The sequence below is a fragment of the Sapajus apella genome, unplaced genomic scaffold (assembly GCF_009761245.1).
Source record: "Sapajus apella isolate SASKATOON/1434 unplaced genomic scaffold, GSC_monkey_1.0 scaffold18, whole genome shotgun sequence".
Lineage (NCBI taxonomy): Eukaryota > Metazoa > Chordata > Mammalia > Primates > Cebidae > Sapajus > Sapajus apella.
The window spans coordinates 3,810,455-3,882,543 of record NW_022436958.1 but is presented as its reverse complement, the minus strand read 5'-3'; the positions used below and the strand labels follow the sequence as shown (position 1 = coordinate 3,882,543).

Sequence of the window (72,089 nt, the reverse complement as noted above, 5' to 3'; positions counted from 1 at the left end):
TGCCTCCTGGCTTCCAGTGATTCTCCTGCCTCAGGCTCCTGAGTAGCTGGGATTACAGGCAGGTGCCCCCACGACCAGCTACTTTTGGATTTTTAGTAGAGATGGTATTTCACCACATTAGCCAGGATGGTCTCATTCTCCTGACCTCATAATTCACTCACCTTGGCCTCCCAAAGTGCTGGGATTACAGGTATGAACCACCGTGCCCAGCCATTCCTCTACTTTTTTAGTAAACTTGCTTTCACTTCATTCTATGGATTCGCTCAGAAATCTTTCTTGGGAGAAATCCAGGAACCCTCTCTTGGTGTCTTGATGGGGACTCCTTTCCGGTAATAAGACCACATGTGAAAGTTTATCTCCATAATCTTGAATGTTACGAAAAATATATATTGTCATTATTATTATTTTGTGGAGAATCAATAGTGTTATTGAAAACACATAATAAATTGAGACAAACCAGAGTAAAACAGTTATTACAGTTAACATTTTATTTTGTTTTACAAAATCTCTTTTGTCACAATTTAAATAACGGAATGTTATAGATATTACTTTATATGTTTCTTCCTTTTTCTCTTTCTTTTTCCCCATCTCTTTCTTCCTTCTTTTCTTTCTTTCTCTCTTTTCTCTCACTTTATTTTCTCTCTCTCACTCTTTCTCTCTCTTTTTTTTCCTGTGGTAATCATTATTTGCCTAAGTCACATAAGCCACTTGAGAGCATACTAATAGGATCCAATGAGTTTGACTTCTGTGATCTCTAAGATATCAGGTGAGATGAAATGCCTCTAGGTCACAAGAAAGGAAGCAAATATGATTGCTATCATCTCCACAACTTCTTTAGTTGTGAACAGTAACATGATTACTAGTAACAAAGTCTTGATTTATAGAAAATGGCCCCTAATTTATTTTTACAAGAAGGTGGAAGAAATTTTCCAGAGCTATGGTTCTCTACTTTGGCTGCACATTGAAATCATCTGGGGAGTTTTAAAAAACATGGATGCCTGGATCTCAGTCCAGGAGATTTTGATTTAAATGGTCTGGGGTGCAACCTGGTTATTGGGATTTTTTTTTAATTGCATTTTAGGTTTTGGGGTACATGTGAAGAACATGCAAGATTGTTGCATAGGTACACACATGGCAGTATGATTTGCTGCCTTCCTCCCCATCACCTATATCTGACATTTCTCCCCATGCTATCTCTCCCCAACGATTGATTCTATTGTGCAGTCAAGCTAGAGAATCTCTGGAATGGGGGCACAAAATTACATACATAAAGCAGCTTAACAGGACATTCTCCTGTATAGGTAATCCGATGAATCCTCAGGTATAACCCAGGCTCTTTCTCGCCTTGACTTTGTTGCCCTGCATTTGTCATATCTTTTTGCAGAGCACTAAATTCTGTTGCTCCTTAAAGGCAATAGCAACTGACAAAGAATGATGAAAAGAATGATTAAGGCAAAGCACTGATACAAAAAGCAAAGAAAAAAAAAATCTAAACTTGGCTTTTAAAAAATGTAACAATCTCTTTAGCTGTGCATGTAATAATAGCTCATGAGAATTGGACAAAACTCTACACTGATAGCCTTAGCTTATTTATGTGAAAGTTATTTTCTTAAATTCCCTAGTGGTGACTTTCAATACCTCTTTTATTCACTTTACCAGAGGCTGCTTGTGCTTAATCCAAGGTTACAGTGCTTTCAACAGTGAATTCAAAAAGGAAGTAAATTCATTTTATTTTCTCTAATTATACTTTATTCACTAAACATGTGAAGGTATGTCCAGAACAAGTAATAAAACATTTTTTCAACTTCAGTAGTGTTAAAGATATTATAACTGTTTTTTGTTGCGTTTGATATTTTAGCTAATGTCATATACCAAAAAAAAAGAAAGAAGAAAAGCAATATATTTTCAATTTACATTTCAATGCATTATTAGGTTACTTGGCTTAAAATATGAGTAAAAAGAACACTGAAGAACATATAAACTCTCAAAATTTTGAACCACTTAAGGATATGATAGCCTAAATGAGTAAAATGTCTAAATTTTAGACTGATTTAAAGAAAATGCAGTCAGACATTCAAAATCATCCAGCTGCAGTCTAAAATGAATATATACAGTAATTCTAACTAATATTTTCAAGTGTGTTCTCTGTACACACAGTCATTATATAAGAGTAGTGCATGCAATCCTCACATGAATCCTGTGAGGTAGGTACTCATGTACCCATTTAACAAATGAGGAAACTGTGGAATAGGACAGCTAATATGTCCAAGTTCCTACAGATGCAAAGCTAGAATTCCTACATATGTAGTCTGGCTACAAAGCTCATGGCTTAACCATTTTTCCCTTTTGTGCTAAAGAACACACTGTAAGATTACTATCACCCACAGACTTACCCACTGGGGTTGACTCTGTTCAAAAATAATTCTTTTATAATATAAAAGATTCAGATTATCTGAGCTACAAGTATTTTAATCTCATATATTTGGCTAAAGTTTTGAAGAGTAAAATAGATGTGTCATAGAGGAATATTGGCTGCCAGCTCTAGGCTGAGTTCTTAATAACAGCAATATCTTGAAGTTGTCACCACATAAAACCTGGTCCTTTATTTTACAGATATGAATACTCAGTCGTGTTAGTGCACTCAGACATGATCAAGCTATTAGAGATGGATTTATTAAATAAAGTTTCAGAATGGCAATGTATTCATTGTATATTAGGGGCTATATTTACCTTTGCAAAGATTACAATATTCATGTTTCTGTTTAGGGAATTTTCACTTCTTTTTGGAAACTAAATCTAGTTTATGAGATTTCTTGTTGAACATGGATTCTGTACCAGGAAAATTGAATGCTACTTTCAAAATTAAAGGTCTTTTTTAAAGATACAAAATAAATCACTTTTATTGTATAGAACTGAAATATCCAAAATACACCTTAAAAAATGCTACCACCCGAAAGGTAATTTTAAGGTATTTTTTCCTATGCCTAATAAAATAGGTAATATCATACATTTAAAAAATTTTATAAGTTAATTTGTTCTTGATGATAATAATTAAACATTCTCAGTAGAAATGATTTAAAATAGATTATATAATTTACATGTTTTACCTTATTATATAACTATAGTTATATATTATAATTATATAATTTGTTCTTATTAAAGAAGTAATATGAAAATTAATATCTGCTTATTATAAAAATAGAAAATATAAAGAAATATAAGGAATGTAAAAATTACTTTGAGCTTAAACACTATGATTCACTCATATCGATCATGTACCTGCTATGTATTAGGCTTTGGGTAATCAAAAGTGCGTAAGACACTCAAAGAGATGCCACAAAAACAAATGGTAAATTTACATATTGCAATAGCATGATGTGCTATTATAACATAATTATAGTCTGCATGAGGTCACAAAAGAGGGAAACTTAACTTGGAGAATGCTTTCTGATCCAGTAATATCAAAGCTGAGATCCAAAAGTAAAATAGAAACCAAGAGAGAAAAAGTTTAACTTATTTAATATGCTTACTTGGCAGGCACTTTGAGAAATACTCTAGTAGTTCCTAAAAAGTTAAAAGATAGAGTTACCACATGACTAATTTCATGCCTCGATATATACCCAAGAGAAATAAAAACATATGTCAATGTAAAAACTTACACATACATGTGTATAACAGTATTCTTCATAATAGCCAAAAAGTAGAACACACTCAAATGTTCATTAGCAGATGAATGAATAAATTTTAAAATGTGGTATATCCATATAATAGAATATTATTTGCCTATACAAAGGAATTCCTTTTACATAAAATGTTCAAGAGTGTGCAACAACTAATCAGATTGAAATGTTACAAATAAAAAGGTAAAAACACGATGACAAGTAAATAGAAGTACAGAATAATGCAGCCCACCTGTCATATGCACCAGACTGGAGTTTGAGATATAAAAGCAATTGCTTCAAATTATAGGTTAAATTCAGAGCACAGTTATATCAAAAAGTTTGGGCACAAACAGATTCATGGACCACATCAGAACAGCTTAGACTTCGCACTATAGAAAAATTTCCAGAATTTTTTTCACCCAAGGAAGGTAAACCTAAACAAATAATGTACTTTCTAAATTTAGTATTAATCTAAAACAAGTCTGATTTCAATCCACTATTTTAGTGTTGTTTTTTGAAATCTTTCTTTTAATATATTATTGATAGCTTATAAAATTTTTATCATTAAATGCTAACAAAAAGTGTTTGAAATTATAAGCATTAAGCAATTACAATATTTTCTTATTTATACTAATGATAACTGATTACTTTGCTGGGTATTTTTTATTTGTCCTCTAGATTAACTCTTCACACTTCTTCATCTTGCTCTCTGCCCGTAAAGGTTGATATATATGGACTACAACAAGGCTTTCCTACTGCAGCTATGATCGGCATGGCTGATGGGAATTCTCCAGTGAAGAGATCAGTAAGAAGAAGAAAAGAATGCCAAGATATCATTTCCTGCCAACATCTCATGTGGTCACCAAGACCAAGCTGCTTCTCTAGACCAAAATATATAATTTTTTCAAGATGGCCCTTTCCACATGACTCATTTCTTGTAGGTTCGAATATTCACTCTCTTCCCTGGCTCCTTTAGGTCCAAGTGGGTTATCAGGACTACCCATCCCACAGTATTGCACTGTGTCATATGCTGTCTCTAAATTCTACATATGCTTTCATAAATATTATCTTTATTACAGTCTACTCAAATTATGCAATGTTACTGTGGTACCTGATTCCTCCAGAGGCCTGGTTGATATAGTTACCCCTGATCACAGTAATTATGATTTTTAAATAACTACTACAAGGACATGAAGATACTGCCTCTCTTTACTAAAAGTAATAAAAGGGAAAATGCTAGAAATAATTTGTTGAGATATTCTCTGTTACGTGTTACAGATTAGGGAGGATGACATGAGACCTGCTCATAAAACCTAATTGAAGAAGAGCTTGAAAAAAGAGGGTGGCTGATTACGGAAATAATGCAGGCTTGTATGAGGATTGTGTCATGCTTACAAAATTCAATAACAGTTTTATTTCATGCTTATAATGTGTCAAACATGGTGCTGTCATAGCATTGAGACATAATCTGTACACCCAAGGGTAGAAGCAGTGTCTCTGACAGAAGAAGGAACACATACAAAATCTGAAGGTGGGGGAGGAAAGCAGAAGTCATGAGAGAGATGAGACCCTATTTCAGCAATTAAAATAAATTTTATGTTATGGATAAGGATAAATTTGAAAAAGTACAAAGATATGAGAGGCAAGATATAAGGTTTTTTAAAAAATCAGTATTAACATTATTACTAACGGTAGATTGAGTACATATGAACCCAGGAGAAAGACTGAAAAAGATGATAAGAAAGGGATAATAGAATTTGCAATCAACAGTGCTATCTTTCTTTCAGCTTCAAATTTTGAAAGTTAAATTTTAAGAAGTCCACAGTTCCAGCAGATGAAAAGAGATAATAATTTAACTTGAAACATTCTTTCTTTTCCATACATTTTAAATGTTATTTTGCACTCTAGAATTTTCTGGATATATTCTGATAGCAGATTTGATTTGTTGAGTAATAAACCAGTTTTTAGGTAATATACAACTTGTTTGTTTCATTTAGAAGAAACTACCAAAATAAGATTTCACGAGATAAAGTATAAAAAATGATTTTTTTAATTAAAGTAATATTTTAGATAGAAAATATGGATGTATGATTGCTAATTCTTCAGACATATGTAAGTGCAAGTTCAAAATTCACCTTTTGGAAGATATTTGCAATTTAATACAAAATAGAATTAAAATCATACTATAAGGGGAAAATTAATATGTTTGTATAAAATATCTCTAGAGCAGTTTAAAAACCCCACTGGAGTTAATACGTGCCTGATGAAATATTCAAGTGTATAGGGCCCAAAAACATCTATTTGATTTGGAATTAAGGAAACTTCCACAAAATAATACAAATCATTATAGTAGTTGGGGTCGATACATGTGGTCTAGCCAGTCTCTAGGAAGACTGCTCGAAGTTCTCTTTGCAGGCAGCCAGGAAGGGAAGGTCACTATGAGGCAAGAATCTCATGAGCATGGGCTGGAATCCCATAAGGATAGAATAAAACAGTAGTCTGCTCTTGTTGACTCTGATTTCAGTGCCTGTGTGTCTGCTGAGTATCCAGTGGAAGTTGGGGCCCATAGTCACGGAGGTTAAACACATGCTTAGCCCAGTAGGCAGAGAAATTGAAGAAAAACTGTAGGGAAATCAAAACAACCACAGGCCCAGCTCCTATCTCCCTCTGTGTTCCAACCGATGAGACTCTCCTTTATATCCTCCAACTGAAACTGACATTCAAATGGAATGTACTTATCTAGGAAGGGAATTTTGGGAAATGTAGCTCAGTTTGGCAAGTTGACTCATTTTAAAGATATGGCATAATCCTAGTTATGTGAAGAGTACCACGCAGTTACTCAAATGATTTAAAGCTTTTGTTTTCACCTGAAATCGGTTTGTGTGTATATGTTATGAAATATACATCCTATCTTTTTCTTTTGTGAACAAACAGTTCCTCCAGCCCCATTATCAGTATATTTTTTTCAAATGAGCTACAATTGTTGTCATATACCAAGCTACCAATGTTGCTTATTTTCTTTCTTCCTATTCTCACACTGTCTAAATTAGTTTAGATTTATAATAAGTCTGATAGGATATACAAAGGACAATTTATATGGTTCAAATGAATTTCCTTTGTGTCCTCATCTAAATCTCATCTTGAATTGTAATCCCATAATCTCCATGTGTTGTGGGAGGGACCTGATGGGAGATAATTGCATCCTGGGGCACTTTTCTCCATGTCGTTCTCATGAGGTCTGATGGTTTTATAATTGTCTGGCTTTTCCCTGCTGGCACTTATTCTGTCTCCTGCTGCCTTGTGAAGAGGTGCCTTCTGCTATGATTATAAGTTTCCTGAGGGCTCTCTAGCTTTGTGGAACTGTGAGTTAGTTAAACCTCGTTTCTCTATAAATTAACCAGTCTCAGGTATTTCTTTATAGCAGCATGAGAACAGACTAATGCAATGTTGGTGAAAATAAATGAACTCAAGTGAAATATTGAGTTCTTGAAGAAAAAACTTTACCTAGATCTAACTCAGTTTCTCTTGGTACTAAAATAGACTGCTGTCATTTTATTAAGTAATAATATAGAAAAGATGAAACTATTTCTAGTTCTTTTTATTTTAATAGTATCTACATTTTCTATAAAATTGGGAACCTTGAGTAGTTCTCTACAATGGCTTGTGTTATCCTGAGTTGGTAACCTAAGTAAAACTAATTTCTTAAATTATACCTAGGAAGCTGGGATGTTAAATGAGCTTGCCATACCCAATCTAGAAATCTAATAAAGCAATAAGCAAAATTAATATTGAAAAATAAACATTGAACAAATTAACATAAGATTTAGGAGACAAAGGCAAGATAGAAATATACACATATCCTATGGTATCATTTATATGATAGTTAAATTACGTAAAATATTTTATGATTATATATATGTATAGTTTAATGATATGTACCTATAGTGAAAATAAAAATTAAAACATTTAAATGATATGAGGAAAGAGTATAGCATTATGGGGAGTCTTCAAGTATATTGGTAATTATTTTTTCCCTAGTTGGGTGGTAGATGTACAGAGATTATATTGTCTTTTGTGTCTTTTGCATATTTGGCCATAGTGAAAAATACGTCCCTTGTTTCAAAACAAATTCCGTGTTTCAACATAATCCCTATCAATGTTCTGTACTAAAGGCTTTGACATGAAGGAGCCCAGAGAGAGACTAAGCAGCCCAGCAGGGATGCATGGAGACACTGTTGCCCTTTAAGGAGTCACAGCAAGTGTAATAGCTCTCTAACCATGAGGAATAGGCTAATTTTGGGTACACATGAAACTGTCCCAGGAAACCTCAGAAATACTTGTAGTGTACCTGTGAATATTTGCAGAAAATTGCACATCTCTGTCCAATTTACACAGTAGGGAAATTCAGGTTATACCTAATTTCTTTCATTTATTTACCCTCTGCTGCTTAACAGCAGCCATAGAGAACTATGCAACTGGAACTTTAAGTTCTGTTCATATTTAGATGACAAGAAAATGCTGATTGATAATGGATTAATGGATGAGTCAGTAAATATTTCTTTAGTATTTAAATTTTCTAGGTTATTTCAATTATCTAATATAATGAATGATACTCAAGATTTCTACTTCCTGTGAAAGAGTCTGCTTCAGTGAAGATATGAAAAATAAATGAAATGAGACACTGACATTCAAATAGAATGTACTTATCTAGTGTGAATGCAAAATAGCATAGATTCAGTATAGAAAATATAACAGTGTTTATATAAAGAATTTATGGACAGATTTTTAAAGTAGAAAGATAAAAGAATTTAAGGTTCTCTCATTTGAACATCAAAGGATTTACCCCTTAGGTTGGCAGGATAGAATTCAGGTAATGTCCTCATCCTTTTTATCTTCAAATATCACAGTTGCTTTCAGAACTGTTTTTAAAGGGTTGCCAGTTTTGTTAATGTACAACAGCCCCTCATCCAGAGGCAAAAGGTTTGCATCAAGGATAAAATGACTTTTTAACTTTTCATAAGAAAGCTTAAACTTTTCTACTACTACAACTTGCTTATTAAAGATAAAATGCATAGACAGAATGTACTTAATAGGGTATACCAGAGCAGGCTGGATGATTTGGTGACAAATAAACGTATATGTGTAGTTTTTCTTTTCTTTTCTTTTTTACTTATTGCTAAAGACAAATATATAGAACTTATTAAACTATCTTCTATCACATTTGACCAGATTGACTTACAGAGTATAATACAATTTCCCATCATCTTTTCAAAATCCCTTAAATCCAAGGGAACTGTGCACACGCACACATACACACACACACACACACACACACACACACACACACACACATTCTTGAAGAAAAAAGCTTTACCTAGATCTAACTCAGTTTCTCCTGGTACTAAAATAGATTGCTGCCATTTTATTAAGTACTAATATGGAGAAGGTGGAACTATATCTATTTATTTTTATTTTAATAGTATCTACATTTTCTATAAATTTGGGAACCTTGAGTAGCTCTCTACAATGGCTTGTGTTATCCTGAGTTGGTAGCCTAAGTAAAACTGATTTCTTAAATTATACCTAGGAAGTTGGGATGTTAAATGAGCTTGCCATACCCTATCTAGAAATCTAATAAGTCAACTGAAAAAGCTCTATTTCTTAAATAGCAACTTGTCTGGATAAAAATGTCTCTCTTTTGGAGTTGTCAAATATGTGAACTGTGTACAACTGGCACTTCATCTAATAGTTTTAGTTTAAAATAAAATAAAATATAAATTAAAAGAAAGCTTTTTTCTGACTTAATTTATTTTCAAACAAAGGAATTATACATGGTTAGCTATAAAACCAGGAGAAATCACTATTATGAGATCGTGAATTATCTGTCAATTTTTTACTTCTAATTCTTAGATACCCACAGCATACACAGAGTATTCTACAAAACTGTAATACTGTACTGATTTCATTTTTAAAAAGAAGTAATAGAAATTCTCAAAATGTTACTATCAGAATTTAACAATAGCCTCTGAGATAAATGGACATCTGGTGTTCAGAGACCATCAAAGCTGGGAAAACTGTATTCCTTTTCTGTAGAAGGCAATATAATGAGAAACTAGGAAACACTTTGAAAATTTGATACTATGTTCCCACATGAGATAAGCTTAAGAGTGAAATTTTATCATAAATTTATCTTTTCTATCTAATTTGTTGACTCTTTGTTGATTTCACAAGCTTGTGAAATACATTTTAGAATGTATTCCCCCAGGGTTAATGATGAGATTTACATTGCAGTTGTAGAAGTGAATGGCTAATGGGACATAACATGATATTAAGGAAATAACATATATTTAGAAGCAGATCTGTGTGTTTATGTAACAGCCTCTCATCTACTGATGGCCAGCCATACTGAACATCAGTACTCTGATTTGTAAAATGGAAATTAAAAATAAACACTTCATAGGATGGTATGGTTGTGGTACTGGGCATCAAGTTGTAATTCAAAGAAATCAAATAAAGAAAGACAAGTTGGAGACTGAACGGGGAATGTGCTTTGCTAAAAAGTTTATATTATGTTCCTTAGGCAATGGCAGGTGCTGAAGCATTAGAAAAGACACTGGCATCTACATTTACTTTGAAATCCGTGGTAGGTTGGCAGGTTAAAATAGTAAATCAATACACTTCCAAAGCACCACATGATGCACTATAAAAACAAGCATATGCATATACGTTAGATTGCCCAATGTTGTTTTAAATATCTTTGTCATGGTTCCACTTTATTATTGGAATAGTGATTTTCAAACTTATTTTTCCCACAGAACCCTCTTTTTAGATGAAATCCTAGCCAGAAGCATAAACAAATAAAACAGATAAAAGCAGAATGATTCTGTTAAAAATGAGAATAAATCAGAGGGCTTTTCAGCTGCAAAGTATTAAGTATTCTCTTCATCCTATGAATTTCCATAGTACTCATTGTCTATATCTCTCATCTCAAGCCAAATTACATACTCCCTTGAATTTTACTTTAATGTAACTCTGTCACTTCAACTAAATTGTGAGCTCTCTGTGACAGGGACCACGGCTTTAAAGCTTTACATCTCCCTCAACGCAGCTAACAATGTCTTTCACACAGTAGCTGCTTCCTACTATGCACATGTTTCCAAGTTAATTGAATATGATGATGAACATATAGGATTGGAAATAATCCAATTCACTTTTTCTAGAATTTTAGGATGTATTCCCCCAGGGTCCTTAGATTCAGACAGTTAAAATGTGTGCACATACACACAGCACACACAAAGTGATATGTGTCAGAAATATCAAAGTAATACATGTCAGAAAAATGAAATGTGTATAAATTTGTAAAACAAATCTCTCAGGAAGAAAATGCATGAAATCATTTTTAATAATGTGTTACATGTAATGTGAACACATACATTTTAAAAGATATAACAGGTATTTCTTTTTGATTATGACTCAGATAGAATTCTATGTTTTTCACTTGCCAAACTGGCTTACCTATCACTCTGGGTAAAGCCAGCTTACTGTCAAATCCAACCAATTTGTAATTATCTTAAGTGAGAGGAATCTGATACTATTGACTTAGCAGAAGTAATCAGAGTTTGAACTAGGGGAATGGTGGTGAGGATGAAGAGAAGTCGAAGTTGAAAGAGATATTTCTTTCTGTTCTTAGCTCAATATTGAGCTAAACTTGTACTACAAAAAAATAAAGATGCACGTATTCAGATGGAAAATTGACATCAATTGTCACAGGCCTTTAGCCTGTCACATTTAGCTTTGTTAAATATTGTCTTTCTGCCGAAAAACGAAAACAAAAAAAAAAAAGAATTTTTTTGAGATGAAATCTCACTCTTTCGCCCAGGCTGGAGTGCAGTGGTGTGATCTTGGCTCACTGCAACCTCCACCCCCCAGGTTCAAGAGATTCTCCTGCCTCAGCCTCCCATGTAGCTGGGACTACAGGCATGTGCCACCACACCCAGCTATTTTTTGTATTTTTTAGTAGAGACGGGGATCTCGCCATGTTACCTAGGATGGTCTCGATCTCATGACCTCATGATCCACCCAGCTCAGCGTTCCAAATCCCATCACCTGGGATTACAGGTGTGAGCCACCACTGCCAGTCCAGAAATGTGTTCTTCTTTCAATTGAAATAGAACTGAGAAATAATAATTATCAGGAGTATTATAAGGGTCAATTCTGAATTTTAAATAACTTCCCAAAGATAAATACCTATAGTCTGAATTTGGGGATCACCCCAAAGTTCATATGCTGAAACTTAATACCTAATGTGATACTATTAAGAAGTGGAGCCTTTTGGGAAGTGATTGAGACATGAATGCTCCATCTTCATAAATGGTATTACTGTCCATATTAGAGAAGTTAGAGGGAGCTGCCTCCTCCTCTTGTATCATGTGAGAATGTAGCAACAAGTAGCCCTATCCATGAGAAACAAGCCCTCACCAACACCAAATCTGCAAGTGCCTTGATCTTGGACTTCCCAGCCTCCAGAACTGTGAGAAGTAAATTTCTGTTGTTTGTAAATTATCGGGTTATGGTATTTTGCTATAGCAGCCTAAATAGATTGAGAACTATACCATACGTTAATAAATGTTTTATATATATATATATATATATATATATATGCATGTTTGTGTGTGTAACTCTAGCTTGCCTGTGTGAAAGTTGGAGAAGCAATAAAATATATGAAATATGTATTTAATTTATTTTATATATTCTTTGTAAGTGGTACTGAAAAAGGCTTTCCAAATAATTGGACAGTTTAAGTTGGCAAATCTTTCAAATCTTTCAAATTCCAAATCTTTTGGAAAAGTTTACTGGAAGACTGATGGCAACTAAGATTATTGTAGCACATTTCATGTGTTGTTTACACAAGTTAGCATCTTATAGGTACTTTATTCCATTTAGAAATGCTAATTGTAATCTTGAACCCTAACTACTTCCCAAATGTTTTTAATATATAAACATTCAATTGTGATATTGTGCTCGCCTGGAGCCAGAACCTGAGCAACGCTATTTTATAAAATGCAAAACTGTTTTTAAATAAGTTGCAATGGCTGCCCCATTCTCCTCACAATAACTACTGTTCTTGGCAGCTGTAAATAGAACTGCTAGTTTGTTCTGCAAAACTATGTAAAGCTGCTTACTTTTTCTTATCAGTAACTGCTAAAATCTGTGACTTCTATCACCACCCAGACAATGTGTAAACAAATGTATATCTTGACTTCTGTAAACCACTGAGGTAACAAACAGAATGACAAAAGCCCCCTAGACCTTGGAATGTCCGGAGACCCCCGCCCTTGTCTCCGCCCAGGAGATGAATCACAGAATCCCCTAGCCCTTGGAATGTCCAAAACCTTTTCATCCCCATCCCTGCTCTTCACCCCCACTCCCAAGGTGGTTTTTTGGGTATAAAAAGTCTTGGCACCCTCCTTTTGATGCCACAGGTTGGAGAGACGTGAGTCCTCTGTGGTCGCCAGCATAATAAATGACGTTGCAATCTGGCATACTTTTGTCTTGGTACTAACTTTCTACACTCTGTCCAATACAACACAATAAATCTTTTTAGTGACAGTTAAAATGTGTTTTCTTCAAGAAGGGATTATAGTGACTTGTACTCCTCCCTTCAACTGGCTTTAAAATAGGTGCATTTCTTAAAGGAGCTTTGATCTTTAAAGGTAATGTATGTTATTTATATTATTTTGATTTTGCCTAAGTATTTTGATAAATAATGTAAAGTCAGAAAGCACATTTATTGCATTTTAATGAATACTCCAGAAGTCTCTTTGTGCAGAACATTTAGGGTAATCCACCTAAAATATTTACTGGTATAAATAGCACCTAATTTATTAGAACTTCTATAATCACTTAGAAATGTCATTATCAAATGACCATTTTTTCTTTATTAAAATAGAAAAAAGGGAGGCTTCCTTTTGGAATCAAGTCATTCAAGAATATTACACAAGTTTCTTAAAAATATGTGGCAATAACAAGTAAAATAAACCACATATATCTGTAACCACTGTGTGCTTATATAAAGAAAAATGTAATAACAATAAATAATGTTACTAACAATATTAACCATCATAAATTGAGCCCATGGTATATGTATTAAGAAACTCGCATAGCACAGTTTTGAGGAAACTGACACCTTCGAATAAAATCATATCCCCATCACTTTTGAACTCTGTGAGACTCAGCACCTTCATCCACAGTGGATTTAAGTATAATACGTATTTTATAGGTTGGAGAGATGATAAAATGATAAGTCTGATCAGTAGGTACTCAATAAGTATTAGCTATGATTATAATTACTAAATTAATCTCTTTATCTTTACATCTATGCAAAATAGGTAGTGTTATTAGCCTCATTTTTTATGCATGAAGGACAAAGTTGGTTATCAGAAAGTCACATCATTGATAATCAGCAAGTTAAATAATTGATACGTTCATCCTTTCAACAATATTTATCAAGAGCTTATTTATATCAAGCCTTGGGGAATATGGCGGTGAATAAAATCTAAAAAGTTCTTATCCTCCTAGAGTTCACATTTTAGTAGAAGGGTAAATGATAAACAGATAACTATGTAATGCCAAGGCAATTAGTGATACATGCTATCACAAAAATAAATAGAGTCAGCAAATAAAAAAGGATAGGGGAGAATGGGGCAGAGAAGAGCAGGCAACTGTGTTGAAAAATGGTGCTTTGTGACAACTGAGAAGTGATCTGTGTAAAGGGATGATGTAAATCATGTAGATGGAGAAAGCCTGTCCCAAGCCAAGTGAACACATGAGCAAAGCCCAGTCTGAGGGTAGTCTCAGCGTGTTGAGAGCATAGGCTTCAAATTGAAGTATCTGAGTCTATAGCCTGAAGATGCTTGGATACAGGTTAGGGAAGGCATTCAAGATATATCCACAAAGTGAAAGACCTCATTGTAGACAGTATAGATTATACCATTTGTGCTGTAATACATTTTTTTATGCCAAAATCTATATCTATGTTTATATGCCAGTGCCTACAAATAAATATTTTTGGAAATACCATTCAAACTATGTTATTGCCCTTGAAATTCCTGCCATCTCTGGCTTGAACTGCTGATTTCCTGCTATTGCATGTGGCCCAGAGACTTGCTCTCACTGCTGCTCCTGGGCTGCTCCAGGTGATATCTCAGAACTCACTTGTACTTCTTTTCAAAGTGTGACTGATCTTCCTCAGTCCGCTTTTCTCACAAACATCGCTCATCTCAGGCACTTGACAAATGTCTTTTAATGCTCTGGACAATCCGTGCTTAATTTTCTAGTGTTGGTAGGAGGATGTCTCCTATTACTTTATGTTTTGCTCTTTTCATCGGGGAACCATATCAGAGTTAGTAGGGTCCCAAAGCTTAAGTAAAACTGTTCTTTTTGTTATATAAGCAGTTCTTTCATGCTCAACTCTCTTGCTGGAGTCAGGGATATATTCTAATGACAGCCATCATAATATCCTCTTACCTAAATGTACCCCAGCTGGTGAGTCCTGATAGCTATACTTGTCTCCTTCTTCGGGTGCTAAGAGCCCTGGAGTCTTGCCTACAATTTAGCTTTGGCTGCCATCTCCCAAGTTTGCCATACTTGCTTGTATGTCTCGGAATCCTCAAATCTCCCAGCTTTTCTTTTTCTTATCAAGCTCATAAACATCACTGAAATCATAGAATATATATGTATATATTATTATAACGATTAGTGTATAAATTTGATCCTTTGTGATCACCACCTTTCATAAATTTATTTCCCTACCCATTGTATTTTCCTAAAGCTAGGTAAAAATTTCACAAAATTCTGCAGCATGGATTGAAGAATAGAAATAGACTTTATTGAGGAACTCTGCAGTCAAAGTTCCATAAGAATGAAAGCCACGGGGTTTCTGATCTTCAACAGCATCACACAGTCTTCATGCCAGGGCTCGCTACAAGATGGATAATATATGCCTGCATTCCAAGGAAGAGACTCCATCGTGACATTGCTCTCCCTTTATTTTACAGAGCAACTGGCAAATAATTAGATGACTGAGGTGCCAGATAGATTGGATAGCAGTACCAGTGCTTTATAGGAGTTGTCTGTTATGAGATAATTGTGGCTCCTTATTCTGGGGTGGGGGGAACCAATGGTCTAATGAGAAGCTCAATTATGAGGCATCCATAAATTTTTGCTAGAACAAAATAAAAGCGGGTGGGAAGATGGAGGTTCCCAAATAGCTCAGTGTTCGGGCAACTTACTGTGAGCCCTTAGTGTGATTTTCAAACAAATCTGCCTGTCACACCAGCATACTTCAGTTTCTGTGTTAGCCTAGCTGTCTTCCCTGCTATAAATAGTCCAAAAGATTGAATGAAATAATATGAGGCCCACAAGTAGGTCAGAATAATTTTGTTCTGAAATAGAAGTTTTTACTTTTAAAAAATGTGGATTCCATTACGAATCTGGTGTAAGCCTTAGATATTATCCCTGAAATATGAATTTTGGCAAATATTCCAAGTCTATTACATTGCACAGTTTCAGCGGAGCCATTCACATGATAGTCTACATGTAATTTGCACCATATGTAAATCACTGTATAAACTCATAAAACAAATTTGTTTATACATTTATAGAGTGCCATGCTCTGTCATGTTAAGAGTCTTTTTTTTTTGGTAGAGACAAAGTCTTGCTTTGTTGCTCAGGCTGTTTGGAACTCCTGGTTTCAAATAATCTACCTGCTTTGGCCTCATATTAAGAATCCTTAGCTTAGTTTGTTCTTCTATTAATACAACTCATATATTTCTCTCGTACTTCTTTAAAAATTATTAGAAAGTAAGACCAAAATCTGTATAAATGGTCATGTGAAGTAGGTGTAAGAAAATTATCTTTTGTAAAGGTTAACTGCAATTTTTTATTGTAAAAATACACAAGTATTCAAGTTTTACATTCTTGAAAAGTGACTAGTTTTGGTTATGTTCTTTATATCAATTTTACTACATCACAGTGAAAGGCAGCATTCACTCTCCCTTTCAAATTATGACCTCACAAGGACATGTCAGGAAAAACTGTAAGACTTTGAAATGGGAAAAATTGATTAGTAGTATTCTGTCCAGAATACCTTTGTTTAAGACTTTCATGGTCTTCAATCTATGTTACAATTCTAAGTTGTGAAAAACTGATAGTAATGCAAATGGTTCTTTTTGTTAGTTATGAAAATTAATTTTGTCCAGTGCAAATGTAATTGATCATTGCCCTGTGGATATTGATCTAATTTACATTTGTTTGCAAATTAACTTCAGCATTTCTGATTGTTTATACATGTATACTCTTTGAATTCTCCTTTGAGCCAGTTTTTACATCTTTCTGATTCCTTTACTAATTATTATGTAGAATAAAATCTTTGAAATATGTTCATTTTATTTTTCCATGTTTCATGATTTTATCTTTAAAAATTCTTTAGCACATAGTCTAAGCGTTCATGAGCAATAAAAAACAAAATCATACTATTGCATGGATATGTGGCTTTAAATTTTTGTGCAAAAGAGATCCTCCAATTCTGGAGCTCCTATTTAATATCATAGACCAGTTACATAGAAAAGAAGTTTGAAATTTTTACTTGCTTATTATTTCTTACAAAAAGGCTCATTCTCTAATATGATAGTATTTACCAGGGTTACCATTCTAAACTCCAATTATAGCCAATCACATTGTTCTTTGCTATTATGTGCTTCGTTTGTGTGTTAGAAAATTTAATAACACAATTTACAATCTTCAAATTTCTACCAGATAGAATTATTCTAGGCACACTTGACTTTGAGTCTTGCCAGTGTTGTTATAAACTGAAAATAATAGAAGCTAAAACTATGTTTAAAAAATATATTTTTGTTGAGTAAAATATATATTTATCACAAGATGGTATTTATTCTTATTTTCAGTGTGATTACAATTGCGTTAGTATTCTTTAGATAATGAGTATTCTGATCATTTGGGTAAAAATCAAATGAGGTTTTAGTTCTATTGTCTGATTTCTGTGGAATACCTGCTTCTTTGAGGAAACAGATTATGACAAAGTACAAATTTATTTCTGTTCTTTCAAAAGAAAAACCTTCAGTTAAATGTTAACACCCCAGGTGTTTTACATTTCTTCAATAAAAAACATTATCACTTTAACTTTGAGACAGAGGTATGTCAAAAATCCAGATGCTTCATACATTTCCTTTGGAATTCAATGAAGAAAGTTAAGGAAACTATCTGCATGTGAATTACTTTCTACAATGGAAGGTATTATGACATTGATTAATTGCTAAGCAAAACCCATATTCACTGAAACATAGTTATATGCAACTATCAGAGGCCAACTGAACAGAGCCTGAAATGACATTCTACTTACAAGAAATTCAGTTTTCAAGAAATAAATGCCAGTTACTAAGATAGTGAGACTTGGAGAAAAATAAGCAATATAACTTAGAGATATAATTTTATTTTCCTTGTTTGAAATTACTTCTTACTTCATATGTTCATGAAAGTGATTTAAAGTGTAACATCTTTTAGGCTGACTGACAGCACCATGGACTATTCCATGATAACTTCTGCAACCTGCATGTACACTCCAGATGAGTTCCTGGAAATAAAACGTCTGCAGTAACTGGAAAACCACAAACGGGAAGAATGATGAACTCTTGCGGTGCCTAATTAACTTGAGACATTGTTCTGTTGTTCCTTATTCCTGCCTCAATTGATAAGGCAATAGGACTTTGTAACCGACCTTGGTCAACCTCTTGACTCCAGACCCTATGATCCCCTCCCAGCTTGCAAAAACCGCCCTGAACTATAACTTCTGTAACTTTCCACTGCCTACCCCAAACCTATAAAACCAACTTCTATGCCTCCCCCATCCTCTGCTGACTCTCTTTTCTGACTTAGCCCACCCACATCTGGGTGAATAAACAGCCATGTTGCTCACAGAAAGTCTGTTTGTGAGGGGCCTCTTCATTCAGAGCACACATTTTAACACTTGGTGCCAAACACCCAGGACAGGGTTACTTCTTTGGGAAGACTAGCCTTTTGTCTCCACTCCTGCTCTGGGAAGAGACCAACATGACACCTCAACACATCAGACCAGACCAGCAGCTCACACTTAGCATGCCAAACAGCTCTCTCACCATTTTCAGATCAGGTAAGCAGTCTCTCCCTCTTTCTCTCTCTTTTCCTTTAGAGAAAGGAAGACAAGTCTCTGCCTGTTTCTCTTTATTTTCCTTTAGAGAAAAGGAGACAAGTCTCTCCCTCTCTCTCTTTCTTTTCCTTTAAATCTTTCTCCTACTAGTAGAGACAAAGGAGACACTCTTTACCCATGTAGAGGCAGAGGAGACAAATCTCTCCCTCTCACTCAAAAACTCCAACGTGATTCGTGGACTTGGGAATACAGTGCTCCTTTGGTGTCTGGTCAATCATGGAGACATCTTCCTTGATCACTCACCCACGTTACAGCCCAGGAATCATTCAGGGATGCCTATTAAAAACCCTGATAGCTGCTCCCTCCTTCTCATCTCTACTTGACTTCTCTCCTTAAAACTTATTTCCTTCACCAGGGACAATATCCGCCTTCTATTCCTCTGTCTTTACCTCCACCCTGCATCCTAAAAAACTTAAAACCTCTTCAACTGTTGCCCCATCTAAAACCTAAACATCTCATTTTTTTCTGTAACACAGCCTGGCCTCAATACAAATTAGACAATAGTTCCAAAGTGGCCAGAAAACAGTACTTTGAATTTCTGTGTTCTACGAGACCTAAACGATTTTTGTCAACAAATGGGCAAATAGTCTGAGGTGCCGGACATCCAGGCATTTTTTTTTACACTGCAATCCCTCCCTAATCTCTGCTTTCAATGCAACTCATCCCAAATTTTCCTTCCCTCCCTTCGGTCCACCCCTCCTGCCTCTGCTGGTGACACAGAATGCTCCTTGTCTATGGACACTTCCGACATTCCTCCTCCCCGCCTGTTCAAACCAGACCCTAATTCAGGCCCTAGCTGGTCCCCCAGAGCCTTCCTCCTCTTCCTTTACCCACAACCCACCTCCTTATGTCCCTCCTGTCACCTCCCCATGTCCCTCCTGTCACCTCCCCACCTCATACCCTGCCCAGATTACAGTTTAGTCCTGAGGCTAACTCATCTGCCCTTGCCTAACAATTCCCCCTTCAAGAGGTGGCTGGAGCCGAAGGCATATAGGGTGCACGTTCCTTTCTGTTTATCTGATCTTTCCCAAATTGGCCAACAGTTAGGCTCCTTTTCATCAGATCCTACTAAATATATAAGAGTTCTGATACTTAACCCAGTCCTGTAACTTACCTGGAGTAACTTAAATGTCATCCTTACTTCTACTCCATCCCTAAAGAATGCTTAATATGCATTTTATCACCCAATCAGCCCCTGACATTACAAAAAAGCTACAGAAATTAAAATCTGGCCCTCAAACCCCACAACAGGAATTAATCAACCTCACCTTCTAGATGTTTAATAATAGGGAAAACCTGCCTGTGGCAGCACATCTCATAACTACAGCTTGCCTCTGCCTTAAGACAAACCCCAGCCACACCACAGGCTCATAATGACTTCAAAGCACCCAGACTGCAGTGTCCAGCCATCCCTCCCTTGCTTCAAGTGTCAGAAACCTGGCCACTGGGCCAAGGAATGCCGGCAGCCCAGGATTCCTCCTAAGCCCTGCCCTGTCTGTGCAGGGGGAGGGGCCCCCTTGGAATGTCCACCGTCCAACTCACATTACTGCTTAGAGACTTCCTGGAGCTCCAACCCAAAGCTCCCAGAATGAAGCCTTCCCAGATCTCCTCGGCTTGGTGGCTGAAGATTGCCACTGCCCAAACATTTCGGAGGCTCCCTTGATCATCACTAACGTCAAGCTTCTGGTAACTCTTACAGTGAAGGGTAAGTCCATCCCCTTCTTAATCAACATGGTGATTAAGAAGGGCCACCCACCCCATGCTGTCTTCTTTTCAAGGACTTGTCTCTTTGGCCTCCATAAGTGTTGTGAAAATTGACCTCAAGGCCCCCAGGCCTCTGGAAACTCCCCAAGCCTGGTGTCTGTTAGGCCAGCACTCCTTTCCACATTCTTTCCTAATCATCCCCACTTGTTCAGTCCCCCTGTTAGGCCAAGATATCCTAGCAAAATTGTGTACCTCCTTAACTATTCCTGGGCTACAGCCATACCTCATTGCTGCCCTCCTCCCTGAATCCCTACTTCCCTTAATAGCTCCCCTTATGTCCCCCGACCTTAACCCTAGGATGTGGGACACCAACTTCCCATCCTTTGCTACAAGTCACTCTCCCCTCATCATCCCCTTAAAACCTAACCACCCTAATCCCACCCAGTGCCGGTACCCCATCCCAGCACAAGCCTTAAAAGGCCTAATTACTCACTTACTAAACCTTTTAGTTCCCACTAACTGTCCATACAATTTCTCTATCCTACCCCTGTCCAAAAACCAGACAAATCCCACAGACTAGTCCAAGATCTCTGTCTCATCAATCAGATTGTACTTCCCATCCACCTGGCTATACCAAACCCTTATACTCTCCTATATTCCAAACCTCCTTCCACAACTCACTATTCTGTTCTTCACCTCAAAAACGCCTTTTTCTAAAGCTCAAATTTCTTCCCCATCTGTTAGGATCCTTCATCCCTAGGAGACCTCCCACCCTCTTTGTATTCCTTTACACTTCACCTCCAAGGTCCTGTCACCCACGTTAACCAAGAAATAGGAACATGCCAGCTTTGCATTATGGAAAGGACCTCCCTCATTACTAGACCAGATTTTGCCTAGATAGGCATTTACCCTGTCTCTCACTCCATCCTTGACTGCCCTTCCCTTGTTCATCAAACTCTCCTCTCGACCACTCTTCCTGCCTGCTCATGCCTAACCTTGTTAATGAAAGTGAATGGTTACTCACAGATAACAAAAACTTCCTCATACACCATGAAAACAAAAGCTCTCCCTCCACATAGTTACCCTAACAAGCCCCACTACAATCTTGCTGCTTCCTTTGGCATTTGGGTCCAAAGCCCCAGCCTCCTCAGAACCCTTTCTTGCCTTTTCAGTTACACTTCCAGTTCTGTCTAAGCCAAGGACTTTTTTCCTCTGTGGTTCTTCTTACATCTGCCTTCCTACCAACTGGAAAGGTACTTGTACCCTAGTTTTCCTTACTCCCAAAATTCAGTTTGCCAATGGAGACAAAAGCCTCCCTGTTCTCCTTGTGGTTCTGGCTCAACACAAGCAGGTCATTCCATTGATCCCCTTACTTGTAGGGTTAGGAATTACTGTTGCACTCGGTACAGGCATAGCAGGCCTTACGACTTCAATCATCACCTTCCGTAGCCTCTCTAATGATTTCTATGCTGGCATTGCAGAATTAACTCAATCATTATCCTTTCTTCAAGCTCAAGTAAATTTCCTAGCTACAGTTGTCCTCCAAAACCATAGAGGTCTTGATTTACTGACCACTGAAAAAGGAGGTCTTTGCCTATTCCTAAATGAAGAATGTTGTTTTTATGTAAACCAGTCGGGCCTCCTATATGACGTCATCAACAGATTAAAAGACAGAGCCCAGAAGCTCGTTGATCAGGCAAATGGTTATTCTGGATCTGGCTGGACTGGGTGGACACTCTCTAACTGAATGCCATGGCTTTTTCCAATCCTTAGTCCTCTGATACCTGTCTTTCTCTTTCTCTTATTTAGATCCTGTGTTTTCTGATTAATCTCTCAATTCCTACAAAACCATATACAAGTGATAACCAATAAGTTAATATGACACATGCTCCTTCTAACGACCCCACAATATCAACCCTTTCCCTGAGATCTCCAAGCAGTCTAAATTCTTTCCCATTTTTAGGTTTCTGCACTGCCCCCAATCCCACTCCAAGAAACCCTGAGAAACATTTCCCCATCAACCCTCTGTGCAGGCCTTCCTAATATTCTACTGTCCTCCACTCTTCATTTCTTTTTCTTTCATATTACTAATATAAAAAGACAGGAATGTAAGGTCTTTCAGGCTGACAGCACCATGGACTATGCCATGGTAACCTCTGTAACCTGCATGTACACTTCAGATGAGTTCCTGAAAATAGAAAGTCTGAAGTAACTGGAAAACCACAAAAAGGGTTTTCCTGTTGCGGCTTCCCTACAGCACCGAATTAACTTGAGAGATTCTTCTATTGTTCCTTTCTCCTACCTCAACTGATAAGGTAATTGGATTTTGTAACCAACCTTGTCAACCTCATGACTCCAGACCCTATTACCCCCCTACCAGCTTGCAAAAACCACCCTGAACTGTAACTTCTGTAACTTTCCACTGTCTACCCCAAACGTATAAAACCAACTCCTGTCCCTCTGCCCTCTGCTGACTCTTTTATCAGACTCAGCCTGCCTGCACCCCGGTGAATAAACAGCCATGTTGTTCACACAAAGCCTGTTTGGGGGTGGCTCTTTTCATTCAGATCATGCACTTTAACATAAATTTTGTTTCTTTGTTTTAATATAAAGCATTTTTATTGAACTAAATACGTTTTACAAAATAGATCTTAGGAACAGCTAACACCAAGTCTTTTCTCTTAGGTTATGAAGATCAAAACTGAACAGTTGTGCTAAAGAGACAAACGAGAGATTATGGAGTTTAAAATATAATGGGTCCCTGTATTAATAACTTCTTATGAAGGTTGTGGAACTCAACACTAATCTACCGTAAATATAACACCAACGCATGATCAAAGGTTAAAATGCACAAAAAAAAAAAAAATTGGAAAGATCAGAATATGCCACCTCAAAACATGCCACTTAGGCTATACATTATTTTGAACTGAAAGCAATTGAAAAACAGTAGAAGAGGTCTCTCTCTTTCTGTTTAACAGCAGGGCATAAATTTTCTTTTTGAAGGTGACATAAATTTCCATTTGTAAATGTGTTCCTCTCTTCTATATCAGAAAGATCAGAGATGACAAAATCTTCATAGCAAATCTTACTTAAAGCCTATTAATACACATTTCTAGTTACTTTCCTATAATTTATCAACCATAGTTTAAAACGTATCTATAAAACCCCCACATCTCACTAATTTGTTGGGTTTTTCACTTCTTTTCTGTGAAGCACCTGTGTCATGTACATAAGCATATTTGCATAAAATAAAATTTGTACACAGCCGGGCGCGGTGGGTCAAGCCTGTAATCCCAGCACTTTGGGAGGCCGAGGCGGGTGGATCACAAGGTCAAGAGATCGAGACCATCCTGGTCAACATGGTGAAACCCCGTCTCTACTAAAAATACAAAACATTAGCTGGGCATGGTGGCACGTGCCTGTAATCCCAGCTTCTCAGGAGGCTGAGGCAGGAGAATTGCCTGAACCCGGGAGGCGGAGGTTGTGGTGAGCCAAGATCGTGCCATTGCACTCCAGCCTGGGTAACAAGAGCGAAACTCCATCTCAAAAAAAAAAAAAAAGATTTGTACACTTTTTCTTTTGTTAATCTGTGTTTTATCAATTGAATTCCCAGATCCTAGAGACAGAACCAAAGAGGATAGAGGAAAAGATTTTCCTCTCTAAATTTCCATGTGACTCAACATTTATTAAATAATTATTTCCTAATATATTCTTTAATAAGCTCTAAAAGTACCTAAAAGGGAAGATCTGAAAGAGTATGGTTTACTTTGAGAATGATGTGACTGCCAAGGGTAGTTTGGCATGACTGAAACATAGTACATGGAGTAGCAAGGCTAAATATGTGAAGTTCATTGGTTAAATCATACTAAAATGTGTAGGCTACAGAGTTTGGCCTTAAGCAGATTTCAATAAATTCCCAGCCTGGAGCTCAATCACTCATTTACTCAGCATGTATGTATTTAATTATTTACTTATTTATTTCTTTATGTAATAAGTATTTACTGAGGACATAACATATGCCACTCACTGTTTAAGGTGTTGGTAATAAAACTACATGACAAACGTGTTCTCTGCTCTTAAGACACTTACAGTAGAGCAGGAGCTAATAAACATGTATAACAAATTGATAGTATACAGAGACTGGTAACAGAATATACAAGAGCTTAACATTTATGTTAATACCCTGAAAAGGGACTGAAGAAAAGATCCAGTAATTTACTACTTATATATCATTTGTCCTTTCTGTAAAGACTTGTAAATGTATGCTATTAATACAAAATGGTATTTATTTTATTTTACCAGATTTTACCAGATCTTGAAGAAACATTTGCCTTGATTTGTACTGCTAGTTGAATTGTAAGAATGCCAGCTCCATTAAGAAGAGGAGCTTAGTTTGCTCCTCTACTTAAAGGAATGAAAAACGAAAGTTGTAACACACAGCATCTATAGGAATGTTGTCTCCTTCATTATCATTAGCCTCCAGGCCCATGTATCCTTGTGATGATTTCCCAATAGCTAAAAAAGTAGCCAAAATTATGTATGTTGCCCAGAGAGCACATTAACTGAAAGTTTCTCCATGGGGAATAGCTGTTCCAAAAAGCCAAAGAATTGAAAGCTTTTCCTGTAAAGTATTTGTGATACTTATATTTCAAAATATATGGTGGGTACTTTGGGTTTTTTCCTTTTAAAATATAAGCATAGGTACTCCTTGACAAAATATGCTCGAAATTAAAAACTTCAAACTCTCCTAAAATATGCCCTATTAGCCTTAAATCATCTCTCATGTGCTGAATTAAATCTTTACTACAGATAAATCAGATAGTGAACAAATAGTTGGCTATCTGATTTTGCTTCTGCAAGTTTGTACAATCCATTAGATTATACTGCATTTTGCATGTATTCTTTTGTATTGTGTGAAGAATGTAAGTACAAAATACCATAGATATGAATAGGAAAAAGTATTATTCTCAAGATAAAACTGAAATAAAGTAGAATATAAAGCATAATATCTAAAAATATATCACTGAAATTGGAACTTTGGCAAGGTTTCATTACAACATAATTTTTGGATCTCATGGAAAAGAAACCTCTTTATTCTATGTAAGTTTGTTTATTGTCTTACGGACATTCAGAATAGACACATATTTTCAAGAAAGCATTACACACAAAGGTAGAAACTATATTCTGAATAACACTGCAATGAACATCTTTATATTTAAGTTTTAGATTACATCTCTGATTATTTTGCCATGTCTAGTGTCATGCTCTCTATGCTATGGATAACATTGCTGTGAATATTTTTATAAATAACTACTTGACAGTACCTACCAATATTTCATTAGGCTAGATAACTTCAAGTGAGATAACTGGATGAGATGGAATAAATAACATGAAATTTTGATATATATGTGTTTTACTCAGGCTCTGTTAGCAGCAGAAATGAATGAGAATGGATGTTGACAATGTGGAGGATTTTTTATATTTTATGATTACATTACAGTTGATTGATGTAAAGAATGTTTCCTTGTGTTCACTTGTATTTCTTTTATTTTTATCAAGCTTAACTAGTATTTTACATGTTGATGGGCTATGTATATATATTTTTGTAATTTTGTTCTGTTGGGGCATTTATCTTCTTTGTATTAATCTGTGTTATCGTTAAGTTTGAAAAGATGTAGGTTTGAAATATTTATTATCAACATTTAGCCTAAATATTTTCTCAGTTATTAAAGTTACAGTAAAAATGAAAGCTTATGTAATTTTCTCTTGAATGTCTGTGTACATGACATTCTTCCTTAACAGTTCACCATTTCTTTTGCTTTAGGTCAGTTGGAATAGAGGTAAAAATTATTTAAAAATATACTCAAAATAGAGAGTTCAAATTTTGCTACCAAGATTTGGATTTTTAATTCCTCTGTAAGAGAGGCAATAATATTTTACAGCAAGAAAGGAAAGATTGTCAAAAGAGAATTTTAAAGAATTATTTATCTCACATTTAATACTGGACTATAGAACTCTACAAAAGGAGCATGATGTCCAGGAAACAATGTAAAGAAGAATAAAACTGCCCAGCATCAGCTATGTAACTTATAGAGCCTAATACAATATAAACATGCAAGGTTCCTAGTTTAAATATTATCAATAATTCCTTCTGGGAGCAAGGAGCCACTAGGTTGCCTAAGGACAGTTGAATGGCCCCAGGTTGGAAATGGAGCAGGTCAAAACTCCCAGCTGACCAGTATTGGGAGTGTGCCTCTGAGTAGCCACTGCACTTCAGCCTTGGAAACACAGCCAGACACCAACTCTTTAAAAATTAAATTAAATTAAAAAATTTACAAAGTGCTTTGGCATAGTGGCTTGCTCCACTTTAAGAAACAGTGTCTATTATCCCAGAACTTTATGAGGCTGAGGAGGGATGTTTATTTGAGCTTAGGAGTTTGAAGCTTCAAAGAGCTATGCTTGTGCCATTGTATTTCAGCCTGGGCAACAGAGTGAGACTCTAGTTTTAAAGTAAACAATTAAAAAAAAAAAAAAAAAAAGGAGAATTTTAAAACAGTGACAAAACATTATTAAACCAGGGGCCGTGTACACCAGCACAGGTCAAATATCCATGGAACCAGTCCTGATTCTGCCTCTTTTGACCCTGCTGGATTGTGGGGAGAAGGGTCCAGCAGCTTCTTTTTACTGGTCCCTATGTAGTGTTCAGCAGAAAGAAGAATAGGAAATCCTGGTTAAGATTGTTTGTCTGACAAAAATAAATACTTCACATAACATTTTGCCTTACAAATAAGTGATACATGGGAAAATAAACCAAAAATCTATCAAGAACATTCAGGTGCATATACTTATGAATAATACAGTAGTTGCCACTTCTGTGGTTGAAAAGCTGTTTGCCATTAATAGTGTCAGCTGAGCTGCCAATTGTCCCAACAGAACATCAGAGTAACCTGTTCATCAAGGAAGGCCCAGTTTATAACTTGTAAGGTAAAGTGGCACCTTCAGAAAGACTTAGTAATGTCCTAAAGGAGGAAAGCTGTGAATATTTAAAGGGTATGAGGTGTTGTCACTGGGTAAAGAGTAAATTAGTGCCTGAATTTGACTGGGATTGGGTACAGTGTTTTTTTTTTTGTTTGTTTTTGTTTTTGTTTTTGTTTTTTTTGAGATGGAGTCTTGCTCTGTCACCAGGCTGGAGAGCAGTGGTACAATATCGGCTCACTGCAACCTCCACCTTCTGGGTTCAAGTGATTTTTCCACTTCAACCTCCCGAGTAGCTGGGACCACAGGTGCGTGCCACCACGTCCAGCTAATCTTTGTATTTTTAGTAGAGACGGGGTCTCAGCATGTTGGCCAGGATGGTCTCGATCTCTTGACCTCGTGATCCGCCCACCTCGGCCTCCCAAAGTGCTGGGATTACAGGTGTGAGCCACAGTGCCTGGCCCAGTGTTTTGTTATAATGGTTTAGGGCAGTGGACAAATCAAGTTGTAGATTTCAGCAAAAGCATTCTGAGTCACCAGTTTTCACATAAATGATCTCTCTATTTGAACCATCTATTGTCCTGAGACAAAGGTTTTCTACCCAGACACACAAACCATTGTTTTAAAAGAAGGCTGGTTAAGTATACTTCTTTCAGGTAAGTTTATCTGGATTTGGGAAGTTCTTCAAGTAAACCATGAAGTTATTTACTGGTTTACACACTTCTCTTTCTGGGAGGAGTTTTTCAGAATAAATATTAATGTGAGGTTGATGAAGGCAGTCTCGGTTGTTTGTCCTGAAAGTGAAGCTGTGAGGCTGCAGGTGCTTTTAGTCTTCACTAGACTCACAAAAGTAACATCAAAAGCAGCCTCTAAAGAAAAGGGTTTTCCTTCTACTCTCCAGTAAGCAGCAGACACAATTAGAGTAATTGCTAACTGAGCAATGGCCAGACCTGGCACAAATTTTAAAGAAAGTAGAGTTCTAACACTTCTTTCATTATCTTTATAATTTTACTTTTCCCCAACCTCTTGGACTTCCACCTGTGCTTCATTTTACCATTTGCCTTACCCCAAAATTCTTGGATACCCTCACCCAAGATATTACTACAAGAAACTGAATAAAATTCAATAAACCTTCCTTGCTTTCACTAAAATGAGACCTCCTTGCTAGCAGTGCACTTATTTGGTAGTTGTACTGTTTTAATAAACATTTATCATAAACAAACAATATAACACGCAACATTTATGTCTTTGGGGAAGAAGAATTACTTAGAAATGCACAGTACATTTTCTAAAACTACTTATTAACTGCATAACTGAATACTAACTCCCACATATATATATATATATATACATATATATATATACATATATACATATATATATATACACATATATTAATATAGTAAAAATGTGTATATATATATATATGTTCTTTTCTTTTCTAGACGGAGCCTTGCTCTGTCACCCAGGCTGGAGTGCAATGGCACAATCTTGGTTCACTAACACCTCCTCTTCCCGGGTTCAAGCAATTCTCCTGCCTCAGCCCCCTGAGTAGCTGAGATTACAGGTGCATGCCACCACGCCTGGCTAATTTTTTTGTATTTTTAGTGGAGACAGGGTTTCACCATGTTGGCCAGGCTGGTCTTGAACTGATAACCTCAGGTGATCCACCCGCCTTGGCCTCCCGAAGTGCCAGGATTACAGGCGTGCACCACCGTGCCCAACCCAATATTTTTAAGTTTTGACTTTCACCCTTTAGTTGCAGTAGCTTTAAATAAAATATTGAATTAGTGTTTTCAGACCAAAGTAGCTTGGATTAAATAACTGAAGCTCATCAATCAACTTTCTTATTTATTTAGTGTAACACAATGAGAAAGCACTGAATTGAGAGTGAAAAAAAACTTGGTTTTAGTCTTGATTCTGCCACAAAAGGACTGTGGAACTCCATCTATTACTTAATTACCCTAAATTTCAGTTTATTTATTCATCAACTGAAGAACTGACCTCTAAGACTAATGACTATTTCATCTTCTCTGATGGATGATTCTAAGTTGTATAGCATTTCCTACGTGAGCTGGTTAGATGTAAAAGTTCTTTTTTTTTTTTTTTTTTTTTTTTTTTTTAACACACATTTGCCAGTTACTGGTGGGTGCTAAGTCTGAAAGGCTGTTTATCACATATTACTATTTTATCATAGTTACTTCTGTACATCTATTTAAAGTGCCTATAACCATCATTTTATAGCAGTTCAGGAGTGTGTTGAACACTCTTTTGCCATAAGCACATTTGAAGAACTTATTGAGATAATGAAGATTTGGGAACCAGGGAGGAACTATTGATTAACTCTGTAGATTAGTTGACTCTCAGCTCCATCTCATGAAAATAACTTATCACAGAAAGATGCTATCGTCCAAAGTGGTGATAGTTGGGGTCAGGGAAAGGGTTGATTAACTCTAAATATTGCTTATACTGACTCTCAAGTCTGGCTCAGTTGGAATGTCATTGCATTTGATTTAAAAAGTTTTTGTAAAATTTTGAGGCTATCAATATTTATATGGAAAAAGATAACTTTTCTTTTATATCATTAAAAATTATAATAGTAAATATATTTATTTTTAAATGTTTAAAATACTAAGCAAAATTAAGCTTTGGATCTTCTTTATTCTACCACAGCAGTCTGTTAGCCAGCTTTGAGACCCAGAACAGAAAAAAAATGAGAGTTTTATCTCTGTCTACTGCTTTTCACTTCCAGGCCATGTTTGTTTTTTTCTTTATTATATTTCACCTGCCTCTGTGCTATCTTCGGAGGAAAAAGGTCAAGTAGAATAGAACTTCCCATCCATCTAAGAACTATGAGCTCACTATGCCACACAGATCTAAAGCCTACACATATACTGTGTGCCAAACTAATTTTTTAAAAAACGACTTCCATGCTTTGGTTATCTAATGCTAGCTCTAGAACCCTTTGCTTCTTGACGTTTTGTTTTTTTTGTTTGTTTTTTTTTTTTGAGACGGAGTTTCGCTCTTGTTGTCCAGGCTGGAGTGCAATGGCACGATCTCGGCTCACTGCAACCTCCGCCTCCTGGGTTCAGGCAATTCTCCTGCCTCAGCCTCCTGAGAAGCTGGGATTACAGGCACGCGCCACCATGCCCACCTAATTTTTTGTAGTTTTAGTAGAGACGGGGTTTCACCATGTTGACCAGGATGGTCTCGATCTCTTGACCTCGTGATTCACCCGCCTCGGCCTTCCAAAGTGCTGGGATTACAGGCGTGAGCCACCGTGCCCGGCCGCTTCTTGACGTTTTTGAGGCTGCTGCCTGGACAAGGGAAAGGTGAGAGTTCCTGGGCAAGGGAAGCAAAGCTTGGTTGGTCCTGCAGTATCACACCAGACAAAGTAGCCCAGTGCTGCTCCTTGATTCCTCTCTGCTCCTGGTAACCACAAATACATCCTGGCATTGTTACCAGTGGCAAATACCTGAGCCACACAACACCAAATATGCTACTGGTGGAAAGCGTCCAAGTTACTAGCTGCAAATTCATATGCATCTGCAGCAACCTCAATTCTTGCCTCCTCAGAAGAAGGGATTCAACTGAAGGGCCCAAGGCAGAAAAGGAGATCAAGGCACATTTCAGAGTAAGAATATAAGTTTATTTTAAAAGGCTTTACAGCAGGAAAGAAAGGAAAATATGCTTGGAAGAGACCTAAGCGAGCGCTGAGGTCAAGTTCAACATCTAACCTTGATCCTAGGACTTTATAGGCTGGCCCCTTTCCCATGATTCTTCCCTTAGGGTAGGCTGCCCACATGTGCAGTGCCTTCCTTACGCTTGGGAGGTAAGCATTCACAGTGTGTTTAGGAAGTTGTAAGAATGTCCCCCTAAGGGGTTCTTCCCTCTTCTGGTGGTGTGCCCTGGGAAGATCATACTCCATGGAGTCTTGCTCTGTCACCCAGGCTGTAGTGCAGTGATGCAATTTTGGTTCACTGCAATCTCCACCTCCCAGGTTCAAATGATTCTCCTGCCTCAGCCTCCGAAGTAGCTGGGACTACAGGTGCCCACCACAATGCCTGGTTAATTTTTATATTTTTGGTAGAGATGGGCTTTCACCATGTTGGCTAGGCTGGCCTCAAACTCCTGACCACAAGTGATCCACCTGCCTTGGCCTCCCAAAGTGCTGGAATTACAGGTATGAGCCACCACACCGGACCCTGAATTTTTTGGAAGCCCGCTTTGCTTCTCTTTGGCACCTACATTCAGTTGACACTCTAATGTAACAGCTGTGGACCATCAGGAGATTGTCTCTCCCTGACAATGTCTGCCAAATTATCATTTTTAGAGAGGGAATATGATAATTATTGAACCATCACTGATGATCACCTGACATTTCTGGCAGGTGTGGGAAGAGCATTCTCCTGCCCCATTCATGCCTGTCTAACTACCTGAAGAAGCATAGCCCATTCTTGATGTGGATTCTGCCTTTTTTGCTTCAATAATGTGGTTTAGGTAATTTAAGTAGTCATTTCCTTTTTTAATCCTGTTTCAACTATTTTGAACTTTCAAAAATTTCTCACAACTTGTGAGTCAATGACTTTCCTTCGTGTGTGTGCAGGTGTGTGTTGTTTCCTTTCTTTGACTGTGATTCTAGAATTTTGCCCTTGTGTTCTCTAAGTACAATTTGAGTGGAAGATAAATATGCTTCTCCAAAAGTGTAAAGATGCATTTTTAAAAGAATGATTCTCTTTCGCTACTTCATCAGCCTTCATTAATAACCCCAATCAACCTGTTTTCTTCTGAGCGAGCAGAGTAAACTTTCAATAATTGATTTTTTTTTCTTTTGTGAGATAGTTTCTCACTCTGTCACCCAGGCTGGTGTGCAGTGGCACAATCTTGGCTCATTGCAGCCTCTGCTTCCTGGGCTCAAAGGATTCTCTTACCTCAGCATCCCAGGTAGCTGGGACTATGGGCATGTACCACCACGTCCAGCTAATTTTTTGTAATTTTTTTATGTAGAGACAAGGTTTCACCATGTTGCTCAGGCTGGTTTCAAATTCCTGAGCTCAAGTGATCCTCTCACCTTGGCCTCTCAAAGTGCTGGGCCTATAAGCATGAACTACTGTGCCTGGCCAATTGCAATTTATTTATAAGCTGCACTTATATTATTGTTTATCACTTACATGTTTATTTAATTCAATTGATCTATTTTTCTTTTGTAAATATTGCATAACTTGCATTAGGATAGAATGTACTATAATTTTCACAATATAATTAATAGAAATATACTTTTTTAAACCTAATAATGTTTTTACTCCTAAGTCATGTTTTTAGAAACCAATTAAATTTCCTATGTGGCCAGGCATGGTAGCTCATGCTGTAATCCCACCACTTCGGGAGGCCGAGGTGGGAGGATTGCTTGAGACCAGGAGTTCAAGACCAGCCTGAGCAATAACAAGATCTTGTCTCTACATTTTTTTTTTAAATTCTTAAATGAGACATAAGTGTAAATAATTTATTTCCATTGTCATTCCATATTATGTATATATTGTTAAAATATAAATCTCTAAATGTCATAAACATGGTCAAAGATTTTACTTAACACATAAGTTAATAAGAGAAACAGTAAGATGGTAAAAATAATTGAAAACAGAATTCAAGAAATGGAGATTAAAGAAAGACAGACAACTTTATCCCGATAATATGGTTCACTGGCATAATAAATATTTTATATTAAAGGGCCTTAGATCAACAGACACTGGAAACTCCTCCAACTCCTCCCACGCAAGATACATGAAGACAAGAGGGACCCATCCAGGAGAACAATTGTTTTTCTTCCCCTTCCTGTTATCCCATTATCTATTGCAGAAAAGAAGACCAAGAAGATAACCACACCTGAACAGACCCTTTCACAAGATAATGCCTGCCTTTCAGGATCATTCTAGTTCCAAAAACTATTTACAATAAGTATCAGTTTCCTGATCTACTAGCTTTTATTAGTAATCATTTATTGTTCCTCAACAGAATTCTTCTCTCACGCCCCACTACCTGTTTTGCAAGGATGCAAGCCCTCATTCTTTTCTGTAACCTCCAGATGATATATAAGATTCTGAACCCTATTTGGGAGTGGGTAATCATTCTGTGGTACTCCTCTGAGTATATGTTAATAAATTTTTATGCCTTTTCTCTTATTAATCTGCCTTTTGTGAGCTGATTTTTTTAAAAGGAAGTTTCTTATAAGATTTATGTAGTCTGTCAATCACAGTAAAGCTGAAAAGAAATTGCAACTAGATACAAAACTGATTAATACCCGAATGGCAGTAAACCCTAACATTTGCAATTACTTCCTTTCCTGGGCAAAAATAATTTTGCATGACTATTGAACAAGAATCAGATGTGTTGCTCTCAGTCAAGATACATTTTCAAGTATCAGTTTTCTACAAGTTAATGTCTATACAAATCAATAGTTAAAGGTAGTCTAATGAAGTGAACCATCCCTAGAAAATTAGAGCATCCTCAGGTTTTGTGCCATAGTAAGTGCTCAGTACGACACCAAAGAACATCTACTAATTTCTTTACCTGTGTCCATGTCTTGGATATTTCTTCTTAAAACGGTCAGCGGGGTGCAGTGGCTCATGTCTGTAATCATATCACTTTGGGAGGCCAAGGCACGTGGATCACCTGAGGTCAGGAGTTTGAGACCAGCCTGGCCAACGTGGCGAAACCCCATCTCTACTAAAAGTATAAAATTAGCTGGGCATGTTGGCACATGCCTGTAATCCAAGCTACTTGGGAGGCTGAAGCAGGAGAATTGCTTGAACCCAGGGGATGGAGGTTGCAGTGAGCAGAGATCTCACCATTGCACTCAAGCCTGGGTGACAGAGTGAAACTCCGCCCCCCCCCCCCCCCCCCCAAAAAAAATGTGTCTACACATGTGTGGGCACAGAGGCAAGACAGTGTTAGGATTATTACACTCAGAAAACAAAAAGGAAGAAAGAGTTAAGATTCAAATTTTGACACCCAAAATAGTGTGAGATTGCAGAAAGAAAGAAAAAAAATGTTGAAAGGAAGCAAGGTTCTTTTAAGAGAGAAAAATAACTGTCAAAATTATTTTATCTTCCTATTTAATATATCGAGAAAAGTTCTGGAAAACTTGATTGCTGAGTTTCATCTAAAGAAAATAAAAATAAAAATAGAGAAAAATCCACATTCTCTCCAGCCCTGATGGGTTAATGGGATGACAGGAGCTAGTTCTCAGGAGTCAGGAAACCAGGAATGCGGCCAGATCTCATTTCTTTGGACTGAACTCCTAAAGTGGGAATGAATTTCTTTCATTTTGGGGAATACCAAGACCTCAGGAGCTTCTGCCAAATTTTTCTTCATGTGTCATGGCAGATCCAGTATGGCAGAACACCCAAACTTCCCTAAGGACAACCATCTAGAAAAGAAGTGAGAACACAGCGTATTTGAGCAAAGGGAAGAGCTAGACTTTTTAATTCAGTGCTGTCTTGCAATTTTTGTGGGCAGTGATAGAATACAGAAGTTCTCACATGCCCTTGCAAGGTATCGCTACAGTACAGGCAAGGATTTCTATAGTTGTACCTAGGCTTGGAGCTGATGGGACTCATGCCCACACCTCAGCAGGCTCCACAAATAGGGAGAGCCAAGGTATGGCCAGTTTATCAAGGAGGGCTTCCAGTACCCCAGCTAAACTGGGAAAGGGCAGACTGTTGCCCAGCCACAGACTGCAGCAAAAGCCGTCAGCAGATGGCATCTAGGGTGGGAGGCCATAACCACTCACACAGAAGCAGCCAATACTTTAGAGGGAAGGCCAGATCAGCAGAGCTTCAGGGAAATGCAGGGATAGAGCTGGAGGCTGAGGAAGGGGGAGGTGAATGGAGGAAGGACACTACTGGGGATCAGAGATACCACTCTATCCCAAAGCTTCAAGCATTTGCAGCCACTAAACCCCTTCTTCATACATCTAGATCTTACCTAGGAGAGAAGCAGGAGACCAAAGAAAACTCCAAAACTTATCAAAAATTGTCTAAACATCTACCTTAAAGGACCTTATATATGAATAGACAATTTTTACCGGATTAGAGGGACTTCCCCCATCTTCACCTCTTCCAACTCAGAAGGGTTGAGACAGATGATGAAATCAGATTCCTATGGAAATTAGTCAGTATTTCTTTATGTGAGTAGTTGTACTTGAGTAAACATGCAATCCTGTTTATCAGTCTATTCTGTTTTCTTCAGTAGCTTGAACTCTTTTTTCTCTTTAAAATCAACAAATGGAGGAAGGAAGGAAGGAAGGAAGGAAGAAGGAAGGAAGGAAGGAAGGAAGGAAGGAAGGAAGGTAGGGAAGGAAGGAAAGAAGGGAGGGAAGGAGGGAGGGACTGAAGAAAGAAGGAGAGAGAAAGAATAGGAAAGAAGAAATGAAGGAAAGAAAAAGAAGAGAGGAGAGGAAGGAAAGAAAAAAGGAAAAGAAGGAAAGAAAGAGAAAGGCAGAGAGGGAAAGAAGAAAAAGTCTGGAGCATGTTTATTCAGTTGTTGTGTACGTATGCTGGGGTATTCTATTTGTTTGCAAATGTTTGCATATATATCCTGCTCATTCAAACTAAGTAATATATGCATCCTCCTTATTTGGAATCACATTAGAGTTCCCTGTGAAGCTAGAGAAGTAGGAGGAGATGACACTGTACTTTATGCTTCTTGTCTGGGGTTACTAAAGGAGGCATCATGCAGAAGCACTGAAGGACTGTGAGGGGGCAGTAGGCAGAACCCAGATTCACCAGCAGAGCTAGAGATTGCAGTTAGAAAGCCCACAGTTTTTGAGGCTTCAAGTATAATGCTGAGGTTATTGAGGGAAAGAATTACTTAGCTGGTTGTGGTTTCATTAGGCAGATGCATTATATTAAACACACACACACAACGACAAACAAACAAAACAAAACTCTAGTGTGGAGGAAGAATTGAGCCAAGAGTGAGAAAACTATTTCCCTGTGGGTGGAACATGCCCCCAGAAGCCTCCAGTTGCTATTCATAGGTACCACCTCTGCTGAGCAGAGACTGGCTAAGCATTTCAATGGTTACAGCACTGGAGTGTGCAGGGGGCACAGACTACCAGAGACATGAAGCAACCTAGAAACAGAGGGAAAGAGGGAGCACAAGGGAAATTAAAAACCTGGGAGAGAATGTTCACCAGATGGGACCTGAATAGAATGAGAAATCAAGCACTGTTTTATATGGGAATTAACCACAGACATGACTAAATTAAATTAATAATAGGCAAGCAGTTAGCTCTAAGTCAAAAAATTTAAAAAATAAAGAATAAATACTTTTTAAAAATATCTAAAGTTGTCACTCACTGTGGTTGTAATTATTAAATGTACATTAATACTACTTATTAAAGTAGAGGAAATAAAACCTAGCAGCTTATGTCATCATATTCAACACTGTGATAACCTTCAAAAACTTGAAAGTGCAGTGAGGAAGCCCTAAACTATTATTTCATTATCTGCTGAATATTTTAATTTGAAGTATTTGGAGCTTTTTTAAATTGTAATGCAGAAGAGTGTGTGAGACCCACTGAGCACAAACTAAACAAAAAAAGAGATACAATATAACCAAGAGAGAATCATGTTTGTAGGAAACAGTAAGAAAACCCAGCATATACCTGCAGACAAAGACAACGCTAATGAAAGAGAAAGAAAAAAAGGAGAGACAATTTAGCAATTACAAGGCATTATATAGCTAAAAGTCAAGATTTGAATTCCTAAAGATCAGGAGCTCATGGTTATGTTGAAAATTAATTTCTCAGAGCTCTACTTTCTATGATGCTTCCAAATGCTGTTTCCTTACATTGCAAAACTATACAAACAAAAACTTCCTCTTTCAGCTGCTGCCAATGGCAGTTAAGAATGGGATTTTTCTCACCATGAGGTAGGCCTTCTTATATTAGGACATTACTTTGTGTAAATTGAGTCCTAATTTGTCTTACTTTAGAAAAGTAAAAATTTAGAAAACATAAAATTTACCAGTTTAATCTTTTATTTTTATTTTTTTAGACAGTGTCTGTCTCTGTTGCCCAGGTTGGAGTGCAATGGTGCTCACTGCAACCTCCACCTCCTGGGCTCAGGTGATCCTCCCACCTCAGACTCCTGAATAACTGGGATTACAGGTGTGCACCAGCATGTCTGGCTAATTTTCTTTATTTTTTATAGAGACAAGGTCTCATTGTGTTGTCCTGGTTGGTCTCAAGCTCCTGGGCTCAAGCGATTCTCCCGTCTAGGCCTTCCAAATTGCTAAGATTACAGGCATGAGCCACCATGACTGGCTATTTTAATTATTTTAAAGTATAGAGTTCAGTGGCATCAAATATATTTACAATGTTGTGCAGCCATCATTACTATCTAGTTCCAGAACTTTTTCATCAGTGCAAATAGAAAACCCACATGCATTAAGCAATTATTCCCCATTCCTCCCTCCTTCCAGCTCCTGACAACTGCTAATCTACTGTCTGTCTCTAAGAATTTGCCTATTCCAGATATTTCACATAAATGGAATCATATCATATAAGATCTTTTATGCCTGGCTTCTTTTACTTAGTATAATGTTTTCAAAGTGTATGCATGTTGAAGCATGTGTGAGTTCTCCATTCCTTTTTATGGCTGAGTAGTATTCCATGGTATGGATATGCACATTTTATTATTCATTGATAGACATTTGGATTGTTTACACTTTTTGGCTGTTAATAGAGATGTTATTAACATGTGTGTACAAGTTTTTGTTTGAGGATCCATTTTAAATTATCTTCGGTACATACCTAGAAGTAGAATTGCTGGGTCATATAATGATTTTATGTTTAACTAAATGAGAAACTACCAAGCAGTTTTCCACACATGCTGAACATTTTACATTCTTGCCCCCAGTTTATGAGGTTTCCAATTTCTCCATAACCTCTTCAACAGTTGTTTTCTGTTTCAGGGGCTATTTTTCTGTTTTTGTTTTTGTTAAGTATGGCCATCTTGCTAAATGTGAAGAGGGGTGTTGATCTGAATCTTTTAACAACTAATAAGATTGAAAATCTTTTCATGTGCTTCATAGCCACATATGTATTATTTTTGGAGAGGTATCTACTCAAGTCTTTTGCCTATTTAAAAAATCGAGTTGCTTATATTTTTGTTACTGAGCCGTAACATTTTAAACATGAGAGTAAATTAGAAATTATCGTAAAAAGCAGCCTAGTCTTGCAAAAGAGGTAGCTAAGATAATGGGAAGTTAAATGGCATGACCAAATCCACCCTGTTATTACTGACCTGGGATTCAGATGTAGGTGTCTTGTCCTCCAAGTGCTCAAGCTCTCCCTATACCACAATCTTATATGCTACATCTTAAAACCAACATAGGTTTTTTAAATAATTGACTAGAATAGAGAGACGGTCTGTAATAATGAAAGAATGATGACCACCTGAGCAATTTTAAACACATATTTTGACTTAGAAACAAGATTTGGGATTTAATAAAGGAGTTAAAGAAATATGTATATACAACATCAAGACCTGTCAAATGTGGAAATACGTAGTTTGAGTGTTATTTTGTAATTAAGGCAATTAACAAAGAAGATGCAAATTATAAATGAATTTCCATAATCCCAGCCTCAATATGGCATTTAAAATAGCTATCAAACAAAATTAAAAAGGGAAATTTGTGTATACTATCAAATAATTAATATCAAATATTACTAAAAAATTAGTTTGCTCTTGTTACCTGTAATACGTTTTCAAGCTTTTTTGTTTATTTTCTTTTTACTTTTTAAAATTTCAAGTAATTGTAAAGCATTAAAGGGCACAAGGAGAAATGAAAAGCTTAAAAAATGTTTTAAAAATGGTTGATGGGTCTCCAGAGTCCAGACTACTTTTGGCAAGATATTAATTGGAGCACAAGGAGGCCTCCAGGCTTGCCCCTCTTGGGGCACTAAAATCAACCTTTGCTGTGCTGTATCAATCAGAGTATGGAGGGAACATCAGAAACAACGAGGCCAAAGGTCTAAAGCCACTGAGATGGGAGATAAAAGATGGAGCTAATCAGATGGTTAGATGGTCCAGGAACCAAAAGCATAGGATAAAAGCATTCGGCTATTTCAGATACAGCAAACAGAACGGAGCATGACCTTCAGCTGGGCAGAGAATGCGCCGGGCCCAAATTTTCTCAGAGGTCAGGGATTATAAACGAAGAATCATTGATAAAAACACAGACAGGAGTAAATTGCCTTAGTGCTTTGTGACCTGAGAGGTATATTTGTTCTGCTCTTCTTTCCTATGTAAGAAAGAATATCATTCAGCTCTGCTTCCAAAAAGCATTGTAACATTTTCCCCCAGAGCCTCCTTTCATTTTTGTATAGTTTTAACATAATCAAAATTTATTATTTCCTTTATATGGGAAAGTCTTAATAATTATCAGCAGCTTTTCTTTACTTTCAACTTTTAAAATAATTTGAACAGTTTAAAAAGAATTTGGGAATTATTCCAATACTCCTACATGGCATTTTACCTTTGGTGGACAGGGGTATAGTGAAGCAGCAAGAGAAGCTAGGACTGTTACACATGAACTGAAATGCATTTGGAATCACATTTCTTCTGCTTAATTTGCCTTGAAGAAAAAGAAGTAAACTGCGTAGTAGCTCAATTTCCCATCGGGATCTTATAACTCCTCCTTATAGATAATACAAATCATTAGTTTAAAACAATGGGCTATCCCTCCTAAATACAAAATATGTTTCCACTTGATATCTGGCAATATGAAAACAAAATCATGCATTTGTTGTAGAAATTAAAATACAGACACATTTATTTGCCATAGAGAATGATATAATTCATTCTTATGTTTTCTGTGCTACCTTTGCAGGCATTCTTTTACTTTTGATTTTAAGTAGCTGTCTTATATCCAATTTACAGTGCCAACTCTAATTCACAGATATTATGTGCAAATCCCCCTGCCACTTCTCTATTTGCCAGCTAAAATTTAGTGCAGAAGAGAGGTATATGGAATATGGAATTCTAGGAGTAAAGTTTATGTAATGAGTCAGTCTTTGCTCCTCAAAACATAATGTGGCAGATAGAGCATGTTGCTCACTCAAATCCCATCTGCACGTATTCCTTGCTAATATAAACCAATTTGTTCAGATATTCAGCTTTCAAAGAAGATGACTTTTTCTCCAAATCAGGGATAAATTGCAATCTTCCTAAAATTCCAGTACTCCAAAAAGAATTTCTGGGATGAGAGAAAGTTCACTTTCTACAGTGTCTAATATAGTAGCCATTATATTTATGGAATTCTTGAGCACTTGAAATATGGCTAATGAGACTCAGAAACTGAATTTTACATTTTATTTAATATTCATTCATATGAATTTAAATGTAAACAAATGCATATGAGTCCTAGCTATCACACTGGATAACAGTACAACTAAACATGGTGATTCCAACCCGACAATTACATTGACATAAAACATTAGACAAAATGTTGGTTGATGGATGGAAAGAGTGTTGTTGGAATACAAAATAGCCTCTTCTCACTCTCGACTATGCTCTGCCTTCCACTGCTGCCTGGAACTCTGGCACCAATCTTGCTGCACCAGGGATAGTAACAACATAGCAGAGCAAAGCTGTTCCTGAGTAAATTGTTTTACTAAATTTCACAGCTAAGAACTTGGTAGGAACTAGCATGATCTCCTATTAAAGCTAACTTTTCAAACCACAGGTCTTAAAATGTCTGCTATTAGTTGTGAATGTTAGAATTCTGAAACTATTAACAATGGGGGCAATAGGTTTTGGTTTAGCATCTTCTTGCCTTCAGAGATAGTCCTATGGTTTTCCCTTGTCTTTTGGGGAGTGGGAGGGGAGGGGATAACCTTTGAAAATCAGCACAGGCTTTTTGGTTTAGACCTGAAGTTTGTGAAATCTAGAAAGGCCTGTTGAGGCAGACTATGCATCTCCTTTTCTGAAAGCATTTAAACAAAGATTTGATCATTACGTGCCTGCAAAATGATGTTTTCACATGATGTTCTGCACAAAGATAAAGTAATAGACTAAAACATGATTCCAAGTTATTCCAATTTTTATGATTTTATAATTTAACTTTACCGTTATAAGCTTAAGATAACCAACATATTCAGATGATGTTGGAATTTAACTATTTTAACCCAACTGGTTTACCCCAAGAAGCTCCCCTAACATTGCTCACCAAAAATCAAATTCCAAAGTACAAATTTGAGATTGACTCAAGTAGGGGTGAATGGAATGGGAACTATTACCATATAAGGAAACTATTTCTGGATAACCACTACCATACAGCAACAAAGAAGATATAAAAATAATGATAAATCATCATAATGACTATTATAATACATACATATATTAAACAAAAATTATGGGAAGTCATTGTTCTGGACTGAGCTGCGGCGCTAGGCCCCAACAGACCAGACCAAACCAAAATGGAGTCACTCCTCCTGAGTGCCGCATAGTCAAACTGAGACTTTAAGAAAGCAGAAAGATCCTAAAACAGACCAGTTTTCTTTCCTGAAAATTGGATATTCCAGTCTACCTACATCAGCATAATAAGGAAATCTACTCTGACTTACTATTCTGCCATTGCCAAGTAGAAGCTAATTCTATTTTGTAGAGCGGAGGCTGTCCTGATTCATGAATTGTGAATAAAACCAAATTTGATCTAAAACTAAATTTGTTGTAATTTCATCTTTTGACATATATATATATATATATACACATATATATATATATATATATATATAATACATGTAATTTAAAAGAGTGATAATGATAACAGATACATCTATTAAACTATTTTTTTGTGCTAGGCACCAAACTGAATTTTTCATTTATCTCATTAATTTCTTATAGCAATCTGATGAAGTAGGCACTAATATTATCCCCTTTCACAAGTAAAGAAACTAAAGATTAAAGAAGCTAATGAGTTTATTTAGAATCAGGAATGATGGTTTGACATTTGGGGTGATAGTTGGGCTGAGCTTGTTTGTTTCCCGTCTCTTAGAAATAACAGCCCTGTTCTACCATCCAATGCTTAAAAACAGTGGTTTCCCCTCCACCTTTTTTTTTTCTAGTTTTCTAATCATGTACAGTAGAAGAGTAGGTCAAGACCCTGTGGATTGCAGGAGGTAAAACAAATCCCAAATTAGAATCAAAGCTTTCAAGCTCAGTGGGAAATTTTGCCTCACTTATCATATACAACCAAGAGGAAGCTACACTATTCTCAAGAGAAACTGGCTATGCAATGAAACATGGCCAATAGGACTAAAGATAACTTGACAAAAATCTCTGTGCCCTAGAATGGCATGAAAGCTGTAGGACTCCTGTGACCTAAAACACGACATACAACTCATTAAAAAGTGGTTGAATGTGGATGAATAAACGGGTATTTTAACCAATCAATAAACTGACCCCCAATTGACTTCTCATCAAATGAAGTCTTCATCACTCAGAATGTAGACAAGGCCCTAGCGGAAAAAACAAGAGATACAAAATTGATACACTGATGATTAAATTGATAAATCTAATAAATTCATTTCAATGTGGTTAACAAGTACGTTTACATGTTAGAATTCTCCAGTATTTTGTGAAGATTCCTTCTAACTGAAAGGAATGTTTATAGTACTAGGAAAATATGACTTGTGATGAAAATAGTTTTGGATAAGAAGACTTTCAAGGGACCTTAAATCATCCCCCACTTTTTTTATTGACACCAGTGTCACTCACCAAATATCTCTCCACAACCTGTCAGGTGTGCAGACACAGGTATGACTGTCAAAAAATAAAAAATAAAAAATACCTACTTCCTGTGTATCACAAACCAGCCTGTCTTCACTGAGAAATATATAAGATTGTGTGCAGATGCATTACACTTCTTAGTGGCTTTCGTTTTTATCCCTGTAGATCCACATTTAGCTGATTAAAATATTTGGCATGGAGTTAGTGTTTTTCCAACTGAAATGTATGGAAAATATATATTATTTTTTGTGTTAACTAGAGGCTTTATAACTATGTGTCAGTCTTTATATAAAAAAAATAGTCATTCAATCAAATGAGTATGCACCTGCTGTGTAAATTAAGTTTACATTGGAAGGCATATAGAAGTGGCAGAGTAGAAATAAATGAAAAAAATAAAATCCTTCACCTTTCTCACTTTATAACAAGAGATTTTCACTGTACTCTAGAGCCAAAGACAGCTGTTTCAAGTGCTCAGTAGAGGGAAACATCAAAAGAGTAGGTTAATTTTTTAATTGAGCTTCACTGAGAACATGGGTAAAAATCTATCCCCCTAATAAATTTATTGTGACATCTTGTAACTATAAATGATGGGACTCCTGCTTCAAGCACCTTCACTTACTCCTGCAAAATGACTCTTTAAGCTGTGTTCACATTTGGCCTCTAACTCCAGTGAGAATGAAACAGAAGAAAATAGAGCTATAATACCATCTGAGTGATTTAGAACAGACATAAGGAAAGGTACTAGTCCCTGAAAGTTTATACACTCATAGATGAGGGATTACGTAACCAGGGTGATATACATCTGGTCCTACCCAGAATCCAAGTAATATAGTACTTCATGTTTCTAGTCACTAAATGAATGAATTGGAAACAAAAAATTATTATTGTATACTGGTGGTTTTAGGGGGAGGGGAACAAACATTCTTATTTCAAATTGATACATAAGTACTAGATTTAGGATTCTTAATTCAATTCCCTAAAGCAACCATGAATGAGCTTCAGGAAAACTATGAACACCTTGAAATTAAGTATAGACAATTTCATATAGATACATACATACACTTTTATAGAAGAAGGAGACTTGTGTCTTTCATTGGATTCTCACACAAAATAATTTAATATTACTTGCAGTATTGATGAAAAGAGTCAAACTCTATAAAATAATTTAGGAGATTTATTCTGAGCCAAATATGAGTGACCATGTCCCCTGACATAGCCCTCAGGAGGTGCTCAAAGCATGTTCCCAAGGTGACTGGGGTACAGCTTGGTTTTATATATTTTAGGGCGGCATTAGGCATCAATCAAATACATTTTGGAAATACATTGGTTTTGTTCAAAAAGGTGGAACAACTCAAAGACAGGGCTCCCAGGCTATAGGTAAATTTAAATATTTTCTGGTTAACAATTGGTTGAGTTTATCTGAAGACCTGGGATCAATAGAAAGGAAGTGTTCAGGTTAAGATAAAGGATTGTGGAAACCAAATTTTATTGTGTAGAGGAAGCTCTCAGATAGCAGACTTCAGAGAGTGAGCAGGTTGTAAAATGTTTCTTATCAAACCTGAAAGGGTACTTGGCCCTTAGTTGATTATCTCCTGGACCTGGAAAACTAGGAAGGAAAACAAAGGGGAAAGGGGATTCTCTATAGAAAGTGGATTTTTCTCACAAGAGACTTGGTGGAACAATTTCAAGGTATGGCAAGGAAGTACATTTTGGGTTAAATATTTTGATTTTTTTCCTTGTCTCATATTGTTATGCCACAGTCACATTGAAAAGTAAGTCACAATATATAGGGTTAAATAAAACCCATCAGATGAGAATTTATGGTTTGTATGGCATGACTCCCCAGATCCCTTAGATAGGAAATGGGGCAGGATAAAAAAAAAATCAGAGCTTAGTTCTCAGTAGATACCTTTGAAATTAGGGAAAGGATAATTCACACAGATTCAAATGGTGATTTTTCAATGTCTTGTAAACAATGAACAAAAAACAGAATTCTCCTACAGTTTCTGACTCTTGTGTTCCAACTTACAATTCCTTCCAAGCATACACCCTGTCCTACTAAAGGAATTCTGATTTGGAAAAATAATTTTAGGAATATTAATGTGATCATACTTCTCACTGCCAATGGCTCTGATCCTCTGGCCACTTGTCTCCCTCAGGTTCTCTGCCCCAGGCCTATTGATCCCTGCAATTTCCAGTGTGTTTTGTGCTCTCTGGCCTCTCACCCATTGCAGACATAGCTTTTTCTGTCTAAAACAGTATATCCACTTTTGCCTTCAACTGATTTAACTGTCTTTCAGGATTCCTCTCTGGTGAGCTTCAACCAGCACCTTGGGCAAATCTCTATCAATGCACATGTCAAATTGCATTAAAATAATGTGTTTATTTTCTTCCCTTTCTGAATTGAAGGCTTTCTTGAGATCATATGAGTTTAATATTTTATTCACCTTGATAAGCCTGAAGCCTCACACCACATCTGAAATATAATGGGTCAGTTGTCTTTATTGAAGGTTGATTATTTTGGAAAACAAACAATTGTAATGACCAAAATGTTGACAGTTTTTCTTTTTAGGGTACATATATTTGAAGCAAAAATTCGATACAGGCTAAAGAAATTAACAACTACTTTTGGAACGAATTTCATGTAGAAAGAAGAAATGTAGAATATATCTGGTAATAAGGAAACTTTTCTGAAGCCACTGAAGTGACTAAATTCATATCACATAGTGGATACCTTAAGAGACCTACTGTTACCCAGTGTAATCACTATATAACATAGCTGAATTTCTGTCCCACCCTAATTCTGCTTATCCTTAAAAATCAGGATGCCTGCTGTAAGAAATTTCCTTTGTAATCAGACCAGTTGAGACTGGTTAGGACCAAGATAGCTGACCAAATGGCTTTTAAATGACCTCCAGCTTCATTATAATCTCATTTCCTTGCTAAATGGGAGGCTCACCAGCACCATGGCAGTTAGTAATTGTTATGACAATGACTGAAATAAATTATAAAAGGACAGAAAGGAAGGTGGTGCTACTGGTTCTGGGAAGTTCACTGCCCATTCCCAGAAAAGACTTGGATTACTCCCCTCACTTTTAATGTTCAGCCTGTTTGTAAAAAAAAAAAAAAAAAAAATCTAGATTTTAAACCACTCATCCCTCACTCATCAAGAAATTGATATGTAAGCCGTGTTCCTGCTTCTCAATTCTATGGCCATTAAATAAATCCTTCATTGCTTGATACTCATGCTCAGTTTTATGTCATGACTTCATAATACCAAATAGGGAAAGACCCCATTTTTATGAGTACTGGCTTTGTCAGTAACAAAATGGGTGACCCACCAGGGGGCCCTGGACTGGATGGTCTATCTCCCTGCTTGGGAATCTCCCTTACCTACCTAGAGACTCAACAACTGGCACCTGACAGCATCAGTTGGTAAGGGACATGCATTAGTCCTGACTTTCCATGTAGGAATCAGCTCTGGAAAAGGTAACAACATATCATTGTTTTAAGATCATAAGCAGGAAGGCAAAGGTTATATAGCTGTACTGGGAAGGGTCTCCTAAGCTAAGCACAGTGGGGATGCTCGCCCCAAATCAGGGTTGGGCACAGGGATGCCCTGCACCAGGCCATGGTCCCGTCCTCAGAAGAGGGCCCTGTGGGAGTTCTCTAAAGTGTGAGAGGAACCAGAGCATTTGAGGTTTCATCCCAAATAGATGAGCTGCAAACGCTCTCATACGGGTGAGAGAGAAACTGAAGGGTACGTCCATCCCAAGTAGAGGCTGCACCAAGGACTATTTAAAAGTTGAGGGAGGAGCCAAAAGGCTGACAATTTAGACTGCAAGATCAGGAAATGACCTGTTGGCAAGTTGTGTGTGTGTGTGTGTGTGTGTGTGTGTGTGTGTGTGTCCTTTGTTTCCTTCTGTTTAGTCCTCTTAGTATATGTTCTTTTATAGTCTTTGATGCACTGGAGGAGCTTGGGTTTCTCTTTTCCTTGACAATACTCCCTTCCACCCCTTGTTCTTGCTGAAGGACAAGGTGGGCTTGGTTGCTCTCTTGAGAGGAAGAGGATAAAGGGACTGAGAGGTGAAGGGACCACTTTTGATGGATTGGAAAAAAAAAGTCTCTATTTTGAGGCTAAAGTGCCTAGGGGAGACACTCTGAGACAGGGTGCCAGGAATACCTGGCTGACCTTCAGGAAGACACCAGAGGCAGCTAAATACAATAGTCAGCATTGGTTTTGTGCACAATAAGAAAAATTTAGAGTTCAAATGGTTAATCTGCAACTTTAGAGTTAACTAGAGTCTTCTAAAGCACTCTGTCTTCCTCTCTTTTCTCCTCTCTCTGCTTTGAATCTGGTGTCACTAAGTTGCTGGTGCTGACTCATTATTTCCGGTCTAACTGAAATGAAAACATTAGGAATTTATTTAAAATTGAACAAACAAAAAAGTAAAAGAGGTTTTTAAAAAATAAACTGCCATAGAAAATACTTTACCCAAATTTTTGATTAACAGCCTTCCTTGGATTACATACGGGGGCAACAAAGTTTAGTCATGTAAATCGGTTTCAATTTTGTTTAAAAAATTAGATAACCTATATTTTATAAAATAGCTACCTCATGGCTAAAATTTCAAGGTAAAATCCATTGGATCTTGTGTGTGTGTGTGTGTGTGTGTGTGTACATTCTTAAATATATTTATGTGTATACGTTTATACTATGCTATGTGATATGTCTAGTATGCTACCAAATGGCTTCTGAATAAATAGATGCTCATAAATTGTAAAAGTCCAAATATTCTTCAAGTTTACATGAATTTAATTATCTTTGATAAATAAAAAGTTTTAAATTTCTTAAATAAAGGCATAATTAAAAAGTCTTCAAAATTATTAGCATACATTCTTATCTGAGTTTACCAATTAAGATGTCAGAGCTTGGCATAAATGTTATAAGACTATAAACCCAGCCAAAAATAATCTTGTGTAATTTATTTTACAGATAAGACTAACAATGTTGCTGGATCAATAAAAACAGCAAATTCTTCTGGATTACTGGCAAAAATACCTATGTGTTTAAATTTAAAGTTCTTTCTTAAACACCTGATATTCACCAACTATAAAAATGGTTAATAAAAAATTAAGTTGATATGAAACTAGCTTTGTTTAATATGTGCATTTTCAAAAGTAATCTAGATAAACTCTCAAAATGAAATAATTAAATACATATAGAATTGATAAATGCTTGTAGATAAACTTTTTGTGTAATTTAAAATCTTAAAATTATTTTAATTTCAATAATAAATGCTTGCTGGATGCCTGGGTCATTTCCAATGAAAAGGGATTATGATATGAAAACATGTATTTTTAAAAATTGTCAAATGGTTTCACCTATAAAATGCTGACATCCAAAAAACCATTCAGAATTTTTTCTTCTCAGGTTTTTACTAAAATTTAAAGTAAGTAAGAATTTTAATTAATACATAATTCTGTAAATTATGGTTTTGTTGTTGTTGTTGCCCAGAGATAGACCTGGAAAAGCTGAGTTGTCAGAAGTGTGAAACAGCAGCAGAAGATTTTGCCCAACCCATCTATTGACAATATACAGGAGGTGAAGTTTCCCACACATGTCTGTACTGCCCTCCCTCAGCTTCAGATTTATCCTCATCAGCACATTCCTTTCTTTCCTGGATCTGCCTTGGCCATAAAAGACACAGCCCTTCCCGGTGATATCCTATCATATAAAGCTAGGCATTAATTGTCTCCTACGTCCCTCTGGGTCTCCTTGCAGTATTTTTTTTTTTTTTGAGAGGGTCTTACTCTGTTACCCAGGATGGAGTGCAAGTAGTACAATTTGGACTCACTACAACCTTCATCTCCAGCGCTCAAGCCATCTTCCCACCTCAGTCTCCCAAATAGCTGGGATTGTAGGCATATGCCACCAGGCTAATTTTTGTCTTGGGCATTGAGTCAGGTGCAAGGGTCACTCTCTTCTTGGAGATAATCCTGATAGAGCCAACAAAGGTGAGGCAGTTCTCTCTCTGATGGCTGTTTCCAGCTGTACCATGGGTACCAGGGGTTGCCTGAGATCAGGATGGAGGCTGGCAGAGAAGTACTCACAACTCCATGACAGGCAAGGTCCCGGGGTTCAACCTGGGGGATGTAGTAACTGAGGAGACCATGATCCCTGTCTTTCTGGATGGCATGGGTCAACATCTTGTGCTGCTTCATACAGACTCCTGTGTATGGAGCATGGAAGATAATACCTGAGCAGGCGTCGACAAACTGTTCAAGACCTTAACATCCTAAAGTTAACATGCAACTTGTGATCTTGGCAGATGGGGCAAGGATTACCAGCAACTTTATTCCTATGTATACATGTCTTCTGAGTCTGCTTTGTGGGTACACCACCCTTGTAGGAGCCACAATAGTCCATCCAGTTGGGGTGAGAACCTTATGGCTCCTGATATTCTGATTCCAAATATTTCCAGAGTTCATTCTTATAAAGGGAAATGGGAACTGGGGGCAAAAAATCTTTCTCAGAGGGAGTTTTGGTGAAAGAGTCTGGAGGGGAACCTGAACTCCACTGGTACTTCAGAAGAGAGAAAGGATAGGAAGTTGCCCTGGTAGTGTTTAACATGGGCATCAGTATCTTGACACATGTCCAGAGCAGGCAAGCTGTGTTCTAACTGAGAAAAAAATAAACATATATTATTTTGTAATTTGGAAGTTATTTAAAAGTTATTTATAACACAAAATTAAAAACAGCAAGTGAGAAAGAGAAAGAGACGGATAAAAGGATGATATATAGAGAGAGCTGTATTTTTGGTAATGAAGGTTATGAAAAGAAGAACGTAAGTTTGTATGAGAGAAAATCTTATATGTTAAATTTTTGTCCTAAAATAAAATGGCTTATTATTTTAAAAGAGGTAGTACAGGACAAATCAAAAGGTCCAGACATGTTCTCGATGGTCTACGTCCTAATACAGTTTGTGGGAAAACAAATTTATAAAAGAAATTTTGTATGTGATTTCGTTGCCTATAATTAAAAAGAAATTATCTGTAACACTCTTTCTAAGATTGGTCACCTATGTTAAAATAAGATTTTTCTAAGGTATTCATTTACTCTGAATAAAATCATAAAATCTTTGTTTTTTAATTCTACAATCTTTGACTTACAGCTCCCTTATCCCCAGTGGCTTCTGCAGACAACACACCTCATTCCTACCAATCACCCCTTGATTCCTGTCAGAGAGTCACCTGGACAGTACCAAGTGCAGTGCATCTTACCAGCCTTCCTCTATGAGGCCCCCTGGCAGGGCACCAATGAGAAAGAGGTATGGTTATTGTATATGTTCTCTTCACGGCTTTAGATCTTTACAACTAGAAGTCACATTCTAAATGATTAGGAAAAGATCTTGAGGGTTCAAAACCTCATTCAGAGTATTTTCAGATCCAGGACCCCAACTGAGCAGATGTCTAGTCCCTTTCGAACATTCTCCTCACTGTTGAAAATTAAAAAGAAAAAAGAAAAAAAATCCTCAGTTTTAGAAATGCTAGGGTGGAAAGGGACAGAGCCCACAGAGACAAGATAAACAATCCTGTTAAGAGACCAGGGAATGAGGCTGTGACAGACCTTGACCCCCTTTGGAATCCAGAGACAGGAATGAAAAAGGCAAGATTCAGGCAAGATGAAATGTTAATGTTAAAGGGAATAAGGCCGCAGAACAAAGACCCACTAACTGGTGTAAGCTAAGAAAAATTAATCAACAACCCAGAAAAGTCCATCTATCTCCCCAGAGAGGTTGAGGGGAAAATATGAGGTTGTATACTGCTCTGACTCCTGATTCAGCAGAGAGAAAGGGAGAGAGAGAGAGGCAGTTCTGAAATCTCTCAGAGGACATCAGACATTAGCCATAAACTCCAAAAGGTAAAATTAGATCTCAGTGCTCCCGTCTTAAGACTAACAGACCTAGCCAAGAAGATGTTCAACAACCAAGAAGGGTTGAGGAGCATAAGGGAGAAAGAGAAGCCAAAAAGCAAGCCCAGCTGCTGGTTGTTATCTATCCATGGAAAACCACAGCTCCGGTGAGTTACTGCTGGTCCTATAACCAATAGCAAGGAGTCCAAAGACCTAAGAGACCAGGACCAAGCCAATGTGCCCTCTGCAAGGAAGAGGGTCACTAGAAAAGGGACCTATCTGAAAAGAGGGGGCAGGGGAATGTCCCACCCAGGTATTTCACAGTAGCCGATAGTATAAGTAGAAAACAATTGTCTACAGATCCCAGGGGCTCCCCAGTTGGCCCTCCAGGTATCCATCAAGGAGTCCTGACTGACACTGGACATAGGAGACAAATGTGGGCTCCTTGGCTGACACAGGGGAAACCTACTTAGTTTTGAACACACCCGGGGGTATACTTAACAAAATATGAGGATTCCCCAAACAGGCAAAAACCCAGCAGAAAACACGGACTGTGTTGTCTCAAGAATTCAAACCTTCTGCCTAGCTCCCACAATATTTGGAGAGGCCTGGAGGAACTTCCCCTTGAACAAGGAACCCTCTTTCAGGATGTGGATAATATCCTTATTGCTAGCCCCTCTAAAAAATTTGAGATCAAAATACCCACTAGCCTTTAACTTCCTAGTAGACAGGGGTTCTAAAATTCCCCCCCAAAAGTGCAAATATCTCAGTAATAAGTTACCTATCTGTGGTTGCTTCTAGAAGAAAACAACAAAGTTAGTCCCAAGGGAGATGGGAAGTAATATGCCCACTACAGCAACCAAAGACCTGGAAACAGCTTCAAGGGCGTCTGGGCATGGCAGCATTGTGCAGCCTCTAAATTGCTAGCTTTGGCCTCATTGCCCATCCTCCATAAAAAGAAAATAACACAGAGCCTTTTAAATGCATGACAAAATGTAACCAAGCATTCCCAAAACTTAAAACCCAGCTCGCAAAAACCCCAGCTTTAAGTCTACCAAACTTAACTCAATCTTTCCATCTTTATGTTCATGAAAAGGGAAAAGCCTTAGGAGTACTAACCCAAAGTTTGGGCCCACTGACCCACATAACCTACTTTTTCATGCAGCTGGACTCCGTTGCTGAAGGCTCATCCCCCTGCCTTTGGTGGATGGTAGCCATGGCCCTCCTTTTAAAAGACAGAAGTTAACCTTTGGACAACCCCTAACCATCTGAACTCTCCACCATACCCAGCCCCTCATAAAAGAAACAGGAGTAGAATGAATATCTCCAGGCCAGGTTCTCCAGTTAAAAAGCTATTGCAGGCTGTAAGAAATTTTGCCCAGCTGGCAATAGTTCAGGGCCATGGCCACCAGAAGGTTAAAGCTAAAGTAATTAAAGAAAATAATAAAGCCACTCTAATGCCAAAAGCGGCTTTAAGAAATTTACCCTTCAAATGAGACTTTTGCTTTTCCTCCTGAATTCTACTTGTTTTAAAAGAAAACAAAAATTATGGTTTACCCTTTTTTAAAAATAATGGAAAAAGACCCCCAAATGGGAATATACCAGAGGTTCTGAATCATCCAGGATGGCTAAAAAGTCCTCATAAACAACTCATTTTTCCAAAAGAAGTTACATTACAGGCCATTAGAGAAGCATTCTAGCACTCACTTTGGTCATGAGGCCCTTTATAACAGGCTTTTCAAGAGCATGATGACCCCAAAGTTCAGAGAGCAAGACAAGGAGATGGTTACGATTTTCCCAACATACTATGTGAAAAATTCTAATAACCACTGCTCAGAGTTTGGTGGGGGAGGCAAAAGGGAACTGCTCAGCTGATACAGTACCAACATAAATGCCCAGGGGAAGATTGGCATATTTATTTCGCAAATGTGCCCAGAGCCTTAAAAACCTTTAAATTTTCTGAGTTGAACCATTCTCAGATCTAAAATTACTGATCTGTCTGAGTACAAAAACCCTCAACCAAATAAGTTACCCTGGGGCTGCATATACTTTCTGCGAGGACTTAGCTTACTTGCCCTCTCATAGGTATCCTCATCTTTGCTTTGGGAGTAACCTTGTAGCATCCAGAGCCTACCCCGTTTGGAAAACACGTGACATGAAGGAGATTATACCCTATGGCACCTAATCCCCAGAGAAGTCAAAATCTTGGTTTCCCGTCCCTCTTTTGCCCAAGGACTAAAAGGGTAATTAGGCTTATTCTAGAGCCATCAGGATAACAGGCAGTCTCCTAAAACCCTGGGGAAGGGTTGCATGTTATGAAGTTACCCTCTGCAACCTCGCAACAATTATGGAAATGCGAGCTGATGAGACTGATGATGCCCCTACCCGAATTCTCCCTAGTCTCATTAACCAATGCTGTGCTTGGTAGCTGCCTGGCTCTTGATTACTTGTCAAAACAAGGTGAGGCACGTATAGTAATCAAGTCTTCCTCTTGTACTTGGGTAAATAATTCAGGATTAATTCAAAAAGACATTAAAATAATCTATCACCAGGCCAAGTTTTTGCACTAGTTAAACCAAAGGACAGAGACCTTCAAGGAATATTTTTAAAAATCATAAAATAGGCCATCCCTAATCGCACTTCCTTCTTGTTCTTCCTGGGCCCTTTACCTGCTTTTCTATTTCTCTTGGTTTTGGGGCCCTGCCTCTTAAATTGTCTGGTCTTTTTTTGTGTCTAAACAAATAGAGGTCTTAAAACCACAGATAATAGTTACTCAGTGCTGTAAAGAAGTAGGCTTACACCCAGGAGATAACCAGACCTACCTAACACTAGCTAGAGAAAAATTTCACTCCTCAGGGGACATGTCAACACCCAAATTTAGCTTTAAGAAGTTATAGAAGATGGACTCCTGCTCCTTTGAACCTCTAAAGGAAGGAATATAAGAAAAGAGGGATTTGTTACCCAGTGTAAAGACTGCATGACATATCTGAATTTCTACTCAACACTAATTCTGCTTATCATTTTAAAACTGGATGTCTGCTTTAAGAAGTTTTCCCTGTATTCAGACTAGCTGAGACTGGTTAGGATCAAGATAGCTGATATGGTTTAGTACTGTTTCCCTACCAAATCTCATGTCAAATTGTAATCCCAATGTTAGAAGAGGGGATAGGTGGGAGGTGACCAAATCATGGGGGTGGTTTCTCATAAATAGTTTACCACTATCCCCTTAGTGCTGTTCTTGTGATAGTGAATTCTCATGAGATCTGGTTGTTTAAACGTGAGAGGTACCCTCCCCCTCACTCTTTCTTGCTCCTTATTCAACCATATAAAGTGCCTGTTCCCATTTTGTCTTCCATCATTAGCAAAAGTTCCTGAGGCTTCCCCAGTAGCATATGCCACCATGTTTCCTGTACATCCTGCAGAGCTGTGAGCTGATTAAAGTTCTCTTCTTATAAATTACCCGGTCTCAGGTATTACTTTATAGCAATGTGAGACCAGACTAATTCAGAAAATTGGTGCTCAGGAGTGGGCGTTGCTGCAACGATGCCTGAAAATGTGGACATGACTTTGGAATTGGGTAACAAGAAACGATTGGAAGAGTTTGGAGAGTTCAGAAGAAGACAGGAAGAGGAAGAAAATTTTGGAACTTCCTGGAGACTGGTTGTGTGGCTGTGACCAACATGTTGATAGTGATAGAAATGGTGAAGGCAAGGCTGAGAAGGTCTCAGATGGAAATGAGAAATTTATTGGTAACTGGAGCAAAGATCACTTTTGTTACACCTTAGCAAAGAGTTTGGATGCATTGTTCCCCTGCCCTAGGGATTTGTGGAACTTTGAACTTGAGAATGACGATATAGGGTATCTGGTAAAGGAGACTTCTAAGCAGCAAAACTTTCAAGATGTAGCCTGCCTGCTCCAACAGCTTATGCTCATATGTGTAAGCAAATAAATGACTTAAAAACTGAAACTTATATTTAAAAGGGAAACAGAACATGTAAGTTTGGAAAATTTGTAGCTTGGCTATGTGGTAGAAAAAAAAAAGCCCATTTTCTGAGGAGGAATTTAAGTAGGCTGCAGAAATTTACGTAAGTGGAAAGGAGCCAAGTGCTAAGGAGCCAAGGGTTCCCCAAGACAGTGGGGAAAGGCCTTGAAGGCATTTCAGAGACATTGGCAGCAGCCCCTCCCATCATGGACCTGAAGGTTTAGGAGAAAAGAATCGCTGTGTTGGTGAGACCCAGGGCCTCATTGCCCTGCTCGGCCTCAAGACACTGCTCCCCACATGTCACCTGCTCTGGCTTTCACATCAGCCCAAAGGGCCTCGGATACAACTCAAGCTGCTGCTTCAGAGAATGCAAACCATAAGCCTTGGCAGCTTCTATGTGGTGCTAAGCCTGTGGGTATACAGAGTATAAGGGTTAAAGCTTGGTAACCTCTGCCTAGATTTTGGAGGATGTATAGAAAAGCCTGGAGGTCCAGGTAGAGGTCTGCTGCAGGGGTACAGCCCTCATTGAAAACCTCTATGAGGGCAGTGTGCAGGTGAAATGTGGGGAAAGAGATCTTATGCAGAGTTCCCACTGGAATACTCCATACTAGAGTTATGAGAAGAGGGCAATAGTCCTCCAGAGCCCAGAATTGTAGATCTACCAGTATCTTTAACATTTTTAACATCCTGAAAAAGCACTAGGAACCAAACAGCAGCCAGTGAGAGCAGTTGCAGAGGCTGAATCTTGAAAACTAGAGGGCCAGAGCTTCCCAAGGCTTCAGGAGCCCACTCCTCGACCAGTTTGACCCAGATGTGGAACATGTGGTCGAAGGCAATTACTGTGGAGCTTTAAGATTTGATGATTGTCCTGTTGACTTTTAGACTTGCAGGGGGCCCATAGCACCTTTTATCGTGGCCAATTTCTCCCTTTTGGAATAAAAATATTTAGCTAATGCTTGTACTTTCATTGTATCTTGGAAGCAACTAGTTTGCTTTTGATTTTACGGGCTTATAGATGAAAAGGACTTAACTTGTCTCAGATGAGACATGGGACTTTGGAATTTTGAGTTAATGTTGGAATAAGTTAAGACTTTGAGGGACTGTTGGGAAGGCATGATTGTATTTTGCAATGTGAGAAGAACATAAGATTTGGAGGGTCAGGGGCAGAATGATATCATTTGAACCTGTGTTCCAACAAAATCTCATGTAGAATTGTAATACCCAGTGTTGGAGGTGGGGCCTGGTGGGAGGTGATTGAATCATAGGCAAAACCATTCAGAACATAGGCATAGGCAAGGGCTTCATGACTAAAACAAAAAAAGCAATGACAACAAAAGCCAAAATAGACAAACGGGATCTAATTAAACTTCAGGGCTTCTGTACAGCAAAAGAAACAATCATTAGAGTGAACCAGCAACCAACAGAATGGGAAAAAACTTTTGCAATCTACCCATCTGACAAAGGGCTGATATCCAGAATCTACAAAGAACTAAAACAGATATATAAGAAAAAACAAACAAACCCATCCAAAAGTGGGTGAAGGATATGAACAGATGCTTTTCAAAAGAGACATATATGAAGCCAACAAACATGAAAAAAATGCTCATCATCACTGGTCATTAGAGAAATGCAAATCAAAACCACACTGAGATATCATCTCACACCAGTTAGAATGGTGATCATTAAAAAATCTGGAGACAACCGATGCTGGAGAGGATGTGGAGAAATAGGAACACTTTTACACTGTCGGTGGGAGTGTAAATTAATTCAACCATTGTGGAAGACAGTGTGGCGATTCCTCAAGGATCTAGAAATAGAAATTCCATTTGACCCAGCAATCCCATTACTGGGTGTATAACCAAAGAACTATAAATCATTCTATTATAAAGACACATGCACACGCATGTTTATCACAGCACCGTTTACAATAGCAAAGACCTGGAACCAACCCAAATGCCCATCCATGATAGACTGGACAAAGAAAATGTGGCACATATACACCATGGAATACTATGCAACAATAAAAAATGATGAGTTTGTGTCCTTTGTAGGGACATGAAGGAACCTGGAAACCATCATTCTTACAAACTGACACAAGAACAGAAAATCAAACACTGAATGTTCTCACTCATAGGCTGGTGTTGAACAATGGAAACACTTGGACACAAAGAGGGGAGCATCACACACTGGGGTCCATTGGCAGGGGTTACAGGAGGGATCATGGAAGAAAGGATGGGGGAGGGATAACGTGGGGAGAAATGTCAGGTATAGGTGATGGGAAGATGGTGGCAACAAACCACCTTGCCACGAATGTACTTATGCAACAATCTTGCATGATCTGCACATATACCCTAGAATCTAAAGTACAATAAAAAAAAATAGCACCTATAGGTATCATTTAATTCAGAGGTTAATCTATTGATCAAAGAGAATGTAAATAGCTAAAATGTAATATTAGCTTGTCCTTAGGCCCTGCAATAAAAGATTTTCTGATGTTTTCACAAAATAAATAAATAAGAAGTAGATTCTCATGGATGGTTTAGCACCATTCCCTCTTGGTACTGTCCTGGTAATTATAAGTGACTTCTCTTGAGATCTGGTTGTTTAAGTTTGTGGCCCCTTCCCTCACTCTCTTGCTTCTACTTTGACCATGTGAAGTACTTGCTCCCAGTTTGCCTTTTGTCATGAGTAAATGTTCCCTGAGGTCCCCCAGAAGCAGATACCACCATGCTTTCTGTACAGCTTCTAGAGTTATGAGCCAATTAAACCTCATTATTATAAATTACCCAGTCTCAGGTATCTATTTATAGCAAAGCCAGAACAGGCTAATATAACAGCTGACCAAATCACTTCAAAAAGACCTCAAGCTTTATTATAATCTCATTTCATTATAGACAACATTCACACCAGTGCCATGTTGGTTGACAATTGCTGTGATAATGACCCAAAGAACTGGTAAAAGGAGAAAAAAGAAGGCAGTACTACCTATTCCCAGAAGTTCACTGCCCATTCCTGAAAAATACATGAATATTTCTCCCCTTGCTTTTAATGTCCAGACACTTCATTGGAAAAACACATCATTTTAGCCCCCTCACCCCATACTAGATGAGAAATTGATCTGTGAGCCATGTTCCCACTTCTCAATTATATGGCCATAAAATAAATCCTGCTTTGCTTGATGTTCACATTCAGTTTTACATATTGACTTCGTGACACCAAATAGGGTAAGACTCCATTTTGGGGGGACTGGTTTGGTTGGTAATACCACTTTCTCTTGAATCATTAATCACCTGTTCCATTTGAAAGTACCTTGGAAGACGCATAGACCAATGGAGCACAATAGAGAACTCAGAAATAAGGCAGCTCATCTACAACTGTCTTATTGTTGACAACCCAGGCAAAACCAAGCAATGGGGGAAGGATTATCTATTTAATAAGTGGTGCTGGGAGAACTGGCTAGCCATATGCAGAAAATGGAAATTGGACTCTTCTTTACACTACATACAAAATTTGGTTCAAGATAGATTAAATACTTAAACATAAAACCCAAACTATAAAAACCCTAGAAGAAAACCTAGCCAATATATTCAGGATTAGTCATGGGCAAAGGTTTCATGATGAAGATGCTGAAAGCAATTGCAACGAAAGCAAAAATTGACAAATGTGATCTTATTAAACTTAAAAGCTTCTGTACAGCAAATAAACTATCGACAGAGTAAAAAGGCTATCTACAGAATGGGAGAAAAGTTTTGCAATCTATGCATCTGACAAAGGTATAATATCCAGCGTCTATAAGGAACTTAAACAAATTCACAAGAAAAAAAATGACCCCATTTAAAAGTGGGCATAGGACGTGTACAGATACTTTTCAAAAGAAGACATATATCTATAGACAACAAACATGAAAAAAAACTCAACATCACTGATCATTAGAGAACAAAAATCAAAGACGCAATGAGATACCATCTCATACCAGTCAGCAAGGTTATTATTAAAAAGTCAAAAAGCAGTGAGATATGAAGAAAAAGGAACACTTTTACACTGTTTGTGGCAGTTTAAATTAGCTACGAATAAACACGTGCTTTTTGCTACATATTAATTTAAGGTAAATACTATACATCACATGCTAATGAAGAAAAAGGCAAAAATGTGCCTAGGAAAAATGGATGTTATTAAAGATTCTATTTAATCAATCATCAACAATAGAACATACAATGTATTGCTTAAAGTTAGAAATTTATCATATCTCACACAAAATGAGTTACATGACTGTTAACATTACTCCAAAGCATTTGTTCGGCAACATATTACCAAGAATGTATCAAAAGAGATCCAGGAAAGTAGTTAGCATCTTCCATATATCCTGATTTAACTAAACAATTTTATGTAAGACATTTATACATAAGTCAGATTCCAATAGCAAATTCTGCAGCATTGGGCCACACCACTTATAAATAAGAGCACCTGGAAACCATTAACCCATGAGAAAATCTCCGTTTCCATGGTTATTATCCACATAGGTTCAAACTCAATTTCAGCTATTGTTTGTATTTATTCAGGGGCATGTTGGAGGGGACTGTATGCAAAAACACTATCCTAACTCCTGCCCACCTGTTTAAAATTTCATTTCAGTTATGATCTTTGCTCCATTTCCTTTTATGTTAAATTTTTCTTTGTTATGGGTTTGCTAAAATAAACATGACAATTTCAACTATTGTCATTTAAAACAGAGGTGAATTATTGCCATTAAGTGAAGAGATATTTGGTGCAGTATGAATGGTTCATTTGTGAAGTAATGCAATCTGCTCCTCTCAAGATAGAAATCTTCTGTCACCATAGAAAAGTAAGGGCTCTACAAAAGAAATCAGAAGCTAATACTTTGCTTATTTAAATTTGAAGTTGCTCTTGACCCTTGCAGTACCAATTCATTTTTTAATGTAAATCAATTTGGATCCATTTGTTTGTGTAATTTCTGTAGAAAGAGTGGCTTGCCCTTAAACTGCCATTTTATTATTTGCTCATCGTGAAATATTTGGTACAAATATTTCTTCAATAGCCATCAAGCAAAGAAGAATGTTTCACATTATATAATTTGAGATGTCTCCTATTATATAATAGTTTGAGAATATATTATCAATCACATATATATCAATTGATATGTATATCAATTGATATATAATAATTATATACTTAGATATAATGTATAATTACATATTGTATATAAATATTTCACATATAATCTATTATACATTTGTATATATTACATACATAATCAATCCAATATATAGTCTGAGAATTTTTGTTTTTTTATATTTATATTTTTATATATATTACATAATCAATTAAATATATAAAGTTTGAGAATTTTTGTTTTTCCAAGAAGTATGTTGGGTTGTAATTACATTTTTCAGTAAAGAAACAGAGACTTATAGCTAGCTATCATTGACCCATCTATCTATCTATCTATCCCTTTTGTATGTATAATATAACATCTCCTGCTGACGTACTTCCACTGATGTCTTATATTTAAGAATTGGGAGGCTAATTTCCTTGTTATGAAGTTCCCCAATTACTAAGCACATGGGGCTTGAATTTTGAGTGGGTATTTTACCAAAATAAATTCAATCTTCAACATTTGTGTCATAATTTATTGAAACCAATCTGCCAGTTTGGATCGGTTATTTCATTTAGTCCTTAAGACATTACTTTTTCCTTTTATTTATTTATTATTTTTTTTTTAGTTTTTTGGTCACGTTCTGCTAATGGTATGCCTCTTTGAAAACACTTTTCTTGCCACTGCTGCATGGTCAAAGACTGTCAGGTTTTTTGTCTCTGGGCGTGGAACTAAGAAAACAAACAAACATATATAAAAAAAAAACAGAAAATATTATTCTGTTGGGAAAGTGCTGCATTTGTCTCTAGGCCCTGACCAGGCAATTTCAACTTCTCCTTTTATTTTACCATTTGTATAGACTTTCCACACAAACTTGAGCCTCTTACTCATTGGATAATATAAATAAGAGTCATATTAACCATATTTACTTCTCTAAGAGATAGAAAGAAAAAGAGGGTGATAAAGTTAGGTATTAGTAGCTGATCTGTAGGAAATGGGACAAGTCTGAAATTATTTTTGTCATTTCCATCAAAAACAAATATGAGAGGTAGAGTTAAAATTATGTTCTTTACATAGAATATCCTACATTAAAACAATTCTATATTTTGCTAACATATCTCCTCAATATGTATTTAGACTGATAATCAGGGCTTTTTGGGGGGAGTCTTAAAGGCTTATGCTAACCTTTAAAGCTTGTGTGAGTTTGTGTTTCTGTGTTTGTGTGTGTATACATGTATATGTGTATATGTATTTGTATACATATATATGTATGTATATTTAAAATAATGCATTCTTAGCACTTGAAAACTTTTACGACTCTGTTACTATATAATTTAAATATTATGTATAATAAAAACTGCCATATGGAAGAGTCACACACTATCAGGTGTAAATTTCAAATGAAATGTCTGGAAATATCTACACCAGATGTAGTAACAAATGTTTGAATCGGTAAACTGGATGTAAACTGAATTTTTGCTGCAGCATTTTTTCTCACCTGGATTAATTAACCTGTATTATTTTTCTATTTGACAATATAGAAATTTAGTTTGCATTTTAATGGTCTGTCCATATATTTTCCTTTAAGTTCCCTGTGTTTCAGTAACAACATAAAATCAAGTACTTTGGCAGATTACATTTGTTCCAACTGAATATAAAAATGTATTCTGTGTTGGAGAAGGCAAGTTGCACCTGAGACAGTGATGTAGTCAGACGCTTTTTGACAGTGGTTCATGGAAGCTTACATTCCCTCTGGTGAAGGTAGCATGACAAATTGAATCCTAGCATATAAAAAAGCACATTATATCATACACTTTGATAATAGAAGTGATTATTACAAAAAGTAGCAGATTATTTGAGTAGTACAATAGAAGTTTTTTAGATTATAAATGTTAATATTTTAAATTAAACAATATCTTTATGAAAAAATTTTTCCATTTAAAAAAAAAAAAAGGAGGGAAGAGCCTTAAACTGTGGTACAGATCTGGAAAAAAAATCAAAAACACAATCCCATTTACAACAGCCACACACACACAACATAACCAGGAATGTATCTAACCAAAGAGGTGAAAGCTCTCTACAAGGAGAACTAAAAAACACTGCTGAAATAAATCATAGATGACACAGGAAACTGAAAAGGCATTTCAAGCTCATGAATTTAAACAATCAGATTCATTAAAATGACCATATTGTCCAAAGCAATCTATAGATTCACTGTTATTCCTACGAAACTATCAATGCCATTTTTCACAGTACTAGAAAAAAAAATTCTAAAATTGATGTGAAACAGAAAAAAAAGAGCCAGAATAGCCAAAACAATCCTAAGTTAAAAGAATATAATGCCAGAGACGTCACATTACATGACTTCAAGTTATACTGCAAGGTTACAGTAATAACAACAGAATGTGCTGGTACAAAAAAAACAATATGCACTGACCAATAGAACAGAATAGAGAATTCAGAAATAAAGCCACATACCTATAACCATTTGATCTTTGACAAAGTTGACAAAAATAAGCAATGTGGAAAGAACTCGCTATTCAGTAAATGGTGCTGGGATAGCTGTCTAACCATATGCAAAAGAATGAAAGTGGTTTCCCACTTTTCACCATCTAAAAAATTAACTAAATATGTTTCAAAGTATTAAATGTAAGACCTCAAACTATAGGAATCCTAGAGGAAAACCTAGGAAACAACACTCTGGAAATTGGCCTTGGGAAATAATTTAAGTCCTCAAAAGCCATGGCAACAACAACCATAACAAATTGTCAAGTGGGACCTAATTAACCTAACTAGTTTCTGCACAGCAAAAGAAACTATCAACAGGGTCAACAGTCAACCTAGAGAATGGAAGAAAATATTTGCAAACTATGTATCTGACAAAGGTCTAATATTCTAAGATCTAATATTCAAAGGTCTAATACTCTGCTCAGTACCTAGGTGATGGAATCAGTTTTACCCCAACCTTAGCATCTTGCACTATACCCATGTAAGAAACTTGCATATATACCCCCAGAATCTAAAACGAAAGTTAATTTTTTTTTTAAAAAAGGAGAGAAAAGGTGAATTTCTAGAAGTTGTTATAAAAAATAAAATTAAATTAAAGAGTCAGGACTTTGGGCCTGAGATATTAGCCCAACCTCCAGGAATAGGAGCTACAGACTTAATTCAACCATGTGTTGAAAAAATCAATCACCCCTGTGAAATTCATACTTAATCAAAAGTCTAGACATCAAAACTAGAATGACAATGTCAGAAGGGTAACATGTCTCTTTAGAACTCAGAAGATTTTCATTTGGAAGCTTCTCCTAGTTCCTCATTCCACCCTACATGTTTCTTCTTTTGGCTGTTTTTAATTTGTATCCTTTTCCTGTAAGGAATCTAATGGTTAGTACAGTGATGTCCTTAGTTCTGTTAGTCATTCTAGCAAACTATCAAATAGGAGGGTTCCAGTCTAAACGTGGCTGGTCCTAGGGATCTCAAAACTTGCAACTGATATCTAAAGTCATAGACATACTTGGCAGCCTAGAGAACTGTGCTCTAAATCTTGATTTTGTCCTAACTTTGGGTAGCAGATGATATAAAAATGAGAATGCTATAATAAAAATGCACAAAAAATGTACATTACCTTTTATACAGTAACTCTAATATTAAAACATTTTTCTAAAGTTTTAAGTATATACCCATTGTGACAAAATGATTTATGATAACCAAGGAAAGAGAAGATAACTTTTCTCTCAAGAATATTTATTTAGTATACAGTATTTATTAGGAGATGGGCACTAAGATGTAAAGGATAAATATTAAAAAGATAGACATATTATTTGCACTCTAACACTAACATAACATATTGTAATTTATTAATTTAGAAGAATAGACAATTGTAATATTTTCTGATATCATCTTTAATAGTGGATGAACCCGCTGCTATTGAATCACCTAGAAGTGGCACCCAGCTGAGATATGTGTGTCTAGAGCAGGTTTTACAAATAAAGTGAAAAAGTTAGATAGAATTGACTATCAATAATAGACTATCTGATTAGCAGTGGTTTACAAATAAAAATGTTTAGTTATGCAAAACAAAGATTTTAAATAAATATGCTCAATTAACTTATAAAACAGGGCAGGTGGTAGGCAGTATCAAATTTAAAACCAAAGCCCAGTGATGTCATCAGAACCTAGTGATGCCATCAAATATGTCATTCTGTTCCCCTACTCTACTCCACCATGCTACTCCACCAGTTAAGTATACAGGCTTTTCAATTTTTGGTAAAGATGGTTGCTGCAGGTCCATCCTGTCACATCCAAAGGAAAAACATATGGAGTGAGACCATAGATGTTCTCCTCGAGAAGTTCTGCCTTCTTTGTCTTTTGTTTGTTTTGCTTTGTGTTTGAGACACAGTCTCACTTTGTCCCAGGCTTGGAGTGCAGTGGTGTGTTCATAGCTCTCTGAAGCCTCAAACTTCTGGACTCAAGCAATCTTCTTGAGTAGCTAGGACTACAGGCATGGGCTAACATGCCTGGCTAATTTTTTTTGTTTGTTTTGTTTTTTGTTCTTTGTTTTTTAAGATACAGGGTCTTGCTCTGTTGCTCAGGCTGGTCTCAAACTCTTGGCCTCAAGTGATTCTCCTGCCTCATCCTCCCAAAGTGCTAGGATTACAGACATGAGCCCCCATGCCTGGCCAGTTTTCTCTTTTTATCATGAGAATACACTAGTGCCTTTGCCAGAATGAATGATGTCATAGGCCTTATTAATGAGAGGATGATAAAGTGAATTTTTGACATAAGGGAATAAGATTTCCATGATTAAGTAAATCTCATAATGATTCATACTCTGGCACTAGTGGAGGGCCCATACTCATTGTAAAATTAGATTTTTACTAGTAAAGTCTAACCTTTACTTAACATTTGGCTATTGGTTAAGTGACATTATCTACCATAGTAAATAACCTAAAAGCTAAGACATGGTGGATCAGCAGGATTCTCTGGAACAAAAAAATGGGAATCAACAGGAGAACAAGAGGAAACCCTTTCCAGAGAGAATAACACATGTAAAATTTCAGAGAGTGAAATTTTGGTAATTTCACTGAAATACCAGCACTTTGAGATTACAGCATAAAAAGGTAATTGTTGATAATAAGGTTACAAAAACTAAGAAAAAATTAAATCATAAAACACCACAAAAAATTTACTAAAAACAGTATGTTTTTCAGTCATTGAAAAGATAATGAATACGGTTATATGGAACATGCAAATATTTATGGCTACTATAAAAGAAAATTAATATGCGTATTTATGTGAGACTATAGTAAGTGTAATAAATGTTTAATATAATATACAAAACAGATATAGTTGAAAGAGGATGGTAGGATTATGAATGTTAAACCATTGAATTTTTTAAATTTTGTTGCACTGATATTTAAACAAAGTAAAATGTGAATTAGTTTCCTAGGATCACCTTTATTTTTGCCTCTACTGTCCAGTTACCAAGTATAATTGCCAAGTAAAATTTTATTTTCTTCAAAGTCAAGCTGTAACACACAGTTGAATAAATTGTACACTGGACAAGGTCACTTAAGAGACAAGTGGAAGTTCTGCATACTCTGGTATTGGTTCTGATTCTTGCTTGGAAAATTTCCATTTTTAATTCCCATAAAGTTATGGCATGGGTCAGCCATAGCACTGCCTACTTTGGGAGAAAAACTTATTATTTGAAATGAGATATGAAGATACTCATTTTCTATATTCTCTTCTGTCTCAACTAGCATGACTAGTTAAAGCTTACTATAAAACTCATGAACTCACAACAGAAGTGAATTTGAAGTTATACAAAGGCAGAACAGTAGCAGAGTTCATGGAATAATGAATACGAATATTCTTATTATAAAATAGAAAACCTTTTAAAGAAAATGTACATGTCAGGCAACTGTGGTTCCTTAATGACCTCTGGGGATTCCTATAGACGCTCTTTGCCGAGAGTTCATTTTCTGTTCAATATTAAATTATTTTTTAAACTCTCAGGTTCTTTATAGTGCTGTTTGACCTAAAAAAAAAAAGTACTGAAATAAAAGTTTCTTTTCCCTCCGACCAAATGAAAAGAGCAAGATTTGTGAAGGTTTTTCAAGAAGAAATGAACTACTTATTACGAAGAATATGTGAAGAATAGGGCCAAAATATTATTTGGTTCTGGTCTTCCTATTCAGTGAGTTTTCTGAGCAGTCAGAATCTCTCTTTGGTTTGAGCTGGTGGCATGACCAGCTGAGTATAGTCACAACAAAGAATAGATTCTGCATTCGGGGTTCATGTAGCAAAATAAGAACAAAAAGCTTTTGTAAAGTGGGATGAAACACATCTTAGAAGATATGAACATCATTGCTCCTGAAGTAAATGACCTTTTCCCCCAAGGTGGTCCTTGCCTTATGAGCTCAATTTTATTTCCTACAGGGAAATTTTAACCAAAATGTTCTACTAAGATGAACTTCTTAGCTGACCTGAACTAGACATTTCCAGGAATTGTGGTTTTCTTCTAAAAGTAACATAATCTCAAAAGCTAGCAATCTGTCCCATCACCCTAGTCAATTCTGTTACCAGGTATAACTGATATCAGTAATTACTATGCATATTAAATGCTTGCTATTGGGCTATGACATAGTCTAAGCATTTTATATGAATTTTACTTACTTAATATTCATGTAACATCATATGAAGTAATATTGTCATTCACAATTTGCATGTGAGAAAATCGAGACGTTGAGAAATTAAGTAACTGTCCACAGTCAACTAAACTTCAACTGAGGAAGTTACATTAAAACCTGGGAGTCTGGCCCCAGAGTCCTGACCTGTAACTTTCCTTTTGTGATGGCTCTGGTTGATCACTCTGAATATCATATTCAGAGCAAAGAATCACAGAAACAAATGTGAACCTGTCAACTAGTCCTTATATTACTTCTACATCAAGCCCACTAACCATTCAGCATCTCTGGGGATAAGAAACCTGCTCTTGCAAACCTGAACAATTGATTCAGTTAGAAGAAAGTAAACCATTACTTGTATTCGGACTGTCAAGTTGACTTAGGCAGCTATGAGAAGAGTACTAGACTGGTTGCCAGTGTCTATTCTAATTAATAAAGTGAAAAATATCAGCAATGTCTATTTGTTCAACTGGCTTCATTTATGCAATACATCTCATCTAGATGAAAGATTTTGTTTCATTATTTGCTGAAAACCATTTATTCCCAAAGACCACAAAGCCTTCATACATTTCAAGTAGCATTTGTGCAGTTCGCAATTGACACCTTCATTAAAAGATTAGTGAAAACTCTCATTTTCCAATGGAAAGTATAAATGATAAGGCTTCAAAGTGAAAAGCCTACCTGAAATATTAGGTCACCTATGAATTAGCAGAAATAGGTTACTAGCTGTAGAGCAGCATGTGACATTAATGCTTACAATTTTTTATCATAGTAAAGGGCCATGGTGCTAAGCAGATGACAGCTGTATTATTCAAACTGGATGAGAAATGTGTCTTTGCTTAGAATTCTCCTGCAAAAAGTAAGTACAGTTACCTTAATATAAGAGACATTAGAATGAGTGGGCAAAATAAAATCCCTTGTAAACACCCCTGCCTCCACACTCACATGGCCTTATGCATTAATTTAACAATTTCCTGATTCTTAACTCCTATTTTGAATCCTTCATTCCCTATGGATTATTATAATAGCCTTCTAATTGAACTTTTTGCTTACAATCTCTCAGGCCTTGAATCTAGCCTTCACACATTTAAGTTTCTGAATCATATGATGTATCTGATCATTTCAGTGCTAAAAACATGATCGAAGATGGATTGCCTGTTAGGATCGTAGGTTCCAATCATATAAAGCAAGAACATCTGTTTTTAGCTCCAACCTTCCCCAGTCTTCATCATCTGAAATTTTTGTAGATATTTTTTTTCACTGCAACATCCATCCAACAATATGAACATTGTAAGATCAAGATAAATGTACAAACTATCTCGAAGAATGCCCACCAAGTATTTGTGATCACAATAAGTTAAAAGTGACTAGTTAGAGGTTTTTAGGAATATGAGTCATGGGCATGATTATCAGAAATTATAAAACTGTTGAAAAAAGTAGAAATGCACAAGAAATTTAAATACAGGAATCCACCTGGAGCATTCATAGTCAAAAATACTTTGAAAATTAGAAAGTCTTTATGAATTAACCAACACTACATGAAACAGAAATAATATGTCACTGTCTTTAGGTGATGCCAGAGTTCTGAAAGCTGTAATTTAAAAATCAGTTCACAAAACATCTAAATAATAGGTCCAACCATACTTTAAAAATTTGTGTCTACATGAAATTGCAATGAGCTGTGATGAAGTAATTGAGGATAAATTTCCTGTGGGTACTTTATGCACTAATCCACATAAAAATTTTTATTGCTTCATTAGATTTTTATTTAACAAATTTTAAAGTTAAACCCAAACACATTTCAAAATGTCAATGGAAATCTATATATCTCAACTGCCTATTATTTTATATGTTTTCATGTAAGGTTAGATAAAAAATTGATTAACCTTCATAGAATATACATTGATTTATGCAAATATCAGGAAAATTGAAGAATTCCTGTTTCTGTTTACCCTCATGAATGTAATGTACTATCAAACTTTTTCATCTTTGCTAATCCAAAGGATGAAAAAACGGTAAGTCATGGTCATTTTAATTTTAAATTTTCCTACTAGGAATGAGGCTGAAAGTATGAGTCATATGTTTAAGGTCTATTTATATTTGTGTTCTGTGAGCTATCTTTTCATATCTTTTTCTCACTTTTTTAGAGGAGGGTTTTTTATGAAGAAAAGGTATCAGTCTGTTGTTTACATCAGCATTCCCCAAACTTTATGGCACCAGAGATTGGTTTCATGAAAGACAATTTTTCCATGGAGCAGGGTTGCAGGGAATGGCTTTGGGATGAAACTGTACCACCTCAGATCATCAGGCATCAGATTCTCATAAGGATCACACAATCCAGATCCCTTACATATGCAGTTTGCCACAAGGTTCACACTCCTATGAGAATCTAGTGCCACTGCAGATCTGAGAGGGGGTGGAGCTCAGGTGGTAATGCTCACTTGCCCACCACTTACTTGAGGCCCGGTTCCTAACAGGCCACAGATTAATAATAGTCTGTGACCTGGGGGTTGGGAACACTTGGCCTATGGTATGAATTGCAAATATGTTTTTCAATCATTTTTTTTTTTTTTTGAGACAGGGTCTCACTCTGTCACCAGGCTGGAGTGCAATGCTGTGAATATAGCTCACTGCAGCTTCAAACTCCTGGGCTCAAGTGATCCACCTGCCTCAACCTCCTGAGTAGCCAGGATTACAGTTATGTGCTATCATGCTCAGCCTTTTAGTATTTATTCATGCTTTTGTTATTTTTTAAATTATATGTAGTCAAGTTAATCATTTGTTTTTGTTTGGAATTATAATTAATAATATATTTTGTCATCAACAATATACTACTTTTCCCTTACGTTTTCTTCTAGTACTTTTATTGTTTTATTATTTTACATTTAAATCTTTATATTTCTTGAAATTTTGTGGTCTAAGGCAGGGGTTGGAAAACTAGAGCCCATAGGCCAAACGTGTTTTCCAGCAAGCCAAATTCAGCCCTGACAAATAGTAGTTTATTTATGTATTGTTTATGGCTACTTTCACACTACAATGACAGAGTTGAAAAGAGTGATAGAGACCCGTGAACTCCAAAGTATTTACTATCTGATCCTTTATAAAACGAAATTTGCTGGCTCCTAAAATATGTAATATAAATACTGTATTATTTTTTAAATAATTTAAACATTATTTATTTATGTTACTCTTTATCCACTGATTTGAAATCTACCTCTATAATGTACTTAATCTTTAAAGACCTTTAGAAATGGAAGGCAAACAGGCTACAGATAAGCCACAACATTTCAGAAAGGCAGGTTAAATAGATTCCTTGAATTTTCATGCATGAATGAGTCCCAGGTATTTCCTTCCAGGGAGGCCCTCTGGCCTGAGTTCTAAAAAGATATCATGAAATTCATATTTTATTGATTCCTTTTTGATATTAGGCAGGTTCTAAATGTTTGTTGTAAAGTCATATTTTTCTTCTTCCTTTAATGTATCAGTAGGGGAACACTGGACATATATGCAGCAAAGACACATAGCTAGAAGTTTGCCTCTCATGTAAGATCTGCCTGGTTTTATACATATCATCATTAGCATTATTGGCCACTATCCTGTAAGCGTGCACTCAGAATTATTTTACTGGTAATCCAATTGGACTGATGAAGAACTCATAATGAATCTTTCTCTGGCTCCTCTTGAGGTCCGTGGCATCTGCTGGTGACTATGATTTGAATACCTGGATTTGGAGGTAGATTTGGTCTGTGATAGAATATCAGAAGTGCAAAGATGTTTCTCACAAGATGCCTCAGACAAAAAAGAAAGAAAGAAAGAAAAAGATACACACATATAAATGTAAAATCTTTCAAAATGTAATTACTATAGAAATCTGTGGCCAAAAAACAAATCACCAGTCCTGGATCCTGGGAGAATAGATTATATCCAGGATATCTACGATTAGCAAAGTCTTGAAACCACAGTAAACTTAGACACATCCTCAATTCGAAGTCTACTCATGACCTTCCTATCATCATAAGCATTAGTTTAATTCAAAGTTCCAAGTGCAAATTTGCATGTGAACAGAGAAACATATCATTTGCCAATATTTGATCTACTTTTTCTTCTATGTGACTTAGAGATGTCCCTTTATTTCTAATGCCTTAAAATGTTTAAATACATTTTAGTGCTCATGTAAATTTTACGACAAATTCACAAATAACTCACTCATTTGCACTACAGTTGTCACCACTCTGGGAAATAAATGACTAAATGATACCCAGGTATCCACTAAATGCCCAATGTGAAGAGAAAATGGAAGATTGATAAGTTAACTGACTGTTGTAAGGAACATAAAGAAGACTCGATATATCAAGTGAAGTTTAGTTCTTTAAAGAAACAGTTAAATCTCTGTCATTTTCAGATAGCCTAGGAAGTTTTAAGTGGCCGCTCATTGTGAGAAACTCATTTCGAGTACGTTTGAAAGACAGAACATCTAAACGTGCGGTGGCCTTTCCACCTCTCAGGAACTTTGATTGGACCCTGACTGCGAAGGAGAATGCAGAGAACTGAGTCACCAACACAGCTTCTGTAACACCCTGGGGTCCTTTGGAAATGACTCGTCCAACCTCAGTCTAGGATGGGTTAGAACAGTGACTTCTCAAGGCAGGGGTCTGAGATAAACGACCTCCAGAGTCCTCACTCAGCCTCTCGGGTCTTTGATTTTGAACTGACGAAGTGTAAGCCGATTTTAACTAGGTCATCCAAAGAGCTCATATCCTAGCATGTAGTTGGCATTCACTGAATAATATGGCGCAGAGAAAGAGAGAAAGTGGGAGATGGAGAGGGTAAGTGAGTGACAGAGCAAAAGCTAACGTAGACTTTAAAAAGCAAGACTTTCCAAATGTTTTCATTTTTCCAAGATTCTATAAAATTTTTTTTATCCTCGGGCAAGCTGTTTCTGTGAATAATAACACTGATGATCATGAGCTTGAAAATTAAGTTATAT

At 36.7% G+C, this 72,089-nt stretch overlaps 1 pseudogene; it reads right to left on the bottom strand.

The window, feature by feature from the left end:
* Nucleotides 1-43,090: 43,090 nt before the first annotated feature.
* On the bottom strand, nt 43,091-53,438 carry LOC116557139 (annotated as a pseudogene).
* Between the last annotated feature and the right edge of the window lie 18,651 nt (nt 53,439-72,089).